The sequence below is a fragment of the Saimiri boliviensis genome, chromosome X, assembly GCF_048565385.1.
Source record: "Saimiri boliviensis isolate mSaiBol1 chromosome X, mSaiBol1.pri, whole genome shotgun sequence".
NCBI lineage: Eukaryota > Metazoa > Chordata > Mammalia > Primates > Cebidae > Saimiri > Saimiri boliviensis.
Window position 1 is genome coordinate 71654499 of NC_133470.1, and position 65952 is coordinate 71720450.

At 37.6% G+C, this 65952-nt stretch overlaps 1 protein-coding gene and 1 long non-coding RNA gene across 2 annotated transcripts; one reads left to right on the top strand and one right to left on the bottom strand.

Annotated features, from left to right (window-relative positions):
- Positions 1 to 27484: 27484 nt before the first annotated feature.
- Positions 27485 to 45316, top strand: LOC101054175 (uncharacterized). Its single transcript, XM_074391566.1, is given in 8 exon segments — positions 27485 to 27506; positions 27903 to 28016; positions 28019 to 29238; positions 32690 to 32741; positions 41786 to 41866; positions 42542 to 42643; positions 43534 to 43574; positions 45146 to 45316. Coding segments are annotated over 8 exon segments (1803 nt in total).
- Positions 45317 to 49258: 3942 nt separating this feature from the next.
- On the bottom strand, positions 49259 to 58335 carry LOC120366608 (uncharacterized). The gene is made up of 3 exons (XR_012515619.1): positions 56748 to 58335; positions 56435 to 56552; positions 49259 to 49864 (listed from the first exon to the last, which is right to left on the bottom strand). It is a non-coding gene; the product is annotated as an uncharacterized LOC120366608 (long non-coding RNA).
- Between the last annotated feature and the right edge of the window lie 7617 nt (positions 58336 to 65952).

Genomic DNA, 65952 nt, shown 5'->3' on the forward strand with positions numbered 1-65952 from the left:
TGAACAATGCAAAGAAAGAAATTTAATCTTTTCTATGTAAAACAATGTAAATATAAGGTTTTCTGTATCATAATTGATAATTATATAAAACGGGAAAATAAAATAATTTATTCATGCAAAAGATTTATGTAAATTCTCAGTGGCAATATAAGGTGATAATAAAATAATTCACTTCATGCCTTGGTAATCATTTGGTTTGAAAAAGTCCAGTAACAAAACAGATTTTGTGTTATTTGACAACAGGATATGGAGCAAAATAAGAGATATCGATCACAAAGGGTTAAAATTGTAAGCCGTTTCATTTTACAAATGGAAAGAATGAAGTACAGAGAAATTAATGCCTTCATCCAGATCACATGGCTTGGAATGGAGACAAAACTAAAATCTAAACTAACATTCCTTGATTCTTGGACCTGATACTATGAATAATATTACAACTTACATTTATGTAGTGCTTTAGAGTTTAAAAAGGACTTTCAGATACATTATCTTCTTTGATTCTCAAAGCCATCTTTGAGGGAAGGCAAATATTATCCTTGATTTACAGACGAGAAAACAGGGGTAGGGTGAAGTGAGGTGGTAAAGGGTGACGCTCAGAGAGATTAAGTAACCTCCTAAAAACATACAACTAGTAAGGTATCAGAGTAAGGAATAGAATTCGAGTCTTTTGAGTGTAAATTATACACTAGATTACAGTATATTGCATAGGACTCTGAATCAGCAAGTTACTGACAATAATTTAACTTTTTATTTTTATTATTTCCTTTTTGCAAAATAACACATTAAAATTATATGATGGCAGACATCAAGGAAGTTGAGTTGATAAATTAAAATATTCCCTGAGTCAGTTTTCCAGTGTTTCAAAGTAACTTTGAATTTTGAAACATGAGTCATTCTAACTACAGTGAATAAGTTTCCTATAATGGTATATATCAGCTTACCCAAAACGGTGTGGGAGAGGTGCTGTGGTAGAGGTAAAACTTGCGATGAAAGGAATAAAGGCCATCACTTGGTACTTTAACCCTTAGAGGGTGGTTCGAGTACTGGGCAATTTACTAGGAACCTAATTTGTGCTAACAGTTCTGAGGGCTACAGAAGTTGGATAAGATGTGGTTGCTGCTCCTTGAGAATTTTACACCCTGGTTGGACGCCCAAATCAATAGGCATAAAAAATTATACAAAAAATGCTAAAGTGGTGCAGTTTATAATCCACAGAAAAGAAGATCACTGGGGCTGGAGTAGGTAGAGATTGTCTCATGATACTGAAAGCAGCGGTATAGGCAGTGGTAAAAAGAATAAACTCTGGTGCTAGATTGTCTAATTTCAATTAGATTTTTACTAATTACTGTGTGGCCTTAGGCAAGTTCCTTTAACCTCTCCTGTGCATCAGGTTCCTCATCAATATTACAGGATTATTAGTAGGATTAAATGAATTAATATGTTCATAATGTTTAGAAAAATTCCAGGTACCCAATGTTATATATGTGAGTAAAACAAAAATAAAATAATTAATAATCTGGATTCACAGGAAGGACAGACTCAAGTAGGAAAGGCTGAAGCTAGGGAGACCAAATGAGAAGCTGTTGCAGTAATCTAGGCAGGGTGATGGAGGATAGGAAAGATGCAACCGATAAAAAGCTCAAAGGAAAGATGGGCTCCTTTGGAGGTGGATTGGAGATACAGAAGAGGAGGAAGGGCCTGAAATGTATTGTGGTCTGCATGTATCCTCAGATTAACTCTTGGGAGGCTAGGTCAATTCTGGGACCTTCAAGATCATTTAGGGCTCACTGCACCTGTATTAAAACAAACCTGCAATCCCTTTTGGCCCTAAAGAGATATTCTGTATCAAGAGTAACGTAACATTGCAATAAGTAAAGCATAATTTCAATACCCTGTCCTCTATCACTGCACAGGGAATTCTTTTTTTTTTTTTTTTTTTTTCTTGAGACGAAGCCTCACTCTCACCCAGGCTGGAGTGCAGGGGCTCGATCTCAGCTCACTGCAACCTACACCTCCTGGGTTCAAGCAATTCTTCTGCCTCGGCCTCCCGAATAGCTGGGATTATAGGCACGCACCACCACGCCTGGCTAATTTTTGTATTTTTAAGAGAGACGGGGCTTCACCATGTTGGTCAGCCTGGTCTGGAACTCCTGAGCTCGTGATCTGCCCGCCTGAGCCTCCCAAAGTGCTGGGAGTACAGGCATGAGCCACCGTGCCTAGCCTGGGCAGGGAATTCTTTAGCCTGAAATTGACTAAGTACTCTCAGCAGGTAGATCATAATTCTTAAACAGTTAAATATGGAAATTTAAGACACTGCTTAGGAATTGATCACATATCTGATAAGAATTTTAATTTAATAATTCAATAATGAATTGGCTTTCTCTCTCTCTCTCTCTCTCTCTCTCTCTCTCTCTCTATATATATATATATATATATATATATATATATATAAAATTTGTTTTTCTTCTGAAATCTATACAGTGAATGTTATGGTGCTGTAGATGTTTGTTTAGAGAAATTCCTATGGGCTCATTGTAGATTGACTTGAGAAATGGTCTCATGTGTTCAGAGTTTATAAGTTGTATCTACCATTTACACTATTTACATAAGGCAGTGGACAATTCTCTTATCACTCTTCTGTCTCTACACACACACACACACACATACACACACACACACTTTCTTATGTGTTTTTACCTTCAAGTGGAAGAAAAAAAAAAGGACATATTTAAGGTTAAAGCAATACAGTGTTCTTTTTGCCTTTAATTTCACATTTTGCCTGGCCAAGTACTACTCAGTATAGTTGTCACTTCCCAAGGAAGGTACTAACATTTCCATGTTAAAACTAAAACAAAAATAAATTAGATACATTTGTTATGCGTTCTCATAGCATCTTGTGGTTCTTCTTCATGGTACTTACTGTACTTTTTCACTAAATAGATAGGTATATATAATTTAATGTCTGTGTATCATGTATCTCCAATGCATAACTGATGTCTGGCATGTGCTGGGTGGTCCCTAGATAGCCTTGGCCAACCCAGTCTCTTCTTTTTCTTGCCTATATTTCTCGAAATAACTATAAAGTATCCTGGGTATGCAATATCCTGGGTATGCAATATTCTGACATAGGGAAGAACTGCACAAAATAGCTTAGGCCTTACTCCTGTCTCTCCTTGAGTTAAGAAGAAACTGCCCTGGACAGACTGGCCTTGGATATTTTCTCCTCTGGAAGCAAGGTATCCTTAAAAACTTTTCTCAATGATTCATATTACTCCTAAGGGAGAAAACTCAGAGTAGACATCATTTGGGGTCCCTCAGCTGTGGTACATATGGGGCACGTGCAGTCAAGACTCTAACTGCCCTGGGTAGATTTATTGAGCCTTGGGGCACCAGTTCACAATGGATCCAAAGGCTTCTCCTGTCCCTTGCTTACTATCTGTAAGTAATAAATCTGCTTCATATAACTTGTTGTATGTGTGTTCTCTCATTGAACTCAGGCAATAAATAAAACTGCAGCCCAAAATGCAGTGGGCAGAAAGATTTGGACTTCTATTCCTGATGGTTGGCACATGATGATTTTGCTACCTTCCACACAGTGGGAGTCTTCCCTTAGGCTTACTTATTAGTGAACCTGCTTCACAACAGATAGGTGCTCAGTACATATTTGTTATATGAACAAATTGGAGAGGAAAGCTAGCATTTATTGATCTCCTGGCCCATGCTGAACACTTCATATGTAAACTCACATTTGTTCTTTACAATAGTTCTGTGAGGAAGGTATTATTACCATCATTTTAGCGAGGAGAAAACTGAAGTTCAGAGAGATTAAGTATCTTTTCTAATGTCACAGAATTATTAAATGGCAATGCCAGAATTCAAACTGAGAACTGTTTGACTCCAAAGCTAATGCTCTTCACTCTACTTCATTGTTTCATTATCTGCTTAACATAACTTCTCCATTGAATCTGTGATGTAAAAGATATACACAGGGGTAATATTAAAAAGTGACAAAACAAAAAATGAAGCAAATATTCAAAGCTAAATAGCTCCACATGGATTTCTAATTTCTAATTATCACAGAGAAATTTAGATTGTAAACAAGTATCAGAATGCATTTTGTAGGCTAGCATATTTATAAATCATGGAGTCAATAACAGAGCCTTTGGATTTTTTAAACAATTATTTTATTTTTGATAATTTAAGAAAATTTTAACGTAATATATACTTCTAACTTTAAAAATACAGAAGTATATAAAGTAAAACTCCAAATCACTTACCCTCCCACCATCCTACTCTTCAGTGGTAACCAGAATTAACAGTTTTCTGTTTTGTATCCATGGTTTTTTTGTTTGTTTGTTTCTGATAAATCATCAACTATTTTTATTGAAAGACTGTTATGAAATCACAGTTGGCAGTTACTATGACAAGGAAATCATGAGTAGGTAAACGTTTTCATTTAGTGTTTTTGTTCTTAGAGGATGTTTCTTTGTAATCATTGATATTAGGGTTCAAAGGGTCATGCAAAGTTCATGTGGTCCATCCAACTTTAGAAGACTGTTTCTTAAAGAGCTTCTGTATAGCAAAAGAAATTATTAACAGAGTAAACAGACAACCTACAGAATGGGAGAAAATATCTGCAAACTATGCATCCAACACAGGTCTAATATCCAGAATCCATAAAGAACTTAAACAAATTAACAAGTAAAAAACAAACAACACCCCCATTAAATGTGTGCAAAGGACATGAACAGGCACTTCTCAAAAGAAGACATACGTGCGAGCAACAAGCGTATGAAAATATGCTCAATATCACTGATCGCTAGAAGAATACAAATCAAAACCAGAATGAGATACCATCTCACACCAGTCAGAATGGCTGTAATTAAAAAGTAAAAAAATTAAAAATTTTGGTCAGGTTGTGAAGGAAAGGAAACACACACTCCCAGTGGGAATGTAAATTAGCTCAGCCAATGTAAAGTTCTGAGATTTCTCAAAGATTTTAAAACAGAATTGCCATTTGATCCAGCAATCCTATTATTGAGTGTATACCCAAAATAATATAAATTGTTCTACCATAAAGATGTGCACACATATGTTCATTATAGCACTATTCATAATAGCAAACCCATGGGATCAACCTCAATGCCCACCAATGGTGGACTGGATAAAGAAAATGTGATACATACACATCACAGAATTCTATGCAGTCATAAAAAAGAATGGAATCATGCCCTCTGCAGCAACATGGATGTAGCTGGAGGCCACTATCTGAAGCAAATTAATGCAGGAAGAGAAAACTAAATACCACATGTTCTCAGTTATTAGTTAGGGCTAAACGTTGAATACGCACAGGAACAATCAAGAAAACAATAGACACTGGGGCTTACTGAAGGGTAGAGTGTAGTAAGGGGGTGAGGATTTAAAAACTACCTATCAAGTACTAGGCTTCTGACCTGAGTGACAAAATAATTTGTACACCCAACTCCTGCAACGTACAGTTTACCCATGTAACAAACCTGCACAGGTAACCCACACACCTAAAATAAAAGTTGTAAAGAAAAAGAAAACTTTATTTCTTCTTCTTTTATTTTTTTTTGTATATTTATTTATTTGTTTCAATATGAGTTGACTGTTTACAACATGCCAGGCACTGGGAATACAATGGTAAGCAACACAGGCAGAGTCCCAGCTCTCATTATAGGTTAGAGGAAAGACAGAAGATTACAATTTTAACTCATGGTGATGAGTAGTATGACAGAATGTGATTCTTGAACTTCACAATGTGCATCAGAATCAATTTGGGATGTGTTTCAAGTTTGCAGAGTGGCCCTACACCAAATCCACTGAATCAGAATACCTAAAGGGCAGATCCCAGGAATCTACATTTTAATAAGCTCTATAGGTGCTTCTTTTTTTTTTTTTTTTTTTTTGAGACGGAGTTTCGCTCTTGTTACCCAGGCTGGAGTGCAATGGCGCGATCTCGGCTCACCGCAACCTCTGCCTCCTGGGTTCAGGCAATTCTCCTCCCTCAGCCTCCTGAGTAGCTGGGATTACAGGCACGCACAACCATGCCCAGCTAATTTTTGTATTTTTAGTAGAGACGGGGTTTCACCTTGTTGACCAGGATGGTCTCGATCTCTCGACCTCGTGATCCACCTGCCTCAGCCTCCCAAAGTGCTGGGATTACAGGCTTGAGCCACCGCGCCCGGCTATAGGTGCTTCTAATGTGAATGTTTTCTTTTGACAGTTTATAGAACAGGGTGCAAAGGAAAGTATGGTGGGCAGTTTTGTTTAAAAGACTTCCGAGGAAGAATTTTGCAAAAAGTTGCATCTAAATTGAGATGAACAATGAGTAAGAATTAACTAGGCAGTTGAGAGTTGGAGGCTGGGAAGTAAATAAGAGCATAACAAGAAAAAAGACTTGCCTGAATATGAGAGAGAGAGAGTGCCTGCACTTACAAACTGAAAGTTCAATATGTCTAAAGAGTTGAGGGGGTTTTTTTGTTTAACTTATTTAGTATTTTTTAAACTGACAAATGACGATTTGTATGTATCTATGGTGTACAATATAATGTTTTGATATATGTATACATTGGAATGATTAAATCATGCTCATTGACATATCCATCACCTCATATCCTTCTTATTTTTTTTTTGTGGTGAGAACATTTAAAATCTACTCTTTTAGCAATTTTCAACTATACTATACATTATTATTATTTATAGTTAGCATGCTATACAATAGATCACCAGAACTTATTCCTCCTGTCTAACCAAAACTTTTTACCCTTTAAACAACTCCCCATTCCCCACCCCCACATAGAATTTAAGGTGGGTAGGGGGCAGAAGAGTGGTCAAAAAGATGCCCTCCCCCCACCATGGAGAGTGTAGTTCAAGATGATAACAAACACTGGTACCACAGCGATCATTAGAACTTAAGGAAAGTGTGGAGGAGAAGGAGGTCAAGAAGATTAAGAAGGGCCATTCAATTATTTTCTGTCATATTCTTGGTCAGTTATTTCCTGTTAATACATATATATATTTATAAACATACAGACATATATTTTTACATATACATATATATTATTCTCTCTCTAAATATAGTAATCCATTTACTATGTACCAAGAAAAATAGAAATAAAATAAATAATATAACAATCCCTTACATTTGCATTTCCTTATACATTTTTTTCATCTGCTTCCCACAAAAACGTCTATGAGGTAGGTTGGGCAAGTGTTATCATTTCCATTGTACAGATAAAACATCTGAAGCTCATAGAGGTTAAGGTTCTTAAGGTCTCAAAGTTACTCAGAAACACAGAGCTAATTCTTTACAGTTTTTTATGTTTGTTACGTTGTGCTTTTTAGTTTGCTTATGCTCAATTCTTTGTTCTTCTACTACCTCTTTCCATATTTGTGGGCATCTTGAATTCTGAGATTGTCTTCCAAGATTTTATATATGCCAGCCAACTGAAGACTGTTACAATGTTGGGAGTATCCTCACCATATGTGACGATTCAAAAGGTCCCAGGTCAATTTAAGAAGGACCCATTTGTCTTCACTCTTCCCTGTGATAGACAACTTTAAATTTTTATTTTGTAATACAAAGGCTCATAGATGAAAAGGAATGTCTTAGAGTACATGTTGCAAAATCACTAGCATCTAATGAGTACTTATCAACTAACCACAATATTTGTAGTAAAAACCTTTTTGATAATGGTTCAAGATATTACACAAGATAGTTTATTGCTATGATTTTTCAAGTTTAAAAGTTTAAATGAAGCAGGATCCTCTCATCAATCACCATCAACATAAACTCGATTTCTGGAAATACAGTTCTTCTAACTTTGTTTCCTGCTATGTTGGTGTTTTCTAATAATCCCAAAGAAAAACAATTTCTCAATTTCATCAAACTTGTTAGCTCTTTTTGGTCCCTTTTATCCCCAAATTATATTCCTCTGAACAGTTTTTAGCTTTACCTCTCATTTTCTCCACAAACATCACTTCTTCATTGGAAGTAGAGAAAGACTGGTATTTTTCCTCTTTTGGAGCTGGGATTTCCTTCTAAACTGAGGACATTCCAGAAAGACAGTAAGTAGATAGTCAAAGGTTGGTAAGATTTGTGAGTACAAATAGAGAGAATATAAACCTTTCTCTGGGGTCACAGCTGTAGTATCTGCCCCATTTCACCTCAACCATACCCTGGAGAGATAGGCTTTCCGAGAGCACTAGCACAGGAACAGGGATATTTGAAGAGACTGAAAAACAAGATTATAGTACTATTTAGTTGGGTTACTAGGCAACTTAAAAAGAAGACTATTTGAATGACAAAAAGCAGGATTTAAAGTTCTTAATAATTAAGACTCAAAGTCAGAATAAGTCATTTCATAAATATATCCTAAATTATCCTATTCTAGTACTTGAATTTTTTTTTATTTTAGCCTTTTACTCACTTAATTTTAAAATACCCTAAACTTCATTTTACTCTTGGTTATTAAAATAAAATAAAAATACCTAGATATTTTAAGTATCATTAATTGTTACTAATGGTATCCAAAATCCCTTTTAAGGATAGCATTTCTCCAATTTCTTCTGATTCTCCTTATAATATTGGAGGGGCTAAAGTAAAACCAGATTTTTTTTTTTTTTTTTTTTTTTTTTTTTTTTTTGAGACAGAGTCTCGCTTCGTAGCCAAGGCTAGAGTGCAGTGGCACAACCTCAGCTCACTGCAACTTTCGCCTCCCGGATCCTGGTTCGAACAATTCTCCTGCCTCAGCCTCAGGAGTAGCTGGGTTTACAGGCACACGCTGCTACACCCAGCTAATAGAGACGGGATTTCACCATGTTGGCCAGTCTGGTCTTGAACTGCTGACCTCGTGATCCACCCGACTCAGCCTCCCAAAGTGCTGGGATTACAGGCGTGAGCCACCACGCCCCGGCCACAGACTTTTTTAACATAAAAAGTATGCTCTAACCTGGCATTCCCTGACTTATATATCAAATGCAAGGTATCCAAGCATCTTAAATAGTGCTTTTTTCTAGGTATTGTCAACTGATATTTTTACAGCAAACCACATTGCCATGTATGTACCTATGCAACAACACTGCATGATCTGCACATGTACCCCAGAACCTAAAGTACAATAAAAAACAAAAATATGCCAGGGAGTATTCAAGGCACCAGGACTACAACAGTGAACATGACAGACAAAATTCCTGCCCTCGTGGAACTTATATTCTAGTTGGGGTTACAAGCAATGACCAAATTTAGAAAAAATAAAATATTTTACATTTTACATAGTAATGCATGCTAAAAGAAAAAATAAAGCAGGGAAGGGGATATGAAGTGTGTGCGTGTGTGTGTGTGTGTGTGTGTGTGTGTGTGTGTGTGTGTTTAAAAAGTCTCTAGGGCCTCCAAGAAGTATTTAAAGCTATATATATTTTAAAATATATTATACAAATATGTTTCCTGGAACAGTGTTTAATGCTACCAAATGGGAAACAATTAAAATACACATCAAATAGGAGATTGGATAAATAAATGAAAACATATACTTAAGTGGTAAAGTGACAGCATCTGATTCAGAGAAGTGGGCTCTGGAGTCAAAATGGTCCTCGATCTGGAATCTGGCTCAATCATTTTGATAATTTGTGATCGTGGGTACACGATGTCTACTTTTTCCTCAATATGTTAATTAAAGTTGCTTATGACGCAGCAGCCTTGTGTTTGCAGCAGTGTATTCGGAGGCATGAAAGTAAAGGGATGAGGACCACACGTGAGCAGAGGTGAAGAAAGAGGACAACAGTGACGGGAGCTGAATCCTGGGACCACAGCTTCTGTAAGCTTCAGCTTACTTACCTGTGAAACTGGGATCCTTCTGCCTACTTCATTGTGAGGAACAAATGGGATTACGTATATGAAGCATTTGCCATAGTACCTGGCACTTGATTAATGTTCAACATTGCCTCAAACAGCTTGGCACATAGTTAACGTTTAATAAGCATTTGTTGAAAGATAGTAATTTTTTGAAATGTTATATGTAATGCTGTGGATCTGTAGAAGACTGTGTATATATGTATATTTGTTTGCTTATAAAATTTATTAACTGTAGTTGACAAAATTTGCATATATGTATCACGTATAACATGCTGTTTGAAGTATACATTCATTGTGGAATGGCTAAATCAAGCCAATTAGCGTATGTATTACCTCAGATACTTTTCATTTTTTGTGATAAGACAACTTAAAATCTACTCGCAGTGATTTTCAAGAATACAATATATTTTTTCCGTGAAAAAAGGATAGCTACTATGATTTAAATTTTATTTAAAAATTCATTCTATGTATTTAAAAAGAAAAGCATGGAAGGATGGTCACTGAAATGTAAATAGTGGTTCTCTCTACATAGGATCCTAAGCCATTTTTCATTTCTATTTTACGTGTTTTGTAAGTGACCTAAATGTCTTCTAATCTTCTGGAGTCACTTATTCCTGTAACAATAAAATGTCTTGACTTTCCATCCCAGGTAACAACAGGATTTATTCTCTTTACTCAGTCTTCCTTCTCCAGGGTTGCCTTCTTCTTACAAGCTTGGTCATGAGTCATTCCAGGATACAGTCCCTGGATTCAACTCCTGTCGCTTTTGTCCTCTTTCAGCACTTCTGCTCACATGTGATCCTCATCCCTTCACTTTCATGCCCCCAGATGCACTGCTGCAAATACAAGGCAGGCGTGTGATAAGCAACTTTAAAGTATTGGGGAAAAGGTAGACGTATTTCCATATAGCACCAAATCGGAAACCATGTAAATCTGAACATTGACATCTTAAAGATAACCTAATCCTGGCTGTTTTGTGCCCTAGGTCTCAACCTATTATCATTTTCCCAGGTTCTGCTCCTCATGCCAAGAGTGCTGACCTTATATCTAACCCTTCTACTGTTGGTTCCTGGAATCCTCAACCTCTTTCTTTAAACTGCACTCCGGGGTGGGGCGGGGAGCGGGTGGGGAGGAAGCTAAGTTCTTCTTTTTATTTGCAAAACAATTTCATTCTCAGCCCCTATCCCAGAGTAGCCCCTAGATCCATCTTGCCTTTCACAAAAGGTTACTGTTGGATAACTTTTATAAACAAAAAAAATCTTTTGTCTCCGATCTCCACCCTTAGCTAAGGAAAAATTGAGAAAAAAAAGAACCAAAGAGATAAATTTTCCCCTAATTGGAAATTTGCTGATGAAATCTGGAAAAGAAGAAAATTCAAATTCTTGATTATGCATTTTTCCAATTACAACAAACTCTAGAGGTGATTTTCTGTCTACCTGTCATAGATATTTTTTACAATGAACATGCATTTTTTTAATAAAATACAATATGGTAAATATTACTTTAAAAAATAAGTATTGCTTATGGATGAATGTCTCCAAAGCACTTCAAGTTTTTATTTCAGAGCCTATCCCATTTGTCAGCTCTGTTCCGGTCTGGCTCCTTGATTTAAGGTCTCCTTCCTCTAACCTTTCCTTTTCTCTACCTACCTTCCTATTGGAATCTTACTGAGGTACCCAAAAAGCCTATGAACTTAAAAGGGAGAGGAAAAACAATACTGGCTCTGAAGTATACAGAGATTCTCACAAATTTAAACTCTGCTTGCTGTAGATGAAAATTATACAAATGTCTTTTTTTAATCGTAAGTATTTATTTAGATGAAACCAAGCTGGAGTCGTTACCAGTGGCAAATCCACATGCACCTGCAGCAACCTCAATTCTTGCCTCCTCAGAAGAAATCATTTGACTGAGGGAAATAAGGCAGAAAGAGAGACTGAGGCAAGTTTTACAACAGGAGTGAAAGTTTATTATAAAGCTTTAGAGCGAGATTGAAAGAAAGTAAAGTATACCTGAAAGAGGGCCAAATAGGCAACTTGAAAGATCAAGCACATGGGTTGACCTTTGACTTAGGGTTTTATATGTTGGCATGCTTCTGGGATCTTGTGTCCCTTCTCCCGATTCTTCCCTTCGGCTGGGCTGTCCACATGTACAGTGGCCTGCTAGCGGCTGGGAAGGGAGCACGTGCTGTATGTTTACTAGAGTTACACCCATGCTCACGTGAGGCGTTCTTTCCTTACCAACCAAATGTTCCTGGAAGATCATACACCAGTTAGACTCCACTGTTTTGCCTCTTAGTGCACATGCTTGAGCCCATATGCGCAACTCCTGAGATCTTACTGGGAAGCTGCTGATCACCAGTTTCAGGTTTTTCTATCTATTGGGAGACTGTCTTTCCTTGGTGTTGGCTGTGACCAATTATTGTTTTAGAGACTACCTACTGTTGGAGTAGGTAGGTAGGCAGACATGAGCAGGGCAGTGGAGACCCCCAGCCCACCAGGAATGTCAGGTGACCATCAGATGATGGTCAGTTGGTTGTTAATTGTTTCTCTGAAATACTGTCTCTCCTGACTGTCAGAAGTTGGGTGAGCGGGCTCAGGCATGCACATTATGAGGCAAAATGGTGGAGTATAACTGGAATACGACCTTCAAGTAACATTTGGCTGGTAAGGGAAGAAATGCCTCAAGTGAGCATGCGTAGGATTCCATTGCACATGTGACCCCTCCCAAGTACTAGCAGGCCACTGCACGTGGCCTCAGAGGTAAGTCAGGGGAGAAAGGACACAAGAACCCCAGAAGTATGCCAACATATAAAACCCCATGTCAAAGGTCAAATCATGTACTTGATCTCTCAAGTTGCCCGCTTGGCCCTCTTCCAAGTGTACTTTAATGCCTTTTGTTCCTGCTCTAAAACTTTTTAATAAACTATCACTCCTGCTCTAAAACTTGCCTCAGTCTCTCCTTTTGCCTGCTGCCTCTCAATCAAATTCTTTGTTCTGCAGACCCATATGGATTCACCACCAGTAACATACTCTGGTGCCATGTGACTGGAATATAATCTGCTGCTAACATACTTGGTGCCATGTGACTTGGATACATTTCCCAGTGGTAAGACACCGCTACACTTCACTTTATTTGGCCAGAGACATTTAACCTCTACACTTTTCAATCTTTGGGTAGAAGCGTTCAAGCCCCGTATGTAGTTTTCTTTACCCTTTTCACTCTCCTGATTACTAACCAACCCCTAGAATGATTTCTCTCAGCCACAAATGGTTCTCTTCTCCCACTGGCTACTCTCTCAGCTCACCGTGATGGCTGGCTTTCAGGGGTGGTGGGAAGGACTCTGGGGTTCACACTGATTAGAACTGAAACATTAATGGCTTTCCTGCACAGGAGAGTGGTAGAGCTAAAGCCTAAAACGGTGCAATGTCTGGGGTTTCTTCAGCTTATTTAACTAAAATCGGCTCTTTCCAAAGAACTCCCAATGCCAATTTTCCTGTTCTCTCTGTGTGTTTTGAAATGGCCTTGTGCACCTGCCAGACTGTCCACCTTGAGGGCAAGTCTGCCTCTTCTCTAGTTACACTTCACATGCCATGTGACTTCTTAAACACACACTCCCTGTTATTTCTGCACCCATAGCTCTTGCCACGTTTCCTTGGCAGCAAAGACATGGGTTCCTCTGTGGAAATCCGCTGAGATTTACACTTGTTTTTAACCTATCAGCTCAGATGACCTCCAAACCTTCTGTCCTGGTACATTGCCAGAACAGACACTAATTAGAACCCCAGCTCTCCTGGCTCCTTCTGACTTACTATACACTTTTCATTCCTGTTATGCCCCAGGGCTAAGCTTTTCAGTGGCTTGTAAAGCAGTTTGTCTGCCTGCATAGGGCCTCACTCTGTTGCCCTTTGAGGCACTCACCTACTTGCTTTTTTGGAGTTAGCCTCAATCCCCAAGTCTTGAAGAGTTCCCTCAATTATGACAAGAGAGCAAATAAACTTTACCCTCTGCAATCCAGGGGCTGCTGTTTTTCTAGCATATGAAGGCTTTCCATGAAAATTCCGCTCTCTGCCTCCCACTTCCTCCTGTAGCCTCCATTTCTCTAATCACTTCCAGGCCCTTCTCAACATGCATCAAGACTTTCAAGGTTATATTCAAAGAGAGGAAAGTCTAGCCCCTTTGTGACAGTTACTTAAAAAACAGGCTTTTCATCTCCTTAAAGATCATACGAAATGGGAATCTGAGACAACAGGTAATTATTTTCTTGCTGGAATGCTCTGAGCAAGACTCACCATAAGGTTATGGAGACAAGGATATATATAGGCTGACCCAATACCACAGGCACAAGAGACCCTTAGAACAGAGATGAAGATTGGTCCCAGGCTAACAGGTTACCATCAGAATAGAGATGAAAGTTTGAGGATACACGATAAGACTGGTTATTCCAGAGCCCCAAGGGTGAAGAGGGTGCCCACTGTCCACTCTAATATCCCCTCTGTTCTCAACTGGGTAATCATGAAAAAATAGGACCAAAATTAAGGATACATGATGAGACTGGTTCATTCCAGAACCCTAAAGACGAATTGAGGATACCCTATTTAGGATAATAGAAAAGTAAAAAGGTACACCTTCTTTTTCCTTTTTCCTTTATTTTCTCCTTCTGTTCTCTCTTTGTAGATGGATAAACACCTCTCCATACCACAAGACATGCTCCTTGGATGCACCTCCCAAAACTGGGAAAAGTTTGATTCCCCCAAACCTTAAACAAGTAAACAAAAACCTAGTTTTCCTTTGTAGTACTGTTTGGCATAAAAAATGAAAATGAACTTGGAAGAAACCATGAAAGTCAGCTTTGGAATCCAGTGCTCCACTGCAGGAGGTCCTCAGACTAGCCTCTTCAGTCTTTTATAACCAAGAGCAGAATAAGCAGGACAGGCCTAATAAAAAGGAAAAATGCAGGGACCAGAGGCAGGCTTAACTATTGGCTGCTTTATGAGCTCTCCAGCCCTTTCCAGGTTGCCCTCAGAATACCCCTTTAGGTAACTGCCATTGGTGCAAGAAGCCAGGCCACTGGAAGGGAAATTGCCCCAATGGGATGAATGGGAAAAAGCGCTGCCTGGCTAGTCCTCCCTGCCACAAGCTCCATCACTGGAAATAGGACTGCCCTGAGGGCTGATGGGCCCATGGAACAGAATACCAATCCCTGATGGCCTTGAGCTGAAGGGGCTCTTTGTTATGGCTAGCTCACAAATCAGATATCATTATCCAAAGCACAAAGCCAAAGGAAACTCTAGAGGCAGGAAGTAAAATTATAAATTTTCCTTTTGGATTTAAGAGCTGCCTACTTTGTGCTAGTCTTCTCTGAGCAACTCTCCAAATCCTGTCGGGTAATGGGGACAAATGACACCTCCTTCCTCTAAAAGAAAAGAATCGCACCCCTTTTGGCAAAAATAAACTTTCCAAGATGGGTACCTAATTAGTATTTCCCAACCTTTGAATTCCTCTTTCGCTCTGGCTGTCTCTCCCAGGAAAGCTACCTAAATTCTTAACCAACAACTTGAACCTGTGTAGTCTTACCTCGTGCGTTCAGGAAGCCCTCACTTATTCACACAAGCCTTAGCAAAAATCTAACTGAGCAATCTGCTGAGGGAGTATAGCTTGTACAGTATGTAGAAAACATCTTTATCTGATCTCTCTTCACAGGACTCACACAACAATGTGTAGAACAAACGTTTGCTTAATTTTCTAACAGAAGGAGAATGACTTGTCTAATTCAAAGGTTATAAAAGTAAAGATAAATCTTCGGTAAGGAAGCTTATAAAGAAAAGGTATTTTGTATAAAAAAAAAACTAGAATGGTAAATTCTTGTGCCAAAGTCGACTGACTGGTTGTTTAAGATCTAGAATTAGATATACCATTTGACCCAGCAATCCCATTACTGGGTATATACTCAAAGGATTGTAAATCATTCTATTATAAAGATATATGCACACGTATGTTCATTGAGGCACTGTTTGCAATAGCAAAGACTTGGAACCAACCCAAATGCCCATCAATGATAGACTGGATAAAGAAAATGTGGCACATATACATCATGGAATACTATGCAGCCATAAAAAAGGATGAGTTCACGTTCTTTGTAAGGACATGGATGAAGCTGGAAACCATCATTCTCAGCAAACTAACACAAGAATAGAAAACCAAATATCTCATGTTCTCACTCATAAGTGGGTGTTGAATGATGAGAACACATGGACACAGGGAGGGGAACATCACACACTGGGGCCTGTTGAGGAGTAGGGGAGCTAGGGGAGGTTTACCAGGGGTTGGAGGGATTGAGGAGGGATAGCACTAGGAGAAATACCTAATGTAGATGGTGGGGGGATGGATGCAGCAAACCACCCAGACACGTGTATACCTATGTAACAATCCTGCATGATCTGCACATGTATTCCAGAACTTAAAGTATAATAAGAAAAAAGAAGGAATACGGAGAAGAAATTAACAACAAAAAATAAGCAAACAAAAAGAAATACTATACAATTTTAAAGGGCATTAGGTCTACTAAATGCTTTAAGGTCATAAACCATTACTATGATTCCTTTTTAATATTTTTTCTTTATTTCTTCAAAAAACGGATGCAGGGGCAAGTTTTTTATATAGGTATACATATGGCATAGTGGTTTGCTGCACCTATTGACCTGTCCTCTAAGTTCCTTTCCCTCATCCCCCAGCCACCAGAAGGGCCTGGTGTGTGTTGCTCCCCTGTCTGTGGCCATGCGTTCCCAACGTTCAACTTCCATGTATGAGTTGAGTACATGCAGGGTTTGGTGTCCTGTTCTTGTGTTAGTTTTCTGAGTATTATGGCTTCCAGCTACATCCATGTCCCTGCAAAGGACATGATTTCACTTCTTTTTATGGCTGTGTGGAATTCCAAGGTGTACCACTTTCTTTATCCAACATATCATTGATGGGCAGTTGAGTTGGCTCCATGTCTTTGCTATTATAAATAGGGCTGAAATAAACATATGTGTGCATGAGTCCTTATAGTAGAATAAATTTATATTAATTTGGGTATATACCCAGTAATGGGATTGCTGGGTAAAAGGGTATTTCTGGTTCCAGATGCTTGAGGAATCACCATACTGTTTTCAACAATGTTTGATCTAATTTACATTCTTACCAACAGTATAAAAGCCTTCTTATTTCTCCACAGCCTTGCCAGCATCAATTGTTTCTTCACTTTTTAATAATCGCCATTTTGACTGGCACAAGATGGTATTTCATTGTGGGATTTCATTTCCGCACTTCTCTGATGATCAGTGATGTTGACCTCTTTTTCATATGCTTGTTGGTTGCATAAATGTCTTCTTTTGAAAAGTGTCTGTTCATATGCTTTTTGATGGTATTGTCTGGTTTTTTATTGTAAATAGGTTTAAGTTATTTGTAAATTCTAGATATTAGATGGGTAGATTGCAAAAATATTTTCCCATTCTGTAGGTTGCCTATTCACACTGATATTAGTTTCTTTTGCTGTGAAGAAGCTCTTTCATTTAATTAGATCCCATTTGTCAATTTTTGCTTTTGTTGCAATTGCTTTTGGCGTTTTCATCATGAAGTCTTTGCCTGTACCTATGCCTCGGTTGGTATTGCCAAGGTTTTCTTCTAGGGTTTTTATAGTCTGGGATTTTACATTTAAGTCTTTAATCCATCTTGAGTTAATTTTTGTATAACGTATCACGAAAGGGTCCAGTTTCACTTTTCTGTATATGGCTAGCTAGTTTTGCCAGCACCATTTACTACATAGCAGATCCATTCCCCATTGTTTGTTTTTGTCAGGTTTGTCAAAGATCAGACGGTTGCAGATGTGTGGTAATATTTCTGAGGTCTCTGTTCTGCTCCTTTGGTCTATATGGCTGTGGTAGTACCAGCATCACGCAATTTTGGTTACTGCAGCCTTTTAGTATAGTTTGAAGTCAGGCAGTGTGATGTCTCCGGCTTTGTTCTTTTTGCTTAGGATTGTATTGGCTATGTGGGGTCTTCTTTGATTCCATATGACATTTAGAATAGTTTTTTCTAATTCTGTGAAGAATGTCAATGATAGTTTGATGGGAATAGCACTGAGTCTATAAATTACTTTGGGGAGTATGGCCATTTTAATTTATTGATTCTTCCTATCCATGAGGATGGGATGTTTTTCCATTTGTTTGTGTCCTCTATGATTACCTTGAGCAGTGGTTTGTAGTCCAACTTGAAGTGGTCTTTCACATCCCTTGGTAGCTGTATTCCTAGGTATTTTATTCTCTTTGTAGCAGTTGTGAATGGGAGTTCATTCATGATTTGACTCTCTGCTTGCCTATTGTTGCTGTAAAGGAATGCTTGTGATGTTTCACATTGATTTTGTATCCTGAGACTTTGCTGAAATTGCTTATAAATTCGAGAAGTTTTTGGGCTGAGATGATGAGGTTTTCTAAATATAAAATCATGTCACCTGCAAGACAACTTGACTTCCTTTCTTCCTATTGGAATACTCTTTATTTCTTTCTTTTGCCTGATAGCCCTGGCCAGAACTTCCAATAATATGCTTAATAGAAGTGGTGAGAGAGGACATCCTTGTCTTCTGCTGATATTCAAAGGGAATGCTTCCATTTTTTGCCCATTCAATGATATTGGCCTTGGGTTTGTCATAAATAGCTCTTATTATTTTGAGATATGTTCCATCAATATCTAGTTTATTGAGAGTTTTTAACACGAAGGGATGTTGAATTTCATCAAACGCCTTTTCTGCATCTATTGAGAAAATCATGTGTTTTTTTTCTTTGTTTCTGTTTATGAGAAGGACTATGTTTACTGATTTACATATGTTGAACCAGTCTTGCATCCCTGGGATGAAACCGACTTGATCATGGTGGATTAGTTTTTTTTATGTGTTTCTGGATTCAGTTTGCCAGTATTTTATTGAGGATTTTTACACTGATGTTCATCAGAGTTATTGGCCTGAAATTTTCTTTTTATGTTGTGTCTCTGCCAGGTTTTGGCATCAGCATGATGCTGGCTTCATAGAATGAGTTAGGGAGGAGTCTCCTTTTTTCAGTTTGGAATAGTTTCCGAAGGAAAGCTACCAGGTCCTCTTTGTATTTCTGGTAGAATTCAGCTGTAAAGCAGTCTGGTCCTGGGCTTCTTTTGTGGCTGGTAGGCTATTAATTACTGCCTTAATTTCAGAGTTTGTTATTGGTCTATTCAGGGATTTGACTTTCTGGTTTAGTCTTGGGATGGTGTATGCATCCAGGAATTTATTCATTTCTTCTAAATTTGTAGTTTATTTGCATAGAGATGTTTATAGTATTCTCTGATGGTGGTTTGTACTTCTGTGGGGTCAGTGGTGATATGCCCTTTATCATTTTTCATGGTATCTATTTGATTCTTCTCTCTCTTCTTCTTTACTAGTCTAGCTAGTGATGTATCTATTTTGTTAATTTTTTTTCAAAAAACCAGCTCCGATATCCTTTCTTCTGCTTGGTCGATTTGGCTGTTGAATTTCACAAAGTTCTTATGCTGTGTTTTTCAGTTAGATCAGGTTGTTTATTTTCCTCTCTAAACTGGTTACTCTAGTTAGCAATTCCTCTAATGTTTTCTCAAGGTTCTTAGCTTCTCTGCATTGGCTTAGAACATGCTTTTAGCTCATCGTAGTTTATCACTCATCTTCTGAATCCTACTTCTGTCAATTCATCCATCTGATCCTCCATCCAGTTCTGCCCCTTGATAGAGAGACATTGAGATCATTTGGAGGAGAAGAGGCACTCTGGCCTTTTGGGTTTTCATCATTTTCTTATTGATTCTTTCTCATATTCATGAGTTTGTCTAGTTTTGGTCTCTGAGGCTGCTGACCCTTGGATGGGGTTTTTCTGGGGGCCTTTTTGTTGTTGTTGTTGTTGTTGTTGTTGTTGATGATGATGCTCTTGTTGTCACTTTCTGCTAGTTTATCTTTCAATAGTCTGGTCCCTCTTCCACAGGGCTGTTGTGGTTTGCTGTGGGTTCACTTCAGGCCCTATTCATCTGATTTTTTTCCTTTGCCTGGAGATGTCATTCAAGGAGGCTGGAGAGCAGCAAAGATAAGTGCCTGCTCCTTCTTCTGGGACCACTGACCGCAAGGGGCACCAACCTCACGCCAGTACGATTGCTCCCGTATAGAGGGTCTGACAACCCCTGTTGGAGGGTCTCACTCAGTTGGGTGGCATGGGGAGCAGGACTCATTTTACAAAGCACATTTTCCCTTGATGGAGAGGGTGCATTTCGCTGGGAGGAAACCCATACATCTAGGTTGCCTGGATTCCTCAGACCCACCAGGAGGAGAGGCTAAGTCTGCTGGTCCACAGAGTTGGCGGCCACCCTTCCCCCTAGTGGGTTAGGCCCAGAGTGATCTGAATGCTGCCCCTGAGCCTCTGGCTGGAGTTACTGTGGATCCTAGAGGGAAGCCCTTCCCACTCAAGAATGACAGGTTGAGGTTAGGTCTGAAGAGTCATGCTGTCTACAGACTGCCACTACTGGTGTGTTGCTCTGTGGACAAGCCTGGAGACCAAGCCATCTGGCCTCCCTGGCTGCAGTAGTGGAAAAGCACAGCCTGGAGCTACAGAAATGGGGACCGCCCTTCCCCCATCCAGGGACTTTAGCATATTAGGCAGTTCTGAGTTCCAGTGCTGGCCGCTGTCCCACCCCCAAGGAGTTCACACAGCTTAGACAGCATGCAGCTACAGACAGTGCTGGCCACCCCAACCCAGGGAGTTCAGTAGGCTTAAGCAGATTCCTGCTGAGAGGCTGCAAGAATCTGCACCTTCTGGGACTGGAATGCTAGGCCTCTGTGGTGTGGGTTTGCAAGTGGGATCTTCTGATCCATGGGTTGCACCGTTTCATGGAAAAAGCACAGTTTCCCTGGCCGGGTAGCACACTCACTCACCACCTCCCTTGGCTGGTGGGAGGGGGTTCCCCCTCCTCGTGTGACTCTTAGTTGGGCCACCACACCACACTGCTCTTCCATCTCTCTGTGGGTCACACCAGCCTTCTAGTCAATTTTGATGAGAGAACCTGGATACCTTGATTGTAGGTGAAGGATTCACATGCTTATTGTTTTTTTTTTCGATGGGAGCCTCCAAACATCACAGCTTCTAGTCAGTCATCTACTATGATTCTTGATAACTGTACAACTTTCCTGCTTTAAAGTCATTAAATTCTAGTTAAGGCCCGGGGACATATAAAGTTAGCCATGTTCCCTAGCTATGCTGGAAGGAGTCAAACCTTATTCGCACTTCTGTCTGGTGTCCTAGGCTCCACACCTAGGACATAATTAGAATTGCTTACTTACCAGATTTTTCACCATAAGTAAAATTTTCTAAGAGTTAACAGTGTAACATGCATTTGCAACTACTGGAAAAACAGTTTTACAGGCAAGTTGTGTAAGGAATGTAGGATGGTGCTCTTGGTAAAAGATCATAAGAAGGCATGGGAATGTGGATTTCTTTTCGCCTAAAGAGTTAAAGGACTGTTTTTTCTCTAGATAGGATAAAGCTAAAGATTTGACAAAATTGTGGATGGTTTCTGAAAGACTAATCTTGTATAAGAAACTCTGCATGCAAACATATTGGCTAAAATTAAAGAGGTATTATTCACTTCATCTGTAAATTGAACATGGGAACAAAAGCACAACATGAATTTCTTAGAGCACTGTTCTGCTCTTTAACAGAAAATTGTAAAGGGTTATAAAAGTTTTACAAGAATCCTACCTTATGGTCAAACTGATTAAGATTGTATAGATTTATCTATAAGATTTTATTAAGTAGTGGGTTTGACATCAGTAGTACACTAACTAGTACACTAATGTAAAGGTAAAATATGGCTTTCTTTAGACTATATTTATATAAATGTGTTATTGGTATGTGTTTCAAAGTTATGAAAAACTCCTGTAATTCTGATACAACTTGGTATATGTTACGTTATTGTGTGCCACAGAGTAACCCATTTCTTTTCAATTTTGTCTTTGACTTTTGCTGTCCTAAGACTTTTTGTTATCCACAGACAATTGTTGTCTTGTTTTATTTCTCTTTAAAATGTGGTTTTATAATAAGCTATAGAACTTTAACAGGTGCTCTCAAATGCAGGTTTCTGATAACTTTGGAGATTGTGACATTAGAAAAGAGGAAAACACTTTCAGAACTCTCATGGAGATCTAAAATGTTCATGAATATCAAGCAGAACAAGACTGCATGCACGAATTAATAGAAGACTGAAATAATCCTTTAATGACTTTTTTCTTAAAATGGTATTAATGCCTTGAGAGTCAAGAAAACACTGCTTTTGAGCTATTTTGAGCTTTTAACAATTGCGTACATTATATTCCTATAAATAAAATTTGGAGCATATTAATATCTCTCTGATTTCTCAAGAACTTGGAAGCCATTTGTGAATATTCTTAACTTGTAACAATACAGTTATTTTTATAAGTCCAATAAGAATCTGTTTCCTTTTGTAATAGGACACAATTGGAGCCACTAATTATTTTACCAAATCTTCTACTGAAAAAGCATGCTTTCTTTTAAGGAATCAAATTTTACTTACACAGTCAATAAAAATCCCTTGGTAAAACTGGCCCCATATCTTGTTTACATAGTCCTTGTTTATTGTTACTAACCAGTGGTCAGTAAAGAAAGTCACTTTCTGACAGGCCCAGGGACCCCAAGTTATCTTGGGACCTCAAGAGGAGAGTAATTTACTCAACTCATACAGGTATTTGATGGCACCCACCTATGGCTGGGCTTAATTAAGGTTTTAAAAAGTCTTATCTGAGATTGCTTATGGCACAAAGTTCCATCAAAGCCAATTTTAAAAGGAGCTTATATGGCAAACAATTATTCTTGCTGTGCTTTATGCAAATAATCAAGTCAAGTATAATAAGACTAAAGCTTATTTTCCAAACAAACCAGTCTTATCATGATTTGTTTTTAATACAAATGAGGACTGGAGATGGAAAAAAAAAAGTTTAAATAAATATTGCACTCCTGTTATTAGATTCTAGACTCATCAGTTGTTTTTGAGTTTTTGGCTGCAATTTAGACTAATCCTGCTTATTCCTGCGAATCAACTAGTGATCTCTGCCTGCAGCTCAAAAGAAACAAAGGGGATGGATAATGCAAAAATGTGGACCACTAGTCTAATTCTGAGCACATACTGAAATCAGCTAGCAACCTAATGCATGTAACTCATGACTACAGCATGTCGGTAGCCTCAGGATTTTTTTGACCTGTCTTCAGCCTATTATTTTGTTTTGCCAGTCTTCTAAATAATAACCTAATTTGTCTCCTCTTGTCTTCAGGCCATCAAGCTCCAAATGATCCACAGTGAGGGATACCGTCCTCTCAATATTCAAGAGTCACCCTTCTACAGAGAAACCCTAGACTACGCATCAGTGGGACACAACAGAGGCATAATTCTGCCCCTGTCTTCCTTGGACCTGGCTAGATACCATTTTCACTAAGCCATTGAGCCTTCCTGTCCTGACCGCTAGGAAGAGTCCGAGACTCACAGAACCATCACACCCACCCCCACTCTGTCAGAAGGAAAAAGGAAGCAGTTACAGAAAGATCAAACCCTGCGCTTCAGCTCTCAAGTCGCCTGCTTGGCCCTCTTCCAAGTGTACTTTACTTCCTGTTCTAAAGCTTTTTTTTTTTTCTTTTTTGAGACACTCTCACTCTGTTACCGAGGCTAGAGTGCAGTGGCGTGATTGTGATAGCTCACTGCAATCTCTGCCTCCCACGTTTAAGCAATTCTCTTGCCTCAGCCTTACAAGTAGCTAGGATTACAGGAACCCACCACAAGGCCTGGCTAATGTTTTGTATTTTTAATACAGACAGAGTTTCACCATCTTGGCCAGGCTGGTCTCAAACTCCTGACCTCAAGTTGTCCACCCACTTTGGTCTCCCAAAGTACTGGGATTACAGGCCTGAGACATCACACCCGGCCTCTCAAGCTTTTAATAAACTTTCACTCCTGCCGTAAAACTTGCCTTGGTTTCTTCTTCTACCTTATGCCCCTCAGTCTAATTCTTTCTTCTGGGGAAGCAAGAATTGAGGTTGCTACACACCCATACAAATTTTCTGCAGGTAACATACTTTATTGTCTTATGATTCAGATACGTTCTGCTACTAAAAGTGTCAGAATTCAGAATACTAGATTTTATTTAGCACCTACAGGAAAAGGAGATTGTATATATTACAGTCATTAGACTTTAAATGTGTAAATGCATTCATAGTTTTAGATGTCTGAGGGGTTGCTTCATATGTTATATTAATTCAAAACATTTTGGTAGAGCAGACAATGTATATACATTTTGAAGTTTTAGAAATAGAATTTGGGAAGTCTTGGCCTACAAAACTCACTACCTAAACTAGATATTTAATAAAGTAGTATATTAAAACTAAAATTAGCTTTTAGAAATTTTCTGATAAAATCTGGAATAAAATAAAACTTCAAATTCAAATAACATGTATACTTTTATGAAATATAAACAAGCTTACAATATTACTTACATGTTTGGTTCCTAAGCTGGATAACACTGCCGCCTGTGGCAAAGAATGACTACTGAAGCTTTTTAAAAAATAGTCTAAAAAGTATGTTTTCCCTGATGGTGAACCAGTTCAAGTGGATTTTTAAATGGTTGGTGGAGGCAGTCTTATTCTGAGTTTCCAAGATGGAACAAATTGTGCTACCAAGTAACTTTAAGCAAAAATATATTTTGTGTATGTTCCCTTAAAAACACATTTGCGGCCGGGCGCGGTGGCTCAAGCCTGTAATCCCAGCACTTTGGGAGGCCGAGGCGGGTGGATCATAAGGTCAAGAGATGGAGACCATCCTGGTCAACATGGTGAAACCCCGTCTCTACTAAAAATACAAAAAAGTAGCTGGGCGTGGTGGCGCGCGCCTGTAATCCCGGCTACTCAGGAGGCTGAGGCAGGAGAATTGTCTGAGCCCAGGAGGCGGAGGTTGCGGTGAGCCGAGATCGCGCCATTGCACTCCAGCCTGGGTAACAAGAGTGAAACTCCGTCTCAAAAAAAAAAAAAAAAAAAAAAAAAGGCTGGGCGCTGTGGCTCACGCCTGTAATCCCAGCACCTTGGGAGGCCGAGGCAGGTGGATCACGAGGTCAAGAGATCGAGACCATCCTGGTCAACATGGTGAAACCCTTTCTCTACTAAAAATACAAAAATTAGCTGGGCATGGTGGTGCATGCCTGTAATCCCAGCTACTCAGGAGGCTGAGGCAGGAGAATTGCCTGAGCCCAGGAGGCGGAGGTTGCAGTGAGCCGAGATCGCGCCATTGCACTCCAGCCTGGGTAACAAGAGTGAAACTCCGTCTCAAAAAAAAAAAAAAAAAACACATTTGCATTGTGTTCAAACCGAATATTATTTAAAAATAACAAAAAACAAATATCTAAATAGTCTTACACTCATGTAAGCATTCATGAGCCAAAATCAAAATGCAAAAGAAACTTGTTAACCAATTCCAGACTATGAAAGTGCATTTTTCTAACTTTACTCAAAGGCATCAACCAGAAACCTATTACTTGCCTCTTGCTCTAAGAAAGCAAAAAACAAAGTGCATCCGTTCTCACAATAAATTATGCAAATTGTTTGATTTTGTAAAGTAAACAAAAAAATTATTTCATCTCTTCTGCATTTCAGAAGAAAACAAAATAACTAGGTTTTCCTCGTTTTGTCTGGACTTTTAGCTGTGTGACCTGTGTCAAGTTACTTAACCTCTCTTAATCTGTTTCTTTACTTGAAAAATGAGTATAAGACTATATCCTACCTCACTGGATTGTTTAAGGATTGGGTTAATATGAGTGTTCCTTAGAACCATGCCAGACACCACAGAAATAATTCACTAAATACTAGCTCTCATTTCTATTATAAGGTAGACGAAAAGCAGCAACATACCTACATCTAATTTGTATTAGGCTTGACATAGTTCTGTGATGTGACTTGATCTGCTTGTCAGGTAAGAAGATAGGCTCTCTAGGTACAATTTATAGCCAGCATAGGCCTAATAGTGATTGGGCTCTTTAAATTAAATGCTTCTATCTATGGGATGAGCCTTGGACCCCCCACCCCCATTCCTCATTTACTATACTTGGGGAACTTAGTTAATCTAACTTACAGTTTATTGGTGAAATGGGGACCAAGGATACATACATCACAGGGTTATACTGATGATTAAGTGAGATAATGCATATGTAAAGCCCTTAGCACAGTGTGAGACTTAGAACAGCCTCAACTAAAGTTCTCTGCTCTATTTAAAAGATAAAAGACATTCCATCTAAAACAATATTAGAACCAGTTATATAATATACACTGTCGAGGAAGTAAGCCAGCAGTTAAAATGATGGGAGAATGAATTCTGCAGAGGGGAGAGGTAAAAGGACAAAATGCCTGCCCTCACAGATATGAGGATGGAGAATGAGTAGAATGTGGTTAGGAGGCAGGACACAGTAATAATAAAAAGCCTGGAAAGTGAGTCGCATAGATCTGGGTCTGAATGCAGGCTCTCAACCAACTTTTATGAAGCCTTGGGGAGATAACCAAATCTTCTGAGTCAATTTCCTCAGAATTGGGGATAATAGGGTTGATATGGATTGAAGAAGAAAATGTAACATGCATTCCACTGAGCCTAGGCCATAAAAGAACTCAGTAAATGGTACCGGTAGCTATATGTTTAATATATATTATATTACAATATATATATATTAAACATAAAATATATAATAAACATAATATAATTATACCATATGTAATTAATATATAATATATAATATATATAATAACATATATTATATATATTGTAATATATGTTATAATATAATATAGATTTAATATATATTATATTATACATATATTTATATAAAAATATTTACATATATATTCTGTATATGAAAAGTTGTTTTGCTCTTGTTGCCCAGGCTAGAGTGCAATGGTGCAATCTCAGCTCACTGCAACCTCCACCTCCCGGGTTCAAGCGATTCTCCTGCCTCGGCCTCCTGAGTAGCTGGGATTACAGGCGTCCGCCACCACGCCCAGTTGAATTTTTGTATTCTTAATAGAGACGGGGGTTTCACTATGTTGACCAGGCTGGTCTTGAACTTCTGAGCTCAGGCGATCCACCCGCCTCGGCCTCCCAAAGTGCTGGGATTATAGACGTGAGCCACCGCGCCCAGCCCAGCTATGATTATTTTTAAAGAGGTATTATCTGGATTCGAGACTTAAGCACCTCATCAGGACAGTTTCCAGTGTAAGTGAAAAATCAGGACGGAAATAGGAATTGAATTATTTGAGGTATGGGGTGTAGGGAAAGGGAGGGGAGTTAGGGCAAGTTTCTTTGAATTGGGTAAAACAGCAGGTACTCGGGAGTGCCAAGCATATGCTCTGAGACTCCTTCTAGCCTCTTAATTCGCCATTTTAAGCTCTTAAGAGAGGATGAAATAAAGTGGTCAAGCGAGCCCTGCTTCGCCCCTCCCTCACCACACGGGGGAGCACGTAGGCACGCTGATACCGGCATTGTGACTTCGGCACTATGACGCAGGGACCGTGCAAGGGTGGGCTGGTGGTTACACTCTTCCAGGATCATTTTCTTCTTCCCTTTACTTCCGCCTTTTTGGCAGGGAAAGGCCAGATGACAACCTGAATCTTCAGCCAAGCTTACAGCTGTGAGCGCTGGTGAAATCAACTCCAGCAAATCCAACCATCAATCATCTTCCTGAGGTGGTCCTCTCTTTTTCCAATTCCCACCTTGACAGAGGGGTATCTCAAAGTGCAAATCAAGTTGAGAAGAATTGGGAACACCAACAGCCTCCCACCACAGCACTACAGTTAAGGGATCCTGCTCCATCAAGACAGTTCATCAGCCAATCGGTTGTCTGCCAACCCATCATCTGCCAACCCACCCTTAGCCAACCAAGCAGGGATCAACTGGGCATGAACTAACTAATCAGGCACGAACCAATCGAGTTCATCAGATTCCAACCAAAAAGGCATAAACCGGCCAAGCACAAGCTGACTTGGTGTGAACCAATTGGATATGAACCAATAGAGTGCAAACCAAGTGGACATAAACAACCAAGCATGGGGCAAGCTGGCGTGAGGCAATCAGGTACAAACCTACCAGACATAAACCAACGTGTCATGAAACAACTAGGCAGACGGCAATTGGCTAGGAGCCAGCCAGGCATGCTGCAACAAGGCCTAAGGCAACTAGTCCTGAATGAAGCAGGCCTAAGCCAACCACGCCCATCGCAACCAGGCCCAAGCCAATCAGGCCCCAGAAAATCCAGCTTGAAGCAAAAAGACAAGGTCAAGTCAGGTGTGCGCCACAAAGTGATGTGGCAACTAGACAGCCCGTCAGGTGGGAGCCAACCAAGCATGAGTCAAGTAGGCACCAGCCAATCAGGCACAAGCCAAATAGGCATGAGCCAACCAGACACAAGGCAAACAGACTTGAGCCAACCAGTCCCGAGCCAGCCACACATCAGTCAACCAGGCATGAGCGAGCAAGTCCCCAGGCAACCAGACGCTAACGAATCAAGTGGTAACCAAACAGGCGTGAGCGAACCAGGCACGAACCAATTAAGTTTATCAGATTCTAGCCAAATAGGCATAAGCCAGTCAAGCTCAAGCTTACATAGTAAGAGCCAATCGGACATAAGCCCAAGGACTGCAAGCGTATGTGACATGAAACAAGTGGACCTGAAACAACCAAGCATGAGCCAAGCTGGCATGAGACAATCAAGTACAAACCTGCAAGACATAAACCAACCTGGCGTGAAACAACCAGGCACGCAGCAATCGGATGGGAACCAACCAGGCATGTGGCAACAAGACCTGAACCAAGTGGTACTGAGTGAAGCAGGCATAAGCCAACCAGGTCCATCTCAACCAGGCCCCCCAGTGATGGGCGTACTAGACACGAGCCAGTCACGTAGGAGCCAACGAAGCACGAGACAAGTAGGCACCAGCCAACCAGTCCCAAGCCTACCGAACACCAGTCAACCAGGCATGAAGCAACCAGGCACTAGGCAATCAAGTAAGAGCCAAACGGGCTTGAGCCATCCAAGCAGGGGTCAACCAGGAACATGTGAACGGGGCCCGAGTCACCCAGGCCCGAGCCAACAAAAAGCGAACCAATTAGTTGTAAGCCACCCAGGCCTGAGTCAACCAGGCAGGAGCCAAGCAAGTGTGAGCCAACTGGGCATGAGGCAAACAAGCATGGATTATTTACAAATAAGAACTGCAAAGGCCGAAGACTGCTCAGAAATTTTACGTCTGATTGAAGTAAGCCTGTTCTTATCGCGTGGAGCCTCATGGCATTTGTGGAGGGCTAAAAGAGTAAGGGGGGCATAGCTGGGGTTCAAATTCTGCCTCTGCTAGTTATGACCTGTGTACATAACAGCTGGTAGTTACCTAACCTCTTTACTCTTCATTTTCTGGATCTAAAACCAAGATTATAGCAATATATATTTCAAAACCTTGTTGTTATGAACCAATAACATAAAATGATTACGCATAAATTGCTTGGCATGTAGTAAGGGGCTCAAAAAGTTATGGGGGAACCAATTCCTAGAAATGTTAGGGACTGAATGTGTTCTCTTTCCTGGGGAAATTTTAACTTTAAAAGAGCATCTTAGAGAAGAGAAATGTTTACCTTAAACAAATGAGCCTCCAATGATAGAATTTCAGATATTAGTGGCTAACATTTTGGGGTAGGGAGTCTCATTGCTTCTAAGACCACACCTACCTGTAGAAACTCGTGATCAACTGCCCCAAAAACAATATTCACATGCAACAAATTTGCTATACTTTTTCAGACAGTTCATTGATCACTGAAGCCCATCCACCAAAAGCCCCCAGGAGCCAAAGGATTTGGTTACATATTTCTCATTTAATGAGGAATACATATTAAACATTAAATGAGAAATACACATTTCTCATTTAATGTTTATTTTAATGGCTTCCTTGGAAGTCATTCCAGTTAATTAAAGGGACAAGCTATGCAGTAGTCACAGTTACCGTGCTGCAGCTCTGTGGTGCTAAAAGCAATCATTTATGTGATGGACAACATACACAATTCCATATAAAGCATATAAAGCAGTAGACCAGATTGTTTATGGAGTAAATATGCGGCTGGAGAAAGCCTCAGATTATAGATAGCCAAATCTCATAAGAGTTTTACAGTAAAAATGTTTTAATCTCCTCACTAATATATTTAAATCTTGTCTATGTTGGGCCAAGTTTCTGTTTCCTCTGGAGAGTGTGTTTTAATGGCCAAAATAAAATGCCCATAGTTTTCTAGTGAAATCTACCTGTTGAAGTGATTCTAGGCCTGGCTACAGACCTGTAAGAATTTTATCTATCCTTTTATGGCTTACATTCTATTCCATTTCCACAAATTCTCACATCATTTCTCTAACTGACATTAATCTGAATTATTAGATCATCTATCAAAATACTAGGCCCAACACATTACTACAGATTCACATTCTTCCAGGTGGTAGAAAACATCTTTTAAAGAGATTTTTGTTGTTCTAGCATCTGACAGCTGGTTGGCAATTAATAAATTTATTGTTGAATGAAAAATTAACCTATTTAACTGGACAAATGTACTTGTCCTAGCTTTCCAAGCAATACCCATCATCATCACCAAGGTAATAATATGTCACTAGACTACCCCATTTCAGTGAAACTATCTGTAAGGTTTTTGGCCATATTTACCTTTTAATTTGCCACATGTATCTGATAATACATCAGAAGTTTATTGGGAGTAATTTTAATAAATATTCATTGTGGAAAAATAATAGAAAAGCTAAATTACTTACTCTGTCTCACATACATGTATGTAATGATTAATAAGCTTTGACTTTTATGTTCTTCTTAATAATTTATGTCTATTCATTCTAACTCCTGTTCATTGCTAAGTTTGCAAAACATTCTCTCTTTGCAGAGGAATTTATTAGAGTTTGCAATCACAGTAATTGCTTAGCTGAACGTGTTGCAGGTTTTATTGACTGTCCTGTTCAAAGTATTCTCTGTATGCACTCCTTTTGTACTATTCTTAATCACCACATCACAGCATTATTTGGGAACCTAGTCATTTCATTGCCAGGCAGCCATAACTTCTTGTTTACCAGAATTTCTAAAGCTTTTTATTGTGGGAGTCCCTAAAGTGTCGTTTTGGACCATGGTAATCCACAGATGGTGCTGGGTAGTATTAATATTTCATTTCCGTTCATTGTACAAACATTGAATGCATATTAGAGGAAGATTATATACCAAGTAGTATAAAAGATATAAGGATTCTTGGATTACAGTCTCTGCCCTCAGGTTGCTTACACTGTCTTAGGGGAGGTATCCACATAAATATTGTCCTCCCTGCCCATTCCATTCTCTGCACAACAGCCAAAATGCTTAAAACTCCATTGAGCTTCTGGTTGTCTTGAGGATAAAATTGAATCTTCTTACTAATGCCCTATGTAATCTGGCCCTTGCTGACCTATATTTTAAAAGCTTATTTCCATTAAAAGTTTAATGCAATTCCAGTCAAAATCTCTAAATTTTCACATAGAAAAATTTTTAGAAATTCAAAAAAGAAGAGTAATAAGGGGAGATAATCTATACCAGATATTATAAAACTGTAAGTAATTAAAATACTATGGTAACTAGTGCAAAGATAGATCCGTGGGACAGAATGGAGAGTTCAGACTCTTAAGTATATAGTCAGCCTTCTGTATCCATCTGTAGATTCAGATAACCACGGATTGAAAACTGCAACTGTACTGAACATGGACAGACTTTTTCTAGTCATGATTTCCTACACAACACAGCATAACTATTTACATAATATTTACATTGTATTAGATATTATAAGTAATACAGAGATGAATTAAAGTATATGAGAGAATGTACATAGGGTATATGCAAAGAGTATGCTATATCAGGGACTTGAACACCCTCAGATTTTGGTATCCTGGCGTTGAGGGAGCAGGTCTTGAAACTAAGCTCCTTTAGATACCAAGGGATGACTGTATATAAGGATGTAGTATGAGAAAAGGGACATTTCAAGTGAGCCAAGATGGGTTATTGAGTAAGTGCTGTTGGGCAATTGGGAGGAAAAGATAAAGGTGAAATTGTACCTAACTTCTTACACCAAAAAAATTTGAACAAATCAATTATTAATATTACAAACTTAAAAAGAAAACAAGAGTGAATATTTTTGTAACCTTTCCAAGCATGAGATATAAACCATGAAGAAAATAATCTGAATATGTAAAAAAAAAAAATTGATAGAGTAAAAAGCCACGATAAAAAAGCCTAAAGTTAAACTGGCAAAAACATCTCACAGGCCAACATCTGAGAGACTTTTCTGAAAAGTCTATGAGCTTCATAATACATTAACTTTATGACATCTGCCTTGAATGTTCAGTAACCTTTTTTTGCTTTACTTCCCAGTTTCTGGCTGCATTCAAGGTTACTAACCTTGATAATTGACATTCATATGCATGAGGTATCAACATAGTTAATCTCTCTCTCTCTAGTACTATATATACATTCTTTTGTTGCATTACTGTTTTAGATTTTGTTTCTAGATGTCTGGGATTAAGTCTGACTAACTTTTAACACTGCTCAGGACATCACATGTCAATAAATGTTTAATACAATTGTTATGATGATTATAGTTTTAAAAATTTCTTGCTAAATCATAAACTGAAGGTTTTATCTACTTTACCAGGAATTGGCTGCCTGTGAAAACATGCTAGGTGCGATGAAGTTAACAGCAGCTGGTAAGATGTTTTGCTGTGTTTTCAGGGCAAGAAAAGAAACACACAGTACTACTTAGATATGTGAAAGCAATTGTTCCTGGTCCATAAAGATGACACCATTACTAACATGCACAGGACACAAATTTGATAGCTTTGTCAGCGCTCCACTGTTTTCTATTTTCCCCATTTATAGTATGAAATTGATATTTAACAGATCTTCTACCTTTACAGCTGCAATAGAGTTCAGCTGTTTCAGAATGTAAAACGAGGAGTGTTACTGGTCAAAAAAGTATAACTTATCACCCAGTATGTTGGTAGTGGCTTGATACAATGAAATTGACAAAAGCAAAATGATTTAAAATATTTTCCAAGTATTTACTACATTTCGATAGTCATCAAGATTAATGGAATAGGCTAGTGATTTGTGCTGAATTAGAACATTTTAGGCAGTAAACATGAAGAGGAAGAGAAAAGATCATTAACATATATAAAATTAAAAATGGCAAAGACTAGGTGAAGACAGTTCTCAAAATCTAGATGAATTGATGAAGGGTAACTCCTTGAAGCTGAATACTTCAGAATGCATGCAATAAACTGAGAACATTCTACCAAGGAGATAAATGCTTTCACTATAATAGTGGGTGACAGATTCAGAAAGAAGTTATGGGTTGCCATGTGGAGTCTTTTGCACCATTCCTTAACAAACCAGTCTTAGTGCCTTGGTCAGAAATAGAACTCTGAGCTGCATAGATCAGAGATCGGTTATCTTACGTGATGATACTTATGTTCTTATTCCTGATAATTAACATGACCAGAATGTTAACTAAATAGTAATTTTGTTGGCTTAAAATAAATAGTAAGAAATACAACGTTGAAAGTAATGTACACTCTATGAAAGCAGTACTTTAACTGAAACAGCATAAAAATTTGAGCATCTCTAACCTGAGAATCTGAAATCTGAAATGCTCCAAAGTCAGAACATTTTTGAGCACTGGAGTGACACTCAAAGGAAATGTTCATTGGAGAATTTCAGATTTCAGATTAGGGATGCTCAACTGGTAAGTATATGATGACATATATTGAAAATAAAAAAAAAAAAAAAATAGACCAAACGCTTCTGGTCCCAAGAATTTTGGATAAGGAATACTCAATCTGTACGATGTTGAGATAATGCACCTGCAATATTTCATTATAGTTAGAAAAATGTTGCTCAGGGTAATATGTAACAATCATAACAAACAACAAAATGCTTTCTATACTCCAGCATTCTGCCTTAGAATTTCAGTATATATTTAAATTGCAGTAATTTCATAATGTCCTCAGTCCTGTTTTTATCTTAAAATGTCCCTGTGTACTTGTATAGAGGCAGGTGAGATATTTGATTTTTGTTTACTCTTACCTATTGTTGTAAACTTTTAAAAAATGTGATTAAATACACGCATCATTTTAACCATTTGTAGCTGTACAAGTCAGTGGCATTCAATACACCCAGCACCAGTATCTATCTCCAGATCTTTACATCACCTCAACTGAAACTCTGTAACCATTCAACAATAACTCCTCATTGTCCTCATTGCCCACCTCCCTCCCCCCAGGCTCTCATAACTGCTATTCTACTTTCTATCTCTATAAATTTGCCTATTCTAGGTACCTCATATGACTGAAAACACACCATATTTGTCTTTGTGTGTCTACCGTATTTCACTTAGCATAATGTTTCAAGGTTTATCCAAGTTGAAGCCTGTATCTGAATGTCTTTCCTTTTCAAAACTGAATAACATTCCATTGTATGTATATATACAATGTGATTAATATATATATGCATATATATACACATATAGGTTTATATATTATATATACATATAACATTTTGTTTATACATTCATCCATCAATATACATTTGGGCTGTTTCCAAATTTTGGCTATTGTGAATAGTGCTGCTGTGAAATACTGGTGTACAAGTGTCTGTCCGAGTTGCTGCTTTCATTCTTTTAGGCACATACCTAGAAGTGGAATTACTGGATCATGTGATAAATTGGGATTTTTTTGAGGAGCCTCACTACTGTTTTCCACAACAGCTGCATCATTTTACATTCTCATTAGCAATGCACAAGGGTTCTAATTTCTCCACATCCTCACCAACACTTATTTTTTTTTTTAATACCCAAGCTAGAGGGTGTGAAGTGGTATTTCATTGTGTCTTGATGTGCATTGCACTAATGATTGGTGATATTGAACACCTTTTCATGTGCTTATTGACCCTTTGTATATCTTCCTTGAGAAGTGCCTATTTATGATAATTGCTCATTTGTTAATTCAGTTGATTTATTTTGTTGTTGTTGAGTTGTAGGGGTCCTTCATATATTCTGGATATTAATCCTTTATCAGATATTATTTCCAATACTTTCTCCCATTCCATGGGTTGCCTTTTTACTCTCTTGATATTGTCCTTTCACATACAAAATATTTTAATTTTGATAAAGTTCGATTTGTTTATTCTTTTGTCACTTGTGCTTTTGGTGTTATATCCAAGAAATCATTGCTAAATCCTGTGTCTTGAAGATTTCCCATGTTTCTTCTAAGAGTTTTATAGATTTAGCACTTACATTGAGGTATTTGATCTATTTTGAGTTAAATTTTGTACATGGTGTGAAGGAAAGGGTCCAACTTCATTATTTTGCATGTGGATATTCCATTTCTCTAGCACCGTTTGTTGAAAGACAGTCCTTTTCCACATGAATGGTCACAGCAGCCTTGTCAAAAATCAATGGATCAGATATGTGAGTGTTTGTTTCTGAGGTCTCCATTCCATTGGTCTATATGTCTGTCCTTTTGTCACCACCATACAGTATTAATTGCTGCAGCTTTGTAATAAGTTTCAGAGTCAGGAAGTGTGAGTCCTCCAATATTATTCTTTGCTTTCAAGATTGCTTTGGCTATTTGGGTCCCCTTGGAATTCCATATAAATTTGAGGAACAGCTTTTCTATTTCGGTGAAAAAGGCTGTTGGAATTTTAATAGGGACTGTATTAAATATGTAGATCATTTTTCATCAGATTGGCATCCTAGCGATGTTGCCTTCCTATGCATATACAGGGGAATTTTTAAAAAATTTCTTTGGATCATTTTCAGTTTCTTTCAGCAATATTTTGTAGTTTTCAGAATACAAGTTTTTAAACTCCTTAATTAAATTTATTCCTAGGTATTCAATTTTTTTAGGGGTTATTGTAAACGGTACTGCTCTCCTAATTTATTTTTTGTTTTTGTTTGTTTTGTTTTGTTTTGCTTTTGCCTGTATATAGAAACACAACTCACTTTTATTTGTTGACCTTGTACCCTGCAACTTTGCTGAATTTGTTTATCAGCTCTAGCAGCTTTCTCTTGGATTCTTTGGAATTTTCTCTATATGGAATCATGTGATCTGCAAATAAAGTTAGTTTTACCTTTACCTTTCTCCTAAGTAGTTGTTGTTGTTGTTGTTGTTGTTGTTGTTGTTGTTGTTGTTGTTACCGAGTCTCACTCTGTTGACCAGGCTGGAGTGCAGTGGTGCAATGTTGGCTCACTGCAGCCTCCACTTCCCAGGTCCAAGTGATTCTCCTGCCTCAGCCTCCAGAGTGGCTAGGATTACAGGTGCACACCACCACACCTAACTAATTTTTGTATTTTTAGTAGAGATGGGATTTCGCCATGTTGGCCAGGCTGGTCACGAACTCCTCACTTCAGGTGATCCACCCACCTTGGCCTCCCGAAGTGTTGGAATTAGAGGTGTGAGCCACTGCACCTGGTCTATGGATGGTTTTTATTTATTTTTTCTTGTCTAATAGCTCTGGCCATAACTTCCAGTACAATGTTGAATACCAGTGGTGAAAGTGGGAATCTTTGTCTTGTTCTTAATCTTGGGGGAATGCTTTCCGGCATTCACCGTTGGTATATTGTGGTTTTCATAAGCACACTGTATCATGTTGAGGAATGTCACTCTATTCCTACTTTTATGAAATCTTTTATTATGAATGTGCTGTGCTTTAGTCAAATGCCTTTCTGGCATTCATTGAAATGATTGTGTGGGTTTTCCCCCCTTTGTTTCATTAATGTATCATATTGATATGCTTATGTTGGTGCACCCTTACATTCCTAGGATAAATCACACTTTATTATGGTGAATAATCCCTTTATATGTTGTTGGGTCAATTTGCACTTTTGTGGAGAATTTTTTAACCTACGTTATTAAGGAATATTGGCCTGTAACTTTGTTCCAGTGTCTCTGACTGCCTTTGGAATCAGAGTAATGCTGGCCTCACAGAATTAATTACAAAATGTTCCTGTCTCTCCATTTTTGGGGGAAGAGTTTGAGAAAGACTAATATTAATTCTTCTGTAAATGCTTGGTAGAATTCACCACTGATGAGGCCATTTGGTTCCTTACTTTTCTTGTTGGGAGATCTCTGATTACTGATTCAAACTCTTGCAGGGCTGTTGAGATTTTCTGTTTCTTCTTAAGTAGGTTTAGGTAATTTGTATGTTTGAAGGAATGTGTCCATTTCTTCCAGGTTATCCAATTTCTTGTTATATATATCATAATATTTCCTTATATTCTCTTTCAATGTTGTAATGTTGGCAGTAATGTCCTTCTTTTCCATTCCGATTTTAATTATTTGCATCGTCTTTTGTCAGTCTAGCTGTCAATTTTCATCTTTTCAAATAATCAACCTTCACTGATTTTCTCCATATTTTTCTATCTTCTATTTTACGTCTACCCAATTTTTATTATTACCTTCCTTCTGCAAGCTTTCGACTTAGTTTGCTCTTCTTTTTCTACTTCCTTAAGGCATAAAGAGATTATTGTTTTAGATCATTTTTCTTTTTTAAAAAACATGGCATTTACAGCTATAATTTTCTCTCTGAGCACTACTTTCACTGCATCTCATAAGCTTTTGTTTCTTGTCTTTTCATTTTCACTCATTTAAGTGTTTTCCTATTTCCCTTATACTTTCCCCTTGGACCCATTGTTGTTTACAGTGTGTTGTTTAATTTTCACATATTTGTACATTTCTCAAGTTTTTTTCCTGCTCTTGATTTCTAGTATCATTGTACTGTGGTTAGAAAAAAACTTTGTGTGATTTTGACGTTTTAAAATTGATTAAGACTTGGTATGTAGCCTAATGTATCTATCCTCAAGAAAGTTTCATGTGTACTTGAGAAAAAAAAAATGTGTCTTCTGTTGTAGTTGGATAGAGTTTTCTGTATATGTCTGTTAGGTGCAATTGATCTACAGTGTTCAAGTCATCTACTTTTCTGCCTGATGGTCCTACGTATTACCGAAAGTGGGGTATCGAATCTCCTATTACTGTCTCGCTGTGTACTTCTTCTCCAGTTCTGTCGGTGTTTGCTTCATATAATTGGAGCTGTGATGTTTAATGCATGTATATTTATAAATGCTACACGTTCTTGGTGAATTAACCCCTTTATCAGTTCATAATGTCCTTTGTTGTAACTGTTTTTGACTTAAAGTCTATTTTGTTTGATAGTAGTATAGCCACCCTAGCTCTCTTTTGTTTACTATTTGCATGAAATATCTTTTTCCATCACTTCATTTTCAACATATTTGTGACTTTGGATCTACAGTATATCTCTTATAGACAGTATATACGTGGATGATGTTTGTTTGGTTTTTTTCTCCCCTTAATCCATTCTGCCGGTCTCTGTGGTTTAGCAGGAGTGTTTAATCTGTTTACATTTAAAGTAATTACTCATAAGGAAGGACTCACCTGTATTGCTTAACTGTTTGTTTTCCATATGCCTTAAAGTTTTTGGTTGTCCCTACTTTCCTCCATTAGTCCTTTACTTGTGTTTTATTTTTGTAGTGAAACATTTTCATTCCTTCTCATTTCCTTATATGTATATATTATAGGTATTTTCTTTTTGTTTACCATGGGGATTACATTTGATGGTTACAACAATCTAATTTGAATTTAAACCAACTTAACTTCAATCTCATACAAAAATTATTCATATATATATATATATATATATATATATATAAATATGTATATGAAAGGCCTCAGTCCATGCAAACTCAAGTCCTGCAGTGAGTCTGTCCCCCTCTTCTATTACTGATGTCAGAGATTTCATCTGTAAACACTGGGTGCCAAATAGCATACATTAGGCTGGCCATGGTTACTAACACCTGTAATCCCAGCACTTTGGGAGGCAGAGGTGGGTGAATCACTTGAGGCCAGGAGTTCGAAACTAGCCTGGCCAACATGGCAAAACTCCATCTCTACTAAAAATACTTTGTAAAAAAAAAATAGCTGGGCATGGTGGCAGATGCCGGTAGTCCCAGCTACATGGCAGTCTGAGGCATGAGAACTGCTTGAACCCAGGTGGCAGAGGTTGTGGTGAGCTGAGATCATTCCACTGTGCTCCAGCCTGGGTAAGCAAGACTCTGTCCCCAAAAAATAAAAATTAATAATGATTCTTATGCATTCGTCTTTTAAACAATGTAGAAAACAAAATGTGGAGTTAGGGTCATCTCTCAGTATATGCAGGGGATTGGTTCCAGGTCCCACTGCATATACCCAAATCCATGCAGAGTCAAGTCCTGCAGTGAGTCTTACTGAACTCACATATATGAAAAGTCAGTTGTCTGCATATTTGGGTTTCTCTTCCAATGAATATTCTGTTTTTGATCTGTGTTTGAAAAAAATCCATGTATGAGTGTACTTGCACAGTTCCAACCCATGTTGTTCAACGGTCAACTGTATAAACACAATTATAATACTACTTCTTATTATTGCTCGTGTATCTCTTTACCAGACATCTTTATTCATACAACTTTGAGTTACTGTCTACCTTACTTTCATTTCAACCTGAAAAACCCCTTTTGGCATTTCTTGCTGGGTAGGCCTAATGGTAATAAACTTCTTCTGTTTTTTTGGGGGGGTGGTGGGGGGGTGGTCTGAGAATCTCTTAATTTCTCCTTCATTTTGTAGGACAGTTTTGGTGGATATAAAATTCTTAGTTAACAGTCCCCACTCCCCCAGCCCCCTGGACTTTAAACGCCAGTCCACTGCTTTTGGGCTTCCAACGTTTCTGATGGGTAATCAGATGATAAACTAACTGAGGATCCCTCATATGTGACAAACCGCCTCTCTATTACTGTGTAAAATTGTCTCTTTAGCTTTTGAGACTTTGATTATAATGTGTCTAGGTATGGACTTCTTTGGGTGTATCCTACTTAGAGTTGGAAAGTTTCCAGCTATTTTTTCAAATTGTCTTCCCTCCCTTCCTTCCTTCCTTTCTTGCTTTTTCTCTTTTTTCTCTTTCTTCTGTCTTCCCCTTCCTATAAGTCCCACAAGAGTTTTCAGCTGTTATTTTTGCAAATTTTCTTTCCCTCCCTCCCTTCCTTTCTTTTCTGTTTTCTCCCTCCTGTAAGTCCCACAAGTTTTCAGCTATTATTTTTTCAAAATTTTTTCTTTTCCTCCCTCCCTTTTTCTTTTCTTTTTTCTTTTTTTTTTTTTTTTTTTTTTTTTGACGGAGTTTTCGCTCTTGTTACCCAGACTGGAGTGCAATGGCACGATCTCGGCTCACCGCAACCTCCGCCTCCTGGGTTCAGGCAATTCTCCTGCCTCAGCCTCCTAAGTAGATGGGATTACAGGCATGCGCCACCATGCCCAGCTAATTTTTTGTATTTTTAGTAGAGACGGGGTTTCACCATGTTGACCAGGATGGTCTCGATCTCTCGACCTTGTGATCCACCCGCCTCGGCCTCCCAAAGTGCTGGGATTACAGGCTTGAGCCACCGCGCCCGGCCCTCCCTCCCTTTTTCTTTCCTTCCTTTCTTCTTTCCTCCCTCCCTCCCTCATTTTCTTTTTTTCTTCCTTTTCTTTCTGTCTGTCTTCCACCTCCCATTAAGTCCCACAAGATACATCCTGCTCCACATGATGGTGATAATGTTCCACAAACACTTTTGGTTTTGTTCACTTTTCCTCATCCCTTTTGTTTTTCAGACTCAATAATTTCACCCGGCCTAGTTTCAAGTTCATGGATTCTTACTTCAACTTATACAAATATGCCTTTGAATTCCTCCAGTACAGTGCATTCTTTTTTTTCATTTCAGTTATTCTACTTTTAAGCTTCAGAATGTTAGGGGGAGGGATTTTTTTTATAATTTTTATTATTTTGTTTTTATATTTTTCTGTATTTGGGCATGTCTTATCTCTTTGGGCATCTTTAAGACAGATGTTTTAAGCTGTTTATTAAGTCAAACATCTGGTTTCTTCCGGCATGTTTTTAGTTAATGTATTTTATTCCTTTGAATGACCATTATTTCTTGTGATTTTTGTTATAAGCGAGACATTTGAAACTTATACTATGGTAACTTTGGAAATCAGACTCTCTTTTTCCCCAAGGATTTGATGGAGTTTCTTTTCAAGCATTATAGGGTGTCTCTGTGTTAGGGATAAGCCTGAGTTGAAAGCTTAATGTGTTCTCAGGTCCTGTCTGAGCTTTTCTCTAATCACACATAGCAACTTTCTAAATTCCCTTGTGTATGTGTTTTCAATTCCCAAATGTCTCACAGAATGGGGCAGCTCCATTCAATCTCCTGGAAGCTACTTCAGCTCCTGGGAGTTGAAACAATGGCGGTTAACCTCCACGTCCTCACCTCAGTGATGAGAGCAACCATCCACGGCCAAAACACAGAACTTCAGTATTTTGTGGACAAGACGTTTATTGGTCACCCCGGCTCCAGCAAACTGCTACAGAAATAGAGGTTGCTGTTCCCATGGCTGCCTGTCGTGGGACTGGAGCAGAGGGTGCTGAGTGCTGGGTAGCTGCCACCTCATTGATGGCTGAATTTGACCCAAATTAACTGCAGTTGACCAGCCAGGCTATCTCCTGTAAGTTGCAAGCATTCAGATAAACTCCAGAGTTCCAAAATATTCACTTTAGTTTCCACCAACACAATTGCTATCCAGGTGGAGAGAGAAATTCCTATTGCTTCTTATCTACCATCTCCCTCTCTCTGCTATAAACTTTCTGACATACTATATATGAATTGTTATTTCAGATTTACTCAGAGATGGCTTTGGGGAAACTCCACTTTTCCACTGCCTGATTGCGGAAGCAAACAGTCAACAAAATCCATCAGGTAGAGTAAATCTTTCTTCTCCAGTTTAATCTGGAGTATATTTTTTCCATGCTGAAAGTATAGTACTGTTATGTAGCACATAATTACTATTAAGCAGAAGAGAATATGTATATAAATCCATTTTTTAAAGAAAATGCATTGCATGTACTTATGTTTGTATAAGCATTATTATTTTTTTAAGACACAGTCTCGCTCTGTCACCCAGGCTGGAGTGCAGTGGCATGGTCATGGCTCACTGCAGCCTCCAACTTCAACTTATTTGTGTGTTAGCCTCCCAAATAGCTGGGACTACAGACATGTGCCACTATGTCCAACTAATTTAAAATTCATTTTTGTAGAGACAGGGTGTCACTACATTGCTCAGGCTGATCTCAAACTCCTGAGCTCAGGTGACCCTCCTGCCTTGGCCTCCCAAAACACAGGGATTACAGCCATGCACCCAGCTAAAATTCTTTGAAAGATCGTATGCCACACTGTAAAAAGAAGGCTTATAATCTAAAGGTTGTATTTTAAGGGACTTAAGCCCCCTACATTATATGTTTCTGTAATTTTTTCCAGTGAACATTTATTATTTTGATGGTTAAAAAAAAAACAGCAAAAGACATGCAATTTGGGGATAAAGAACTGGTGAACATTCAACACAACCTTTCTACACCCTTTCTTGTATCTTCCTAGACCAATTGACTATTGGATTTGCCATGTACTACTTTACATATGACTCACGGATTGGTAAGGTACTTTACCTAGAGGACTTTTATGTCACAAAAGCTTACCAAGGTAAAACTACAATTTATGATATTACACTTTACAAATTAGAATGACATATTTTAATGAGATCGGACTTTACATATGGTGTTTTAATGTAACATTGCTATAATTAAATTAAGTTAATGAGTTTGGTTACTATTCTGGTTATTCTTTCATGGAGTGAAGACTCAGTCACAGATTAGAAAAACATTTCATTAGCTCCTCTTAAGGTCTGAATAAGCCAAGCTATCACATGGCTATATATATATATATATATATATATATATATATATATATATATATATATTTATTTCATTTTTGAGACAAGGTTTTGCTGTCACCCAGGGTAGAGTGCAGTGGTGTGATCCCATCTCATTGCAACCTCAACCTCCTGGACTCAAGCAATTCTCTCACCTCAGCCTCCCAAGTAGCTGGGGCTACAGGCATGTGCCACAGCACCGAGCTAATTCTTTTTTTGTAGAAACAGGGTCTGTTTTGCCCAGGCTGGTCTGAAACTCCTGGGCTCAAGTGATCCTCCTGCCTTGACCTCCCAAAGTGCTGGGATTATAGGTGTTAGCCTTCGTGCCTGGCCACAGAGGTATACTTTTATCTTTAAAAAATGCTTTTAAATTTTAGGTGGGTTTAAGTAAAAATGGATAAGAAATATACTGTTATAAGACAATAGTGGCAGAGACTCACTTCTTCACTGATCTTTAAAATAAACCCAAACTCTTCTATGACCTTTAGTACCTTATTCCAATTAGAAAAGAGATATGAAAGCATTCATGAGTTGTGTTTCCACAAGCTATTAATAACATAAAAAACCAGATACAGAGTTTTAGATATTATTTTTTTTGACTAAAGCAAATAACTGGTTAAGTGAAATTTTCAGTTTTCATTTTGCATTGTCTATTTAAAAGGCCTAGGTATTGGAGCTGAAATGCTGAAGATTCTAAGTCAGGTATGTATTAAATTAGTATCGATATTCTATATATTAACCTTTTCTTCAATAAATATTCACAGGCATAAATCATTAATCACACCATTTGAACATAACCCCTATACTTCAAATTTCCACCCAAATTAAACTGGATTTTCAAATCAGATGACTCGTATAGAATATATGAAATATATTCAATTAAAATTGATTTACATATAATCCACAACCACACTATACGCCCTTTTTGCTATCAAGTGAAAGTAAGCAGGAGGGTTATTAGAAGGCATTTTTATTCATAAAACGGGCCCACAGTATGCATATTACAAGACTATAAAAGCAAGATTTTCTTGTATTTTGGAACATATGAGAACATGTGTTCTTTGGGTAGGTAAACTTTTCTATACAATAAAGGGTAGCAAATCAGTTTCGAGCTTTTAATAAGGGGTTTTAAAGCTCGTAACAGTGAGACTTTTTTTATAGCTACAGAAAATTTCAGTTAACTGCTATATTTGGAAGTATTATTCACATACGGTCTTGCATAGAGTAGACCCTCAATAAAACATGTGTTAAAGAAGATAATACATTTTTAAATAGTAAGTTCTGGGGTACATGTGCAGACCACGAAGTTTACACAGGTATAAACATGCCATGAGGGTTGGCTGCGTCCTTCACCCCATCACCTACATTAGGTATTTCTCCTAATGCTCTCCCTCCCCAACCCCACACCCCCCAAAAAGGCCCCAGTGTGTGATGTTTCCCTCCCTGTGTCCGTGTGTTCTCTCTGCTCAATTCCCACTTATGAGTGAGAACATGCGGTGTTTGGTTTTCTGTTCTTGTGTTAGTTTGCTGAGCATGATGGTTTCTAGCCTCATCCATGTCTCTGCAAAGGACATGAACTCATCCTTCTTTATGGCTGCATAGTACTCCATGGTGTATATGTGCCACATTTTCTTTATCTAGTCTATCATTGATGGGCATTTGGGTTTGTTTAAGTCTTTGCTATTGTGAACAGTGCCACTAAAAACATACCTGTGCATGTATCTTTATAATAAAATGATTTATAATCCTTTGGGTATATACCCAGTAATGGGGTTGCTGGGTCAAATGGTATTTCTAGTTCTAGATCCTTGAGGAATCGCCACGCTGTATTCCACAATGGTTGAACTAATTTACATTCCCACCAACAGTGAAAAAGTGTTCCTATTCCTCCACATCCTTTCCAGTATCTGTTGTCTCCTGACTTTTTAATGATCACCAATCTAACTGGCATGAGATGGTATCTCAATGTGGTTTTGATTTGCATTTATCCGATGACCATTGAGGATGGGTTTTTTCATATGTTTGTTGGCTGCATAAATGTCTCCTTTTGAGAAGTGTCCGTTCATATCCTTCACCCACTTTTGGATGTTTTTATTTCCTGTAAATTTCTTTAGGTTCTTTGTAGATTGTGGATATTAGCCCTTTGTCAGATGGGTAGATGACAAAAATTTTCTCCCATTCTGTAGACTGCCTGTTCACTCTCATGATAGTTTCTTTTGACAAAGACTATACATTCAAATGAGAGTAAAATTTGCTTGTGTGTTTTTAAACAGATTGCCATCCGAACCCAATGTAGCTGCATGCACTTTCGTGTCGTCATTTGGAACAAGTCTTCTATTGCCTACTATACTAGTCGAGGGGCTTTAGACCTTTCCTCTGAGGAGGGCTGGCGTCTCTTCAGGTTCAACAGAGAAGAACTCCTGAAAATCACAGAGGAAGAATGAAAGAGGCCTTGTAACGACTCATCCCAGCACGGCCTCCAACACTGGAATGTCACCTGAGTCTAACAGCAGTTTGACTCGGTTGTACAATACAGCAAGTGATCATCACATTCTTTTTTGACCAGATCTTTTATTTTGAGGCAGATTTTGTAGGGCTAGTCAACTTTCCATTATCTAAACCAATATTCTAATAGCTAGTAGTAGTGCTAAACCAGAAGAGCAGATAATTTAAAAATCACTTATACTTAGTGTTGCGCTATTTTTTACCCACCATATTTCATCAAATTTAAGATGCTTCTTTTTCAGAATGTGACATATCTGATGTTGGGATACATGTACTTATCACCTGGCAGCATTTTTCTTCAGGGGCAGGATCTTGCTATGTTGCTCAGGCTGGTCTCAAACTTTTGGCCTCAAGCAATCCTCCCCCTTCAGCCTCCCAGACATAAGCAACGGTGCTCAGCATTTTTAAAAAATTAAAGGTATAGGATATGCCTTAGATTTGATGAAATACAGCTGTTTGAATATATTGATGTGAGGCTTAAAAAATTCATTTCACATACCAGAGATAAATTCTGAAGAGCTTACTTATGAAAACCTAGCAGTTAAGTTGCTTCCCTACCTCGCGCAGCTTAAGTACCGCTGCCTTCTTGACATCATCCCAGAACTACATTTTATCTCTGAGCATCCATAGCACTTTGGTTGTACTTATCTCAGGGAACATAAGACATGCAACACCATATTTCTATGTTTCTCTCTTTCCTAGTAGAGTATAAGTCCTTTGAAAGAATTCTAACTTTTGTGTCCTGTGCTGCAACCAGCATGGCAGAACATGCGAATTCCTACTATCTACCAGGCATTGCATGGGTATAGAAACTATACAAAAGTTATTCAGCCATACACACAAGGAATCTTGGCCGTGAGAAAATATTAATTACATAAATTGTGTAAGTACCGTATCTATAAATATCAACTATCACTTGCTAGTTTTTCATAAGTAAGCTCCTAAGAATTTATCTCCAGTATTTGAAATCAGTTTTTTAAAACCGTGGATCAGATCTTAAACATACTCATATTAAATCAAAACTAAGACATACTATGTACATTGATTGATTGATTGAGACAGAGTTTTGCTCTTGATGCCCAGGCTGGAGTGCAATGGCACGATCTCAGCTCACTGCAACCTCCACCTCACGAGTTCAAGTGATTCTCCAGCCTCGGCCTCCCAGGTGTCTGGGATTACAAGCATGCGCCACCACACCTGGCTAATTTTGAACTTTTTGTTGTTAGTAGAGACAGGGTTTCACTACATTGGTCAGGCTGATATTGAATTCCTGGCCGCAGGTGATCTACCCACCTTAGCCTCCCAAAGTGCTGAGATTATTTAGGTGAGAGCCACCACACCTGGCCATATCATATATTTTAATTTAAGAAAAGGCTGAGCACAGTCCCTCATGTCTGTTTGGCTGAGGTGGGAGGATTGCTTGAGGCCAGGAGTTTGAGATCAGTCTACGCAACATAGCGAGACTCTGTCTCTAGAAAAGAGGATCTAAGTTCTACCCCAGAGGACTGAGAAAGGGGACGTGACACTGGAATTGGACTTGTAGGATGGGTAGGAAATTAGAATGTAGGGCGGGATAAGATGGAAGTGCATTTTGAGAGGACACACTAGCACAGGCAGGAAAAGAGGCAATAAACAACAAAGCATGTTCAAGAAACAAATGATAGGTCATAAAGACGATATAATACACATTAGCAGTAGGATGGGTATGGATAGGGAAAATAGATTAAAGGTAAGCTGGAATTGGATATGAAGGGCCTTGTATATCAAACTAGGGAGTTCTGATTTGATTCTGCAGGCAGCGATGAGCCACTAAAGATTTCAGAAAGACAACTATCCATTATAGGTGTCAGAAAGACAACTATGTCATAACAGACAAATGGGTTAGAAGTACAGGGTAGCAGACACGACGTTAGCTTAAACTCAACACCTCTTCCCAATCCCTTAACCTTGTCTTCCTCACCACAGGGGAAAAGAAGCATGATTTCCCTATTCCCTGTCTTCCTGGAGCTAAGCGTATGGCTATATGACAAGCACTGGTTCAAACATACACGGAAGTCTTCTGAGGAGATTCTAAGAAAGCATTTACTTTGCTGATAAAAGGGAGTCAGAAGCATCCTGCGCATATTTTTATCTGCTATTTCTTACTTTGAATGTGTATCTGCTCCCTGAAGGTACAGCAGGCATCGTATGACCATGAGGTGACAAACCAACATACTGTACAGATGGGGTGGAAAATGAAAAAGTCTAGGTCCTTGATAGACCAATGAGCCAGTATCCTAACCCTATACTGCCAAATTCCAGGCTATAGATAGGCGCTTTTTTTTTTTTTTTTTTTTTTTTTTTTTTTTGCTTAAGCTAATATTAAATATTTGTTTAACTACTTTACTGTTACCTGCAAGCAGGACATATTCTGAAGTGAGAGAGAGCAAGATTGACAGTAAGCAAATAAGCCCAAAGGCTATTATAGAAACCCAGAGAAGTGATGATTATGACTTGAGGGAGAGTAATGATACAATTGGAGAAGGTAGAACCGATTTGAAAGAGCAGGAGGTAGAGACAATGTTGTTTTAGGCATACTGACATTGGCATATCTATGGGATGTTAGGTAAATACAGTAAGTAGAAATAAAGGTCTACAGCACTAGAGGGATATGGGGGCTGAAAATATGTATAATAATAAAAGAAATGGGGACTGAAGCCAGTGAAGTATGTTAAATAAAAATGAGAGCGCATATAGAATGAGAAAATAGGACTAGGGATGAAACTTGAGCAGCCTCAGCATTTAAGGGAGTCAGAGCAAGAGAAGAAAAATGAAGAATAACAAAAGCAGGAAAAATAGAAAGCAAAGGAATAACTGAGTTTCAAGGAGAGAGTGGTAAAGAATCAGTAATGACATAAGGATTCAAGGGGCTGGGTGCAGTGGCTCACACCTGTAATCCCAGCACTGTGGGAGGCTGAGTTGGGAGGATTGCTTGAGCTCAGAAGTTCTAGACCAGCCTGGACAACATGGCAAAACGCTGTCTCTAACAAAATAATAAAAAAAAAAAAGTAAGCATGGTGGTGGATGCCTATAGTCCCAGCTACTCAGGAGGCTGAGATGAGAGGATTGTTTGAGCCTGGGACATGAAGGTTGCAGTGAGCTGTGTTTGTGCCACTGCACTCCAGCCTGGGCAACAGAGCAAGACCCCATCTCAAAAAAAAAAAAAAAAAAAAAAATTAAGTAGGTGTAGAGGCCAGAATGCCACAACTTACTAAGAGAGGACTTGAAAGTAGGGAAAAAAGAAACAATATTTACTTTTGTCAAAAAGTAATAATTACTTTTTAAAGAAGTATAGCACATAGGAAGGAGAGAGAAAAAAGGGTTCAAGGGAAGAGGCCAAGTTAAGGAAAGGTTTTTGTCTTGTTTTGTTATTGTTGGTTTAAGATAGAGAAGTCCTAAAGCTATTTAGAGGTAGAGGAAAACAAATTAGCAAAAAGAGAAACCAAAGCCTGGAGACTAAACAGGGTGGATGACGGTCTTAGACGGGAGGGAATGAGATCAAGAACACAAACATTGTAAGCATTAGTGTTAGAAAGGCAATGCATGGCTGAAAAGAGGTAAGTCTTGACGGTAGATGGGAAGAAGCTGGGAATGGTCATGTCTAATAATTTACTTTTTCATCTGTAAAACAGGAGGCACAGTCATTTTGGCAGTTATAAGAGGCTTGAGGAGAATAAAAGGTTTGTAACACCTCTTCCAGAGAACACAATAGTGAACCACTTAGGAACCATTTAGGAAGGACTGCTAGGCAGTATTAGAAAGCCTGCGTAGCGTATGGCCCTCTCAAATAGTTAGAGATGTTTTTAGACATTTAAGAGGAATTAACATTAACAAAACCAAGAGACAAAGCCAAGTTCACGTCCCATAAAACACGAATATTTTATTCCAGCTCCAGGAAATGAAAAAAAAAAAAAAAAAGAGGGAAACACATATTTCCACACACCATTCTAATTTAACTGACATAAATTCAGGAAAACTAGAGCAGAAATATATGTTTATACATATCAATATGTATGTCTTTATACATACACAGATGCATTTTCAGATTTTAGTCTCACTGGAGTTCATGTCTTCATTTGTTGTTGTTTTTTAATAAATGCCCCTAAAGGTCATCAAATGCAAGCTAACATTTATATCTATGCCTTTTCATCAATCATTTAATATTGTCTGCATTGCATTCACAGTTTGTGTGTTAACCACTTATGTAATTTATCAAATTGCACATTTGGAGATGTAAGGGAAAAACTTGTTTTAGGTAACACTCTATGTATCAGTTACCCATGACATGATTTTTTTCATCATTATTTGCAACTTCACACATCTTGTAGTTGTCTACGTAGTCTCTCTATGCAGTCTACTTCAGCTTCTAGTGCTGTACATATCTATATCTTCTGGGTAGGACTGCCCGTGATCCATGAGCTTGGGGTCAGGCATAAACTGTGTAGCACCTGATAAAGTATTAAAATGAAAAAAAAATTAGTCACTTAAGAAATTTATTTTTGATACTGGGAAGACAACAGTGAACAAACCAGACAAAAATATCTGGCGACATAGACCTAACATTTCAGTTAGGTGAGACAAACTAATTAAATATATATCAGATGGTGGCTAAGTGCTATGTGAAAAAATGAAACAAGAAGGGCTATATGGAGTGCTTAGGTGATTTGTAATTTTAAATAGGGCAGCCAGGGAAAGCCTTCTGGAAAGGTGATATATGAGCCAAGAACCGAAGGTGAGGGTGTGCACCCTATAGATACCGGCAGTCAATGCCTTCCAGGATGAGCAGACAGCAAGTGTAACGGACCTGAGCCATGTCTGAGGAACCAAAATGGTTGGAACACAGTAAACGAGATGTGGTGTACGTAGGGGTGGCGGCGAGGCAGTGAGAGAGAGTGACAGGAGATGTGATCGGACAATGGAAAGCTAGGTCACATTGGGCTATGGCAAAGATTTTGGCTTTAAGTAAGATGAGAAGCTACTGGACAATTTTGAGCAGAGGAGTGAATGACGCTGTGCTTTTGAAAAGATCACTCTTGGCTGTGGAAAAGAAAACCTGTAAGAAAACAAGGGATAGAAGCAGGGAGACCAGTTAGAAAGCAGTAACAGTACTCCAGAAGAGATGCTGAGGGCTTTAATTAGGAAAGTAGCAATGGAAACGGTGAAAAGGTACCAGATTCTGGATAACGTTGAAGGTAGAATGGGAAGGATTTCCTAAATGAGTTGACTATGTCTTGTGAGGGAGACTCTTCAACTTGAGAAAATGGAAGAATGGAGGTCACATTTACTGAGACAGGGGAAAATGTGGGAGAAGCAGGTTTAGGGAAAAACAAATGAATCGTTAAGTTTTGGACGTGTTCAATGTGAATTGCCTATTAAACATCTGAGTACAAATGAGTCTTCTGGGTTAAGATTAGGAGACATGAAGAAGGGTAGGAGAATGTAGGAAAGAAGACTAAGGAGGAAAGCCAGTGAATGAGGTAGAGAACCAAGAGCAAGAGATATCCCACAGGCCAAGTGAAGAGATTGTTTGAAGAAGGAAGGAACTGAACCTGTGCCAAAGGTTACTGATGGATTGCATAAGATGGAGATTGAGAATCCACTCCTGGATTTAGCAATGTGTGCATCACTGGTGACCTTGACAAGCTTCCTGCGTCCCAGGCAAGTAGCTAAGTTATTGTCATGTGCTATCCTGTAATCTCACCATGAAGTAGATACTATTTTTATATTGTCCTTATTTTACAGATAAGAAAATTTTAATTTGAAGAGGTTAAGTAACTTGACCAAAGTCATTCAACTGATAAGTGGTGGAGCCAGGAATGAATCCACATTTGTCTGACCCCAACACAACAACCCAGGCTTTTCTTTAAAATTATGTTTATAGCAGTAAAAATCTCATACAATTACTTTTAGTATTAAACGTGATAATGCACACAAAGTGCGGCATATAACACCTTGTGCATGGTAAGTAGGCAAGACACAACTATTTCATATTTATTTTGTGACATAATACTAAAAACATTTTTTCAGAAATTTGTTTTTATTTTAAATATGTTCAAAATCTGATTCATCTTAAAATTAATTTTATCACATTTGGAACCATACCTTTTCTGCATAAAGGAAGTTAATTTCCAGTTTTATAATGAAAACAAAGGAGAGAAATTAGAATACAATGATATATCTTATACCTATCTTTTCAGAAACAGTTTATAGCGTGACATACCTATGCGCAACTTCATCACAAATATATTAACAGAACAACCAGATTCAAAGTAATTAGTATTTATGATGGTACAGGTAATGAAGCTCTCCACAGAATAAATTCTTAACTTCGTGTCCCTTTGGGGGTATGTTAGAGAACTCATGTGATCTATTAACTCGGATGAGGAAAATTTGTCATTATTTTCACTTACCTTTGACTTAAATGGACATTTTCTTCAATAATGAATACAGGCAACAAAACACAATAGTATCAGCAGGACCTTAGATTTCTTTTTCACCAACAGAAATCACAGATATCTTATTACATTATAGTTGCAGATTATCTGAAAATATTCACACTCGCCACTAATTAAAAATTAAAAGTTATCAGACCTATTGTTAAATATTGTTGTTTAATACACTTAAAGAGATTCATACATTACTATGTGTTTATTGTCTGCATTTGAAAACATTCTGGGAAGAGGTTGTAGCACACAAAAAGGTTAGGAACACACTGGTGGTTCTGCTGATCTCTACTGCCATCGGGTGGGAAGCATTGCTCGGTGCAAGTGAAAAGTGTGCAACAAGTTTTATCAAGCAGAAAACATACAGTAGGCATGTGACAAATAATTATTTTATGTAAGACTCAATGTGTCCAATTTGCTTAACAATGTCCATCAACTAAGTTCTCTAGCACTTCTAAATACGTCCTTAATCTATACTCTTATTCTAAATTTGGTGAAAGGTTCAGTTTATCCCAATTTCCTGAATTAGAAAGGTCCTTTTGCCTTTACGTCACCCCTCAAAATTTCTTAAAAGGCTTCAAGGTTTTAATGTACTAACACCTTAAAACAGAGATTATTGGCTAGAGTCTAATGGATCAGACTCTCCTGTGGAACTCTTCCTAAAATCTACCTGCTTGGAGGCCTCACCTCTGGAGATTCAGATTTATAATTCTTGAGTAGAGTCTGAACCTATGAATTTTGGAGGAAAAAAAAAGAAAAAAAATCCTCAAGTAATTGTGATATGGATCCCTCTGGTTTAGAACCACTTAGCCTGTCATTTGATTTCTATCTTTTTAAAAAGCTTCATCTCATGCCCTTATTAAGCAATTAAGAATTATATCTTTCTTAGAAATTTCTTCAATCTCTTGAGTGGATTAAGGACTCTCTTACCCTCTCAGAGAATGAACTGTCATAAAACTCTTCTTGAATCTGAATGCCCTCATCATCATGATGCATTCCTTTGCACTTATATATGTTTCCTTTCTCAACGAATGTGTTCTGCTTAAAGCTTTTTAGCAGAATTTTCAAAAAGCTGGTGTTATAACAAATAGGAAAGAAATATCTTTAAAGTTACGAGACAACAATGAATTATAGTCTCAAATAGCCCTTATGTGGTATCTGATAGCATCACATAACTAATAATTTAGTTCACATGTTATCTCATTGATATTTTAAGCAAGTTAGGTACAAAAAATCGACACAGAAAACTAATAAATGGCTGAGTGAAGTAAGGATTGTTACAAATTCTATTTTCATTTCTCGCGTATAAAATCAGGATGACATTCAGCATTCAGCTTCTCAGCAACTCAAACACTTAAAGACACTAGTCACTATAAAGTACTTTATCAACCTTTTCCATTCCTTTTTTCTCTCTGTGCTTCAGTTTGGCTAGTTTTAATTGACTTGTCTTTCAATTCATTAATTCTGTGCTTTCTGGTATATAGTCTGCTGTTAAACCCACCCAATGAGTTCTTGATTTCGGGTACTGTATTTTTCACTTCTAGAATAGCCACTAGATTTATTTTTTAACAGATTCTAAGTCCCTGTGACATTCTCCATCTTTTCATCTATTTTGTCCATCATTTTTTCCTATTTAACATATTAATTATAATTATTGTAAGTCCTTTTCAGTTAACTTAAATATTAATAATATTAATATTGTTAAAGTCCTTCTCAGTTAATGTCAATATTAAGTCATCTGTGGGTCTGCTGTTATTGTTGTATTTATTTATTTTTTCTTCTGACTATCAATCACATCTTCCTGCCTTTTTGCGTAACTACTATTTTGTTTGTTTGTATGGTGGACATCGTGTATGAAAGAAAGGTAGACGCTCCAGAAGGGTGGAAGCTCTTTAGAAAGGGTGAAACACTTATCATCTCAATCTAGTCCAGCATTGAGCTAGGTCTGGGCTGTGTTGTAGTTTTAGTAAGAGTCAGTTAACCTCTGGTTCCTCCCAGTTCAGGTATGGCACTCCTAAGCTTCTGACTGACATCTGACTAGTTTCTGTCTCCTCAGCCCCCCAAAATTCTAAGAAATTAGCTTTTGCCATTAAGAGGTTTTCAGTTTGGCTATTTAGTCTCCCAATCCACAAAAAATCTGTCAACTACCATAAGGGGGACATGAGTCATGCTATGTGGCACATCCCTTCTTTCTCGAAGGAGAATAGGTAAACTATTCTGCAAAAGGTCAGTGGCAAGTATTTCTGACTTTGTGAACCATATGGTTTCCATCACAATGACTCGACTCTGCCACAGTAGTGTAAAAGCAGCCATAGACAATATATAGATGAATGTGTGTCGTCGGTATGTTCTAATAAAGTGTTATTTATAGACATTGAGATCTGAATTTCATGTAACTTTTACTAGTTATAAAATAATATTTTTGATTTTGTCAACCATCACTGTTAGCTTGCAGAATATATGAAAACAGTGAGTCAGAGGTGGCATACCAGCCATAGTTTACCAACCTCTGCTTTAGAGGGACATTAATCTTGTAAGACTATGAGAGATTTCATTCTGCTTTCATCGGATGCTTGAAGAGATCTATGACACCAAATTTCTAAATTTGTAATTCCCATAATAATAATTTTCTCCATTAATGTACATGAGATGGTAGAAAACAACTCACATTCAGAGCCACAACATACAGTTGGACAGTACACTGATCTATTCTATATGGTGAAAAGTGGTAGCCATGGCTAGGCTTACTAGGTAAGTGACTTACTACTCTTAAAGTGTACTCAGTGAAAATCTGTTTCTCAGAAAAATGGCTAATTACTCTAGGCAAATGATAATATTGATACATTTTAATATCCACTGATACCCCTTAGTATATCTCTGGCATTGCAGTTAGTGCTTTACATGCAATATCTCATTTAATCTTTACAACCCTGCAAGAACTACTACTGTTCCCTTTTTGTTGGATGAGGAGACTGAGGCTCGAGGTGTTTGATAACTTGACCCAGGTAACAGAACTAGTAAATGTTGGATCCAACAGAAATTTATTTCTCATGGTTCTAAAGACTGAAATTCTGAGATCAGGGTGCCAATATGGTCAGGTTCTGGTGAAGGCCCTCTTCTGGCTTGTAGACAGCCTAGTTCTCAATGTATTCTCACATGGCAGAGAGTAGAGGAAAGTAAGCTCTCTCAAGATTCATAAGAGCACTACCAATCCCATTCATGAAGGCACCACCCTCCTCACCTCAACTAATTCTAAGCACCTCTCGGTTGTTTACAAGCCACCCTGTCTATGGTAATTTTTACAGTAGCTCAAACTGACCAAGACATATATGATAAGAATGAGTAGCACTGGCATCTCTTTCTCCCTCTGCATTATCTCCTTACAATGCTTTTCATATACCACATCACCAAAGACAGGCAATAAAGGGCTCCATCATCCAGATGTGTGGAGAAAAGACATTAGCTCGGGAAGGTTTTGGTCCCACTGTTAAGCTGTAGTATGCTTCATTTTCACAAAGATACTCTGTAATTAACAAGCATTTGGAAAAATGACCATACATTATATTCTTGTGAGAATATGGTCACCTGTAGATTATTCAGAGACTCTAAAAACTGTATAACTTGTCTTGATTAGAAAGGAGAGAGGACAGAGGAAAATAGTAAAACTCAAATCACGTTTGTTATTCAATGAGAGTTTATATAAAGATTAAGTGAGAGAGGAGGAGATTGAAATTAGAGACTAAATTCCAGTTTTAAATTAGATAATCTATACACAATGGAAAGAGCCTGGGCTTTGATGTCAAGAAGCTCTAGGCCATAAACACAACTCTGATACTCACAAGCTCTATGATTTCGGGCAACTTATTTTAGCTCCCAGAGTCTCAGTCTCTTCATCATAAAATGGGAATAATTACCGATTCAGCAGAGGTTTTTGTTTTACTTTGTGGGTAAGGGCTGAATAACGCATTTCTAGCTCTCTGCATTACAGATCAAACTATGCAAATCAATATGAATACATTGTCAAAATGATATCAAACACTCTGCCACCTTCTTTTTGACCGCAGTAAAATCATAGTAGTATTTTTTTAGAAAGCGTAATTGTCACTGTTTGGTTCCACAAAGTATTTATTGCCGGTATGGAACACTAGCAACATTACAAGTCTTAAGATTGACAGGGAGACTGACAGGTAAATAGCACAAAAAATGGAAGCTTACATTTCTTTATGTAGGTGAGACTCATACCTTTAAATTTATAGAATCTAGAAAGGCCCATTTTCTCCCACCTGATAAAATAGCTCGTATTTTCAACGTTATAGGAAATGTTTCACCCAATCAACCTGTCAGTGCCACTCCATATCCTCACATACAAAGATCTATATTATGAACTATGTGATAATTTAAAACAATCCCAGGCACCTAAGTACCTCTTAACCTAAAAAGAAATGCAAACCACAGATACGAGAAAGACAAAATATTTAGGGAGAAAACGCATCTGTAAGTTCAAACTGCTAATGATAATGCTATCAAATTATTTAAGAAAAGAATGAAAACAAAACTGAATTATTCCCAACAAACCTGAGGTGGACACTGATTTGGTCTTTGCTTCAGAGCTGAGTTCTGTTGGCAAAGGCACTGAGTGTTTCAAGACGTGAGTTGTTTTTCCAGATACTTCTATTTCGGCAGAGGATCCTAGCTGTTTACCAGAAAGATTTTTCCTTGATAAGTAAATCATTTTACTAAGAGAATAAAATATCTTTAAAAAATTATACCAAATTCCTTCATCTACTTTCTTATTTTAACCTCGACCTCTGTCCAGTATCCTCATTACAAGCCAACACCCACCCAAACACAACTCAATGTGGACCGTCTTGTTCCATTTAAACTTTACCTTAGTTTTTTCCTTAGGTTGAGGAAGTGTCTCTTTTTTGTTGCTTTTTGTCCACAGTGATTTAACTGTTTCAAAAATTTGCTGGCTTGTAGCATATATCTTTTTCCCTGTTACCTAATTAAAACAAAAAGGAAGTCGAATAACATATATTTTTAAAAGTTAAAATAAAAAATACATTTTAGGTTTGTCAGGTGTTTTATATGAACACTCAGGTAGGAATCAATAAAGATATAAATCTCTAAATCATATAACACAAAGCACCATTTCTAAAATCTTACGTGGAATAACTGTTGTGTCATGCAAAGGGCTATAAGAAATGTATAATCTGCATTCACAATGTAACATATAAATCTAAAACTATGTCTACATTATTTTTAAAATTTTTTTCCGCTTTATTGAGATTAGGTTGACATATAAAAATTGTATCAATTTAAGGTATATAACATGGTCATATAAGTGAAAACTTTGTCTATTAACAGGAGTTTTGGGAATAAACAGCTGACTGAGAAAAATAGATTTTTAACATGCTACAAAGTTAATGCTTTTGCTTAAAATTTTATGGTGCTTTCTCCATTCATAAAGAAATAAAAAGCATCAGCTAATTTTTCCAAAGAACATTCTTCTTTTTGATAGAAAGGTAGAATAAACAATGATCGATAAACATACTCAAGCAGAGGCTGGGATGCTCACTGAATTCCTAAAGTTACTGTCATTTTCATTCATCTCTCTTTCTCTTTGAAAATCTACTTCTGATTTCTTCTTTTTTCCTATTCTTCTCCAATCCTTTTGTTCATTATGGTTAAAGTAATTTCAACGGCCATTGATTTTTCAAGTTTTAAAGATGTTTTGAGGGGCTTTCCAGGATTACAAGTTCTACAGACACATTTGTTTTAAAAATTAGGTTTCTATCCTCAAATAGAAATATTTTTATTGTTTTTACTAAGTATATACCTACACTTGAAAACTTAAGTAATACAGGAGTATAAAGAAATTCCTCTTCCTCCCCAAATATAACCTTTGTTAACAGTTATATATATATGCTTCCTAAATTTTTACTTGTATATACATTAAATATACACAAACAAATTTTAAAACAAATGTAATGTTAACATTTAGAGATCTTTCAAAAAAGATGAGGTAGATCTATATGTACTGGCATGAATGGAAGTTCATGATGAACCACTAATTTGAAAAAGTTACAGAACAGATTATATAATACAATCTCAATTATGTTTTCAATTAAATTTTCAAAATAAATTACATAGGTATTTAGTTTGTTCTCCTTTTTAAATACAAATGAGATCACAGTAAACATATTATTCTGAGATACCATTTTTTAAAAGCTTGACAATATTTCACAGGCATGGTTCTACATTACTTTATATACTCATAGATCTACTTTTAAAATTGCTGCTTGGTTTAGTATTCTATAATGGATGTGCCACAATTTGTTAAACAAATTCCCTATTGAGGCACGATGATTTAACAAATCCCCTGTTGGTGAGCATGTGGGCTGTTTTCCTTTTTGGGGGTAGGGAGATGGCAAGTATAAGCAATCATGAAATTATCATCCTTACACATACAACTGGTACCATAACCCTTATGGCATTTCCTCAAGATACATTCCTAGAGTTGACATTTCTGCACTGAAGAGTATACACATTTGAATTTTTGACAGTATTACCATGTTGCTCTCCAGAAACTCAGCGATATACTGCGGCAATTTACATTCCCACCAAGAATATAAGTCTGTTTTCCCACCCTGTTTACCAGCAGGGATATTACAAGTCTTCTACATTTTTGTCAAATTGAAAGGCTAAAAACCAATATCTAAATGGTTTTCCAAATCTGCGTTTATTTGATTGTTGATAAAATCAAGTGTCTTATAGATATTAGGCCATTTATGTTTCTTATTATATAGATTGCTTCTTTGTGTATTTTTTTCATTTTCCCAGAAGGCACATTCATCTTTTGCTCATTGATTTATAGGAGTTCTTAATACACGAAGGATATTCGTATCTTGTAATATATGTTACAAATAGTTTTCCCAGTTTTTCACGTATCCATTAACTTTGTGTATGGTATTTTGTAATCTACCGAAATATATTAATTTTGATGTAGTCCAATATGTCAACTTTTTCTTTGATGGCTTGTGTGTTACATTTTGCTTAAGAAAACCTTTCTTATCTCAAAATTAAACAGGTATTCCTCTTTTTCTTCTCATACTTTTTATAGTATTCTAGTTTATGGTTAGATCTTTATTCCACCTAGAATTAGTTTTCCCATGATAGTTGGTAAAGGCCTGAGTATTTTTCCAAAAAGCCAATTATTCCAACACATTTCTTGAAAAAAAATCCATCCTTTCCATTACACACTGATCTGAAATGCCACCTGTACCACATATCAATCCCCTACCCAGTTGTGTACAAAGATATACTCAATATAAGTTTTTGGATATTCTTTTTGTCCTCTTGATCTATTTTCCTGTCTATGCTATAGTAACCAATACACAGTAGACAGACAATAAATACGATGTGCATGAATGTCATACTCCATTCAAATACAGGACTTTTGTAAGAACAGAATGAAATTTCTAGATTTTGAAACACTTGCCGTATTTGAACCTTTAGTCTTTTCATCTAGAAACAGGATATATCACCAAAGACATTCAAGATTTTTTGTTAAACATCCTTCACAAATAAGGGAGATCAAACAGTATTTGTCTCTCTGTGTCTATTCTATTTTTCTGAATATAATGTCCTCTGGGTTCATCCATTCTGTTGCAAATGGCAGAATTTCCTTTTCTAATGGCTAAATAGCACTCTGTTACATATGTGTACCACATTTTCTTTATCCATTTATCCACTGAGAGACACTTAGGTTGTTTCTAATCTTGACTATTGCAAATAATGCTGCAATGAACATGGAAGTATATATATCTCTTCAATATACTGATTGCATTTTTTTTTTTTTTGGATATATACCCAGAATAGAAACAGAAAGTAGAATGGAGGTTGACTGGGGATAGGGGCGATGTAAATGAGGAGATGTTGGTCAAAGGGTACAGACTTTCAGTCATAAGATGAACAAGTTCTGGGTATATTATGTGCTACAAGGGTGGTGATGGATGTGTTAAGTTGATTGTAATAATCATTATATAATGTATACATACATCAAGTCATCATGTTGTACACCTTGAATATATTCAATCTTGATTCATCAATTAAATATTGTGAAAATTATAAAATACCCTTCCGTAAAGTTTGATGGGATTTTTTTCTTTTAAATAGGCCTTAAAACATTAGTTGATTAGTTTATTCCTACATATTTTATAGTTTTTAAAGACAGACTACTTTTGTTTTTGACTACTTGTTACTCTTTACATAAGTTAACAAAAATATTGTGAGGAAAATTATTAAAAGCAAACAGTAATTCCATCTTGAAGCATATTTTCAAAATGATGAATAACTGGAGTGAGACTTGCATTTTTCAAAGACCTTCTGGACTAACATTTCTTAAACTTTTTAATATCATAGATGCCTTGGAGAAGCTCCTGAAAGCTATAGGCCCTTTCCTTCAGGAAAATAGAGACACAGTATGAAACCTCTCACCTGACATCCTTTTAAAAGCCTTGACTAATAAAACTTTTTTAAAATTTATTATAAATGATGTTGGTAGAATGCTGAATATTCATTCCTATCAGGTACTCTCCAATATTCCAAGGTATTATCTTTCACAATTTGATTAGTGTGCTTGTCAAAATAAGTTGCTTTTTTCCTCAAGTTGCTACATCAGTTTTACTTGTAATTAAACAGTCTAAATGTAAATAATATAAACTATGAGTGTAAAAAGAATTATTGTTTCTAGGAAAATTAAGTTAAATGCTTCATAAAGACTGAAATATGAGTGGCTAAAAACTGCTATGAAAATTAAACATGAGTAAGACAATTATAACAGATGGGAGAAATATAAACTAAATCCATCTAAAAGGATTCTGCACTCATTATTTTTTTTTTAATGTTTTTAACTGTACATTCTATTTTAAAGGAACCTAATCTGGAAATTGTAGAAGACATATTACAGATATAGCTTATGGTTAGAATGATGTTATGGATCTTTAACCAGGAAACCAATACTCAAAGAAAAGCCCTACTTCAAAACAGAGAAAAAAGAAACACTTTCTTTTTTTTTTTTTTTTTTTGAAATGGAGTCTCACTCTGTCACCCAGGCTGGAGTGCAGTGCTGAGATCTCAGCTCACTACAGCCTCTGCCTCCATGAGTAGCTGGAATTACAGGCACCTGCCACCAGGCCTGGCTAATTTTTATATTTTCAATAAAGATGGGCTTTCACAATATTGGCCAGACTAAAGAAGGACATTTATGTTTTAATTTGAAGTAAAATCGAGGGTATATATATATTTATATTTTTTTACAACTCACTGTTTTAACATTTTAAATTGTTAACTCGTCCTGATTATGACAAATAAGAAGGTTTTTCTTGTACACACATGACTTTTTTTTTTTTTTTTTTTTTTTTTTTGAGATGGAGTTTCGCTCTTGTTACCCAGGCTGGAGTGCAATGGCGCAATCTCGGCTCACTGCAACCTCCGCCTCCTGGGTTCAGGCAATTGTCCTGCCTCAGCCTCCTGAGTAGCTGGGATTACAGGCACGCACCACCATGCCCAACTAATTTTTTGTATTTTTAGTAGAGACGGGGTTTCACCATGTTGACCAGGATGGTCTCAATCCCTCGACCTCGTGATCCACCTGCCTCGGCCTCCCAAAGTGCTGGGATTACAGGCTTGAGCCACTGCGCCCGGCCCTAAAGTTTTGGCTAGGAGGGTGTGCATAGATTCCCTAAAGTCCATCATGGATCTCAGGTTAAGAAAAACATTACGGGCCGGGCACGGTGGCTCACGCCATTTATCCCAGCACTTTGGGAGGCTGAGGTGGGCAGATCATGAGGTCAGCAGTTCAAGACCAGCCAGACCAATATGGTGAACCCACATCTCTGCTAAAAATACAAAAATGAGCCAGGCATGGTGGTGCACAACTGTAGTCCCAGCTACTTGGGAGGCTGAGGCAGGAGAATCACTTGAACCTGGGAGGCGCAGGTTGCAGTGATCCAAGATCGTGCCACTGCACTCTAGCCTAGGTGACAGAGCAAGACTCCAACTGAAAAAAAAATTATATATTTGAATTTGTCAGATATTACATGTGATATAGTTAAAAGAAAAGCAATGATTTCAACTCTAGGAATTTAAGTAACAATCATTATTTACTCTAGAAGAATTTTTAAAAATTAATCTTTTTTTATTGCATTTTCACAAGCCCATTCAAAAGTGGGTGAAGAATATGAAAATCTCTTATACTAAAAATTTTTATTTGAAGTTGAGCAATTCTCTTGTTTTGCCCTTTGTAAAAGTAAAATTCATACTTTATTTTAAAAAATAAAAATAAGACATATACTATGATCGCATTCTTATCTGCCTATTCGAACATCTGTTTTTCTATCTCTGTGTATGCATGGTAAGATGTCTAGAAGAGCATTCCATCCAAATGTTAATGTGGATATTTATATGGATATGTCTGCCTTTTGAAATTTCTTTACATATCGATTGACTCCATTCTTACTTAGGCTTTTAGGCCTATCACTGTAGGCCTCTTTACTGCTGAAAAGAAAATGTGAGTAGGTTAACATGAAAACAGCTTATGGACAGCCAAACACATCCAACACAACTGACTTAAAAGCAACTGTATTGATTTTGATTCTGTGGGTATTTTGTTGTTGTTTGTTTAAAAAGTGAATTACCTAAATACGTTTGCTAATATTAAACTCATTAGGTTGAGCATTTTTTCTTTTATATCGAATGAATTTAAAGATGATTATTTGTGTGAAGTTTTAACTGAAGGAGGTTAAAACAGAAGCAGAAATTAAGCCATCTGTTGGATAATATTTGAAAAACTGGTAAAAGAGTGTTAGAATGAAAAATTACCAATAGACAAGGAAGCCTTCTAGTTCCACTCCTGTTCAAGACAGTATTGGAAGGCCTAGCCGGAACAGTCAGGAAGAAGAAAGAAATAATTGGTATCCAAATAAAAAAGGGAGAAGTCAAAATATCTCTGTTTGTAAATGACATGATTCTACATCTAGGAAACTCCAAAGTCTTGGCCCAAAAGCTTCTTCAGCTGATAAACAACTCCAGAGAAGTTTCTAGAATATAAACTCAATGTACAAAAATCACTAGCAGTCTATGCACCAACAACAACCAAGTCGAAAGCCAAATTAAAAAGGAAATCCTATTCACAATTGTCACAAAAAGAATAAAATACTTAAGAATACAGCTAACCAATGAGGTGAATGATCTCTACAATGAGACTTACAAAACAGAGTTGAGAGCCCAGAAATAAGGCTGTACACCTACAACCACCTAGTCTTCCACAAAGCTGACAAAATCAAGCAATGGGGAAAAGACTCCCTATTCTATAAATCTTGCTGGGATCACTGGCTAACCATATGCAGAAGAATGATGCTGGACCCCTTCTTTCCACCATACACAATACTCAACTCAAAATAGATTACAAACCCAAAACTACAAAAACCCTGAAAGAAAGCCTAGGCAATATTATCCACAACATAGGAAGGGGCAAATTTTTCATTACAAAGACAACAAAAACAATCACAACAAAAGCACAAATTGACAAATGGGATCTAATTAAATATAAGAGCTTCTCTAAAGCAAAGGAAACTATCAACAAAATAAACTGACAGCCTTACAATCTTAGTGTCTCTCTTTTCTGCAACAGTCCCTGAGCCTAGAGGTAGGATACTTGTATAGTTTTAGAAGCAGAGCTTTCTCAGTGAAACAGATTTGAGCCCAGTGGGATACCAAATGAAGGGGATTCATATCTCTGTCTTCAGAATGCCGTGATTTTTGGTTTTCTTGGAAGTAAAACAAGGAGAGATAAATAACAAATGTTTGACAATTATTGACAATATATGACATTGCTTCTTCAGCATCTACAGATTTCAGTTAACAGTTTATGAAAAATGCTAAAGGGATCCATTTCAAAGAATATTGAAAATATTTTTTTTAAATGATCTTTGGTGGAGGAGCATTTAACTTTTTCTGTTAGAACAAGTTTCAAACTAGTCCTAATGTTTTCTAGGCAAGAGATTGGAGTTGGGAGATTTGAAAACTAATATAGGCATTTGTTTGTTTTTTGCTATCATCTAGCTTGGAATGGGTATTCATAAATATTCAAAAAAGTTAAACAAGATTTCCACGGAACAGTTGTTTTCAAATGGCAATGTACATAAGAATCACCTGGGATGCTTCCTTAAAATACCCATTGCCAGGTCCTCCCACAGAAATGTGAATGCAGTGGAATTCGAGTGATGCTTCATCATCTGTACTTTTTTGGCGGGGGAGGGATGGGGATGGAGTCTCACTCTGTCACACAGGGTGGAGTGCAATGGTGAGATATTGGCTCACTGCAAGCTTTGCCTCCAGGGTTCAAGTAATTCTCTTGTCTCAGCCACCCAAGTAGCTGGGATTACAGGCGCAAGCCACCATGCCGGGCTAATTTTTGCATTTTTAGTAGAGAAGGGGTTTTGCCATATTGGCCAGGCTGTTCTCAAACTCCTGACTTCAGGTGATCCCCCCGCCTCAGCATCCCAAAGTGCTGGGATTACAGGCATGAGCCACCATGCTCAGTCAGTCATTTGTACTTTTTAAGCCTCTTAGTCCATTATCATTTACATAACCAGTTAAAAATCTTGGCTCTAAAGTATCTATATAACTGGATTGTAGAAAGAATTGAAGACCACCCAAATGACAAGCAAAGGCTATTTTTATTCAGAGCTTGCTATATAGCAAGGGAGTCAGCCACTGTCACTTACATTGTGAAAGAATAAAAGATAGGCAGGAGAGCAGAAAAGCTTTATAGTGAAAAACTAGAGTGACAAAGTATGCTATGATTGTAGGTAGAAGGCATGGGGAAGCTAGAGGCAGGCTAGCTAGAAACAGGACAATTTATGGATTAGTTTGGGAAACATATTTGGCTTTCTAAGGTTAGTTCTGAGTTGGAAATGGGGACAAAAATTAGATTTTGAATCAGTCCTGATTCTTCTGGACCGATTGCTGCAGAGGTTGTGATTTGGCTTCCTGGACAGGTTGCTGCGGAGGTTGTAGATCAGAGTTCTATTTTCATATATTGTATGGTCATTGTTCTTTGGCATATTCAGTCTTTCATGTTTCCAAACTAAAAGTGACTGGCTCTATATAGAGGCCCCCCAAAATACCTTCCATTCAGCTTATCGTGGACAAGCTTCTCATTCTGAATTCAAAATGTATTCCTTTGGTTTTAAATTTTGTCTTTCAAGGAAATGCAAATATAACCAGCAAATGGAATATATTAAATTTTCCCAGTTATGTATCATAAACCTATAATATTTATTCCTAGGATCAGTTTTTAATTGGTGCAAGAATGTATCATGAGTTCTCTAAGTGTACATGAAGAGGGTGTGGAGATAAAGTCTCACCAAAGAATAAAATCTTCCAATGCTTAAATAGTAAAAATAACCTTACCAACTTCCATATTTCACTGAGAAAGAAACTATATCAGAAAAAAAGCCAATGGTTTTGGTTCTTCTCTTTAGTAAAACTTCTTAATTTTATTGTTTTTTTTTTTTTAATTCATTTTTGTTTTAGGCTCGGCGGTACATGTGAAGGTTTGTTACATAGGTGAAAACATGTCACAAGGAATTGTTGTAGAGATTATTTCATCAACCAGGAATTAAGCCCAACAGTTGTCTCTTCTGTTCCTCTCCCTCTTATCCTCCATCCTGAAGCAGATGCCAATGTATATTGTCTTCCTTTTTTGTGTTCATAAGTTCTTAGCATTTAGCTCTCACTTAGAAGTGAGAACACATAGTATTTGGTTTTCTGTTTCTATGTTAGTTTGCTGAGGACAATAGCCTCCAGCTCCATTCAGATTCCTGCAAAAGACATTATCTTGTTTTTTTATGGCTGTATAGTATTCCATAGTGTATATGTACCACATTTTCTTTATCCAACCTGTCAATGATGGGCATTTAGGTCCATTCCATGTCTTTGCTATTGAGAATAGTGCTGCAATGAGCATTCACGTGCATGTGTCTTTATGGTAGAATGATTTCTATTTCTCTAGGTAGATATCCAGT